This window comes from Pempheris klunzingeri, chromosome 11, assembly GCF_042242105.1.
Source record: "Pempheris klunzingeri isolate RE-2024b chromosome 11, fPemKlu1.hap1, whole genome shotgun sequence".
NCBI lineage: Eukaryota > Metazoa > Chordata > Actinopteri > Acropomatiformes > Pempheridae > Pempheris > Pempheris klunzingeri.
This window is the reverse complement of record NC_092022.1, coordinates 1,686,384-1,758,472: the sequence shown is the minus strand read 5'-3', so window position 1 is coordinate 1,758,472 and position 72,089 is coordinate 1,686,384. Positions and strand designations below refer to the sequence as shown.

Sequence of the window (72,089 nt, the reverse complement as noted above, 5' to 3'; positions counted from 1 at the left end):
TGCACCATGTCTCCCTTTAAAATAAGAAGGTAAATTAAATAGATTTTTTGTCTGATAATTTGTAGAGCAACACATAAAATAGAACCAATATGAAATATAAAAGCTAATGTTATTATCAGAAGGGGGAACATTTAGATCACATGCAGCTGTTTAATATCATTTCTTACATGTGTCCATGAAACATATATAAAAGTTATTGCACTTGAATGCACCATTCCTCCAACTACAGCCCATAATGAAAATGGTGAAGTGATGAACAGGACTGTAGGTGCATGCTGAGGTCTCACTGTTCCTGAACACTGTGTGCCTGTGTCACCAGAAACAACCCCCCCCCCCACACACACGAGTGCTGATTTCAATCCTCTGCTGAAAATGTAGTGTCATATAGTGGGTTGGTAGGTGGGAACAGATGGATAAAGAACCCACAGGCAGGCAGAAATGACACTGAAGAAACACTGGTGATACACTGACAACTAACTAATAAAGAACAAAGGCTCAGGGGTAGTATATATAAAGGGAGGGCTGATGAGGGGAGTGGAGACAGGTGAGGCAAATAAAGAACAGGTGCAGATAATCACAAACACACACAAAAGCAGGAGGCAAGGTGAAACAAAAGTACTATGAAATAAGAAGTGACTGCTATTTCTGTGTTGTAATTCTAAATGTCTGATTTTAATTATTCTGTTTCCCCTGATGTACCCTGGGGTGGTCTGGCCAGACGCTGACCAGGAGCAGCTTTAGGTCCAAAGTGGTTCAGGTTTAGCTCGTATCCAGGCTCTCTTATCTCCTTTCGGGGCAGCTTGGTCCAGCTAGTGTGACCGGATGGTTGGGACACGTCACGGGCAGTGATCGTCTCGAGGTCCGTTGATCTTAATCCAAATGTGTCATTTCCCCAATATGCTCAGGTGTTTTCATTCTTAGGGGGGCACTATGGCTTTTTTCCCCCTGAGAAACCACCAAAATCTATACATGTAGCAGCTTGTTCTGTTTTAGCACTGATCATATTAATCTATAACAAAAGTTAGTCAGCTTGGCCTTTTGAGTACCACAGGGATCAATACTTGGTCCCCCTCTATTCGGTCTGCACATGCTGCTGTTACAGAAAAACAACTGCTTTCATTTCCATACTTTTTCTGATTATAGTCAGGTTTACATTTTTATTGAGTGACACGGTTTGTTACACAGAACCACAAAATAAACTAAATAAAGGCAAAACTTGGATTAATACTGAGCAGGTAGGACTGTTGTAATTGTCTTTTCTCCAGGTCTATTAAAGATAAAACTCTAAGTTGTTCAAAAAGCAGCTACTAGAGTTCTAACCAGATAAAGAAATATGAATATATCACAGCTCTGCATTAGTTGAAGAATCAATTTTTTGAATCAAGTTGAACCAAATCGATCACTTACTGGGTTCGGACCAGATTAAAGTTCTGACCTGCTTATAGGACACTTTAAACATCCCTGTTCTCTGCAGTCAAAATTCATCCAAAATTAATACAAATTTTAACAGAATTACCATAAAATTGGTTTAAAAAAAAGGAATTAATGCATGAACTACATAAGGTTGGCTTTTTTTTTTTTTTTATGGATAGATGACAATGCACATAATTATATCATCTGATTTAGTCATTTATCTAATTTGAATGTTTTAATACTTTTTTGAGAATTCAGCTAAATCTTATTTCATGATCTTTCTAAAGCACTTTGAAATGTACATGTCGATATATAAATAAATTGCTTCAACACATTACATTAATGTGAGATTTCACCCTGACCTAGTTAAACATATTTCATTGGATATGACATGACTAACTAGATTTACTTATATAAATTGATTCCCCCCCCCACAAGTGAGATTAAACTATTTCTTGGCAATTTAATTTTCTTGTTTCATAATTACAACTTTGAAAAGTGCAAAATGTGAGATAAAACAACTTGCCAAGCTTGCTCTTTTTCTGATGTTGACTGTTCAAACAAAGCTGTCAGGCCAAGAAGGAATCAAATGAGTAAAGTGATGCCGATTCTACAAAGCTGGTTCAGAAATAGAAGGAAGTGTTGATGCTCTGTATGGACTGAGGAGTTTATGCTTTACCTACCAGGTTAGCTTCTCTCAGCAGAAAGAAAGCGTCTTAAAGCATGTGATTTATGAAAACTGATTGTTGGACTCTGTGAAGCCTTGTTCAGTTTCTAGTGAAGGTTAATGGAGTCCACTGCTGTGCTCACCAGTCCCAAATATAGTTGCCTTGCTATGCTCTAACCCCTTTTTTGTTGAATCACCTCAGCTGGAGTCTCAGAATTCTTTATCTACGTGGATGCATGAATATGAGGCACAAAAAGAGCATAAACAACCCCCCCCTCCTGCGCACACAGACACACACACACACACACACACACACACACACACACACACACACTCCTATTTTCTACTGTAGTGAGGGTGATCATGATCTAAAGGGGCTCCATGAAGCATGAATGCAATGAATCCATTAAGCTGTAATATACAGAAGCTCAAAGCTGTGTCAAGAAAAAACGTACACCAGAGATGACACCCATGTTATAGCTTTCTGCTGTTTAAATGTTTATGTGGACTGAAGCCGCTGTCTTTTAAAGGGAGCTATGCAGAGAAACCAAAGTTTTCTCATTCCACATTTTGTCTCACGGTTCAATGTGGCACACACACATTTTGTGATTCAAAGTCAATTGATAAGCAGTAGTTTTCCTTGTGAATTGGACAGTCAGTGGGAAGCACCACACTACTGCAGTCATTTCTCATGAAACTGATTTTGTGGTTGGTCTCTGTGTTGCCTCATGCAGTTTCTGGAGAAGGTTAATGGACTAATTAACTGTTGCCCTGCTGTTTTTGTCCAGAACACTCTGGGATATGTTGACGTTCCTCTGGTGCCGCCATCATGTCAGATTTGTCTTGGTCACAAAAGTAAAACTGTCAGTTTAGAGATCTGTTTTTGCTTGAAATGTATTGTTTAAAGTTTTTGTCAGTGCTCATGCATTATGTTGTTCTTTACTGTCCGAGCTTTCTCCATCTTTTTTACGTGGGTATTACCATGATTACATGTGTTGTTCTTGTCTAGTGCAAGGTCAGTGGAAAAAGGCACAGTTTAGCCGAAATGGTTCTCACACATGATGTTCACACAATGGTTCTGTTCGAGGTGGCTTCCCGTTAAAAGGGGAGTTTTTCCTGCCACTGTTGTCTAATATAATACCTGATGTTTGCTCATGTTGGGAATCTTGAATCCTTCATTTTGAATTCCTTGCTCACTAGAATATTCTTCACTGTCTGAGTTTAGCTTGAGATGAGCAGCGAAGGTCCCATGGAACTATGAATAAGATAAGATCCAATTTATTTTCATGTTTTTCCTTTTAGTTGTTACAAACTCTGACATTACACTACAAAAAAAGAGATTTTCTGCCACAAACTTCCTGAGAGGAAGCTACCTGAGATGGTCTGATTTGGTCCAGAGGGGTGGTGCTACTATTACTAGAGCAAATGAGGTTATTTGTTCCTGACAGGCTCAGAGAGACGCTATATTTTTCACTGTGAAATATTTGCTTCACTTTCAGTAATTATGTTTTCCTTCGTGAGCCTCAGCCTGGAGAGCCTGATGTGGTGTTGACATACAGATATACCGCCGTATAGCTGATCAACACGCGAGTGTTCGAGCAGCTAATACGTCCGGTAGGAGGCATAAAACCAGATATATCCAGTTATGTGCATGCAGTCTCGTAAGAACAAAGACATTGCTCACAATGATGTTTGAAAACTTGAGATGATCCAGTTCACGCAACGGATGATTCAGTCATACATTATTTATTCCTGTGAGTGTATCCATGGCAATCAAACAGAAAATCGACATACCAAAGATGAATAAAACTCCATTCGAGGAGAAATTACAAGTGTACCTGGTGACTCACTGCAATCAATCACCGAGACATGATAAGCAATGATGGAATGGAAAATAATACATTTGCAGCAAGATGTAAAATGTAAAACAAGTGGGTTAGCACCAATTAGGCTTGCAGCAACTTGTTAAAAGTGCCACTGAATAATGGAGGACAAGAGTACTACTGGGGGAGATGTATAGTGCCTGAGTGATCCAAGGCTTTAATCCTTCACAAAACTCTCTCATCTCAGAAGATAAATACACCACGGTAGCCCTATAATTACTAAAGAGCCCATAATGCAGCGGAGTGGCACGTCCATTTCAACATATATAGAGACCACGAATTTGATTCCTCTTTTGATAACTTGTGCTACAATATATATGGTTCATTGATTTTTTTTTAGGTGTAGAAACAAACAGTGGAGCTCTGCAGTTTTGATAAGAGTTGATAGCAATGAATGGACTTTGGCTGCAGGGCGGTAAGTAGATGGGGAATTTTAACATCAGACAAACGAGGCATGTTTCTGCAACAGGATACAATCTTAATCCCCTTCCTTGACTGAGAGCAATGAGATTAGAGAAACTGAGATGGAGCATATGTGACTGCCAGAATTCATATAGTCCTCAAAACCTTTTCTTCCATTGATCATTATATCTCTCTATGCTCTCTCCTGCCTCTTTCACAATTGTCATTTTGGAGGAAAATATGAAAACATATTCAGAGTTTAGCCCCATAGGCTAAACCTATCCTTTTGCTGTAGCATTTTTCTTGGCTTTGTTTATGTACTTGAATGACATCACTTGTATGCTTTGAGTGCTGCTGTCGCCACCAGGGAGAGAGCTTGAGAAATAAAACATATATTTACTCATATGGCCCCCGCTAGACTTTCCAAATATTAGACTATGCCAAATAGCTTCCAAAAAAAGAAAAAATAACAACAGGAAGCTTGTGAACTTCTCGGTGCAGATGTGAAAGTATGGTAAGTCACAAAGGACAAAATATGGCATGCAACAAACGGCTTGAACCAGCGTTGCTGTAACCAGTTTGGCCTTGTTAGTAACACTAGGTTACTACTGCAGGTATTGACTGTTTCTCTACTAGTAGGTAGACAGTCAACAGCTATGTGGGTAAATGGTAAATCAGTTGTTAAACCTCGTATAGCTGAAATTGATGTATGTGGAAATAAACAGGCCAGTTCAAAGCCACCACTCTGGCGGCTCTGTGGGACAAATGGCCGGCATTAACCGGAGCGCTGGCTGGAAAGTCGGGGCGCAGCAGGCACAGTGTGGGACACTAGACAGTAATAGCAGCTGTCTCTTCAGGATATGAAGTTGGGATACAGCTGGAGAGCACAGCCGCTCCACGATCCCAGTCAATCTCCCCCTACAAGCTGCAGCGGCCACAGGTGACCAGAATTGACTCTCTCACAGCCGGTGGAGGAGCACTGAGGTCCAAGCACCCGTCCCGGCAGTTTGGGCTTCCTTTAGGAGCAGCCTGCGGACACCCAGCAGCCCAAATGCTCATGCAGGGATACCATTATATCACTGATGATGGTTAGAAAGGCCGGACATGGCGGGAGCTGCTTGATGTATGTGGTGGGTGAGGAGAGAGGAATGGAGAAAATCCTGCCGTCTTTAAACATTTGTGAAGATATCAATGTGAAATTAAATTGAATTTATATACTTTTTCTTGCATTTTTCTAATTTAATCGATATTGTCAACCTCTGCACCATTTACTGAAGCTTTTGAATCAACTACAGATATTTTTCTTACAGTAATGAAGATGGCAAAATGTCCAGTTTTCTGCCCCCCGCTGCTTTAAAGCAAATCTCTGCCTCACAAGGACTGGCTGAGGCCTGTCACTTCAGGAGAGATCATGCATTCCTGTGAAAGGAAGCTGCTTTTGAACTGGAGGACCCACGTCCACAGACCCCCAGTGTCCCCACAGACTGCACAGCTGGCATATGAGGCCAACAAAGTCTAATTGGCTCACTGGTAAAGACTGAGTCTGAAGGGAGCCGTGACTAAATGCTACCTGGTACTTCTGCAGGTGGTCAACATGCTTTTGGGCTCATTTGACAGATAATAATTATGGCAAAATATTAATTGAAGACCATTTACGAGTTCACGAAAGAGACTCAACCCTCTGCTGCCTTAACCAGTCCCATACAAATAATGCCACCTATAGTCAGGGCTATTATTACAGCCCTGACTCAGTTTCCTGGTTGGATGCTCCCGTTTGGGACACTAGGGCCCCCCCATACTAAGCTATTCCAAATGTACATTTTTTTTCCTGAGTGGCCGGATTTCCCCGTTGGATACTTGATGGTCCTGGTACCCATTTCTGAAGAGGGGTCTCTTTACAGCCAGTGTGAACAGGTGGAACAATTACAGACTTGGAAAAAGAAATAAAACCTAAACCCTTACTTAACTGTTGCTACCTGGAACCTCTTTAACCCACCGTCATGTGTCTCTTTCTCTGTGAGCTGCCTATGTTCTACAGCATATGCTATACTTAGCATATACTTCACAACGTCCTCTAAGGAACCAATCCGGAGATCGTATTACTACCATCTTTGATCAGTGCAGTATCTCATGTTGGGCCCTTGTTCTCCACCCACGCCTCATTCAATTTTCCCCCCCATTTCATTTTCTTTTATGTTCACTTAAGCAAATTTAAATGCAGTATAATTCTAATTAGCAATGAATATGACGCCAGATAATTATATTCAAGTGCGTGCACGCTTACAAATACCAAGTGTATACTTACAAATGCCCATAAGAGCCACTTATGTTGTTATTTGCCTGAGTGATTTCTGAGTGTGAGCTAAGCAACGCTGTACTAATTCTGATCACTTTAAAAAGCAAAAATCTGTGTGTGTGTTTGTGTGTGTGTGTTAGTCTGCTGTGTTGGGATCTGACAGAAAAGTGGTAAATGTTATTTATAGTGGCAGCAAAGCAGTGTTGTCATGTGACAGGACAAACCAAAGTGAACCCAGAGTTAGCTCAAACATGTGACGATATTTATTCAAACATGGTCCACCGTCTGGAGGAGCTTACTCCTCAGCAAGCAGGAGGAGAGGGCCAGAGAGGGCAACTCAGGATCTTGTCGACGTTGATGGGAAACTAAAATCAAATTCTGGCTTTATTCAGGAATTGCTTTATCTTTGAGCTTTTATTATGCCTTACTTTGACAGAGTCTTGACGACAGTGTATGCCATCTCTCTGGTTCCTTTTTTCTGCTATTGATTTTAATCTTACTCTGTCAGTTTTGGGTCCCACTCACCTAAAGGGACACACCGTGGACATTATGTCTCCTCTCGTTTTAAACTCTGTGAGGCTAACTTATATGTGTCTGATCACAAAATCCCTCCTCCCACCCAGTGCCTGCTTAGGTTTCTTCTTGTGTTGTCAATACAAACTCTGCTGACAACCCTTCAAAAGGCCCTCACCACTGAAACTTCACATAGCAATAAAAGAAAAATCAAATATGTCTACAGATGAATTACCAAACAACTTCAATAATGCATTCAAAGCTGCACTTGATTTCTACAGCACCTTCAAAAATCAGGAAAGTCTAACCAATTCGCAGCAAGCCCTAACAGAGAAATGAAGAGAAAATGTGGGCAAGCTGTACCATCTGTTGGTGTACTATCAAAGAGAACTAATGTCAGCAATCAGGAACACAAGCCAGGTCCTCCCATTTCTCCAACACCATTACAATAAAATGTCACGGCCCCAGAAATGTCTTGAAAAACCATCAAATCCATAATTCAATGCTTTCCTCACTGGCAAACTGAAGCCTCTCCCATGATCTCGGAGCATTTTTTGTGCTTCACAAACAAAATCAATGATCATGTTACCAGTGCCCCTTCTCCTTATCCACACTGCAGCCCATCTTTCTTGCCTAATAAATGTCCCTGTACACTGTAAAAAGGGCACAATTACCAAATTAAAGCCTTCATCGAGTCCTTCAGATTTTATGCCAGTCAGATTTCCCAAGGAGACTTTTTACAGTGTTGGTCCCATTTACTTTATCCATTGTAAATAGCTCTCTGTCTACTAGCTGTATTCCCCCCTGCCTCCCCCCTTACTGCTCAAGAGACTTTGCCTTGATCCAGTGGATTTTAAAGATGTCTACATTATTTGTAGATTACACTTTTTGTTACGTTTTAGAGGAGATTGGCGTCTTAGATTTTTGGCAGCTTTCAGTCAGGCTCAAAATGACCTTTTACTTACAGCTGATGCTGGTGCTTGGTTGCTTAGGTGCTTAGTTTTAAATTTTTCTTGATGTGAGCTCTGCGTTTGACACTGGTGATCACTCTAACCTACTGAATTGCTTTGAAAAGTAGGCAGGCACCAGGGACACTGCTCTAGACAGGTTTATATCCTGTTTATCAACAAAAACGATTTCAATTGTCATGGGTAATACCTTCCTTCTGTGACCCCTCTGACCTGTGGTGTCCCTCAAGGCTCCATCCTTGGCCCCTTGCTATTCTGTAGCTGCCACTGTGACAAAAAATTTGGGTGAAATATGACTCATAACCCAAAACATTCTCCAGTTAAATGAAAATAAATCATAAATAATTCTTTTAGGTTCTCTATTTTGCAAAAAACATCTGGTCTCTGTATACAAATGTCAAACCTGCAGCCAGAAACTTGGGTGAAATTTATCACAGTGACCTTTCATTTGAAAAACAAATTACAAAAGTTGTTCAATCATGTTTTTATGAATTAAGGAGCATCTCAAAAGAACTGGTCTTTTCTCTCCACTACCTCACTTTTATTTAATATGTGCCTACACTGGACCATTGGTGCCCAATAAAGTCAGTGTTGCCTGCAGTGTGCCACAGACTTGCTGATTGCAAGCTTGCCAGCTGTGTACCCTTTTCAAATTTCAGGTCTTTATTATGTGAGCAAATACAATGAATTAAATTGTGGATTTATAATCATCAACTAGGAAGTAATTCCTTCTCCACGCAGCACTTTCACACCTAGGAGGCAGAGGTTGGACAAAAGCGTGAGTCACAAATCAGTTTTATTCCTGTGTGTTGAGGCTTAATAAGTGATCATCCCTGCCAGCTTGAATTCTTTTCAAATCTGCCACAGTTATTGTGGCATCACTTGAGAGCACAGTCCATAGATCAGCCCAAAAATTAGTCTACACCGAATGACAAAACACACATTCGTTAACATTCATTGACTTAAAAATTTGGATTTAAAGCCGATATGTTGCTAGAAGTTGCAGTAGCCTGTTATGTTTTGGTAATTTAAGTATAAACAGTTCTACATTAGTTTACAGGGGCGGCTGTGGCTCAGTGGTAGAGTGGGTCGTCCCTCAGTCAGAAGGTCGGGGGTTCGATCCCCAGCTCCTATGGGTCAACATGTCGAAGTGTCCTTGAGCAAGACACTGAACCCCAACTTGCTCCTGAAGCATGGCTTCAGAGTGTGAATGAGTATGAAAGAATAGTCTCCTCCAAATTACAATTCTCCTGTATGATTGATGTGTGAATGGGTGAATGAGGATGTCATGTAAAGCGCTTTGAGTAGTTGAAATAACTAGAAAGGCGCTATACAAATACAGACCATTTACCATTTTACCATTACATTTAAAAGTACTGTATGAATTTGACTATTTTCCTAATTCTGAGTCATTCAAGTTTTTTTTTTCATCACATGCACTCGAAAAGAAAATTGCTAGAAATTATTAGCCCACCTTATCGTTAATATGTAAAAAAAAAAAAAAATCCTGCCAAGCCAGCGGAGTATTTGAAAATGGCTTGCTGATAAAGATAATTAAGTTGGGTGTTTGTGTGTGAATTTATTAATTTGCATTAATTTTTTTATTGGTTTTATATTGTGTGTGTGAACAGCTGTGCAGTTAAAATGTGACTGATAACGCTGGCTGACGTTTTCTGCTGAAATGTATTATCTCTTAATTCAGTGATTGAAGGACTGGTGAGTCAGAACAGGCTGACAAAATGTATGATACCTTCTCTGGGTGGAAAATCAACAGTGCCTCTTTGCAGGTGTGGGAATTCATGCATTTGTCTGGGCTGACCGCCAAGACGGCGATGTTGTTTTGCTTTCCTGTTCCTGACCAAGAGTGACCTGAAGACTCCAGACATCCATTAAACATTCGGATTAGCTCACTGCTCCCTGAATGTGCCCTGTTTGTTTTTCCTTTTTGCTCATTTCCTCCAATTCTTCCTCTCAACCACGTACCCTATTAGGTAAGAGAAAATAAGGAAAGGAAGGGAGGAAAGTGCCATCGGGAAACGCAGATAAAGAGAATTGCAACACTTGCTTTCATATATTGAGTTAATATGTGTGACCCACCAGCAATTAACACCGTTTGATCAACTGTGATTCAAAACTAGAACTGTAGCGAAAAGAAAAAGTCGATCATGTTGAATAGTGCTAAAAAAGATATAAATAATGTGACATCTCAGCAACACGAATCAATCAACTAATTCTTTACTATCCTGACTCCAGCAGGTCCAGAGCTCTGCAGCGAGGCTGTACGGGGGGTTGTTGTGGCCTCTGATGCCAGCGGGAGCTTCAGGTCTTCAGAAAGGGACATGCACATGTTTATTCCCATGGATTTACTTTGGCTCTAGTGATTTTATAACCTTTACTTGGTAGGTTAAACTATAGATTTCTCCTTTTCATATTTATTTAATGTATGGGTCTCTTTGATCTTCCCCCGTTCTCTCTTTCTTGTACAGAACTTTGTAACATCTGTTTTGACAAGTGCAACCTAAAGTTTGCGTGCTTGCTCATTACAGTCTCCATTAATGACTGTCCTGACTATTCATTTGTGACAAGCAAGTTACTAGCCGAGTGTCAGCATCCAGCCAAATGGAATTGGACCCATTTCTCATTCAGTGAACACGTCCTATGTCAATGAGAAATTCACAGATGATCACACAGCTCGGCTCGTGGACAGCCTCCTTCTATCAAAGAAAGAGCTAAGCTTTAATATGCGGAGGGAAGAGATGCTTAAATTCTCATGGCAATAATTTCCGCTTTCATTAAAGCCAAATAACATAATCTTTTATTCCGAACGCCTTGCAGAACGTCTGTGACTATTCTATGACTGACTGATAACAAATTATTTCCCCCAGTGTAACTGGAGGCTTCCCACCACTGTGGAGTATCTCATTTGACAGCAGATTCATTTTGTACCAGCGAGACTCAGTCGTTTAACCTGAAGGAAAATGTGACACTGCGCCCTCAGGAATTCAGCACAAGTCCCATTATTGATAGCTGTGTACACTGCTCGTGTACACTACAAACAAAAATACATTTTTCATTCATCAGTCTCACTTATGCCACCCTGCATGCTGTTTATCTTTCTCAGTTCGTTCATTTGAGGATCTGCTTCCTTTGTTTTTAACTGTGCGTTTTTGCTTGACAGTTTTTTCTTTAATTTCCCCACCCTATTGCCTAGTTTGTGAACACAACGTCGAGCCATACAATCCATCACACCCAGTCGCCCCCTCTGAAAGCGAGACAGACTGCCACAGTGAAGGTCAACCAGGCATTTCATATCCAAGGGTTGGGATAAGATGTGGCATAAACGGGCCTCTATAATTGATTGATGGGGTTATTGCTTCGTCTTTTTCCATCTGTCTCTCTGTTTACTCGATGTTTGCATTGTTCCAATCTCTGCACTGTTTGTATGCCGGTTGTTTCTCAGTTCGACTGCACCTGATTGAGATCGATTTCATACTCACTGCATTCATGCCCGTCTGTTCATTTCTATGATCTTTCCTCTCGTTTTCTGCAGCTTCAGCCTCACACTGAAAATCAGTGCCTCCAGATTGACCTAATTTGGGTCAATATAGCTTCGACACAACACTATTAACTTCACCAAGGACCCATGGGTAGAAAACCTATGGTGTCACAAATCAGACCCAACAGAACGGGTTGTTTTCATGTCAGTGTTGGGCCAAACAAATTATGGGATGCAAACTGTGACCATTTTGTTCCATTCAGTTCAATTAGCTTCTGTATCTTAATGCAAAATATCACTCAGCGTTTCTTTCATTGGGCTTTTTGGAGAAAAAAGAAAGTTCCCTGGGGTTTACTTGACATCTTAAGACAAAGTTGGATGACAAATTGTAAGAACTTTGTCTTTAAAGAACGTTACTGTCCTTATTTGTACACAGTGAGTGAACCACAACTCGTGCTGCTGAGCAAGGTTTTGAATGAGGATTTCTTACCGCTGGATGTCCTGGTTTCACTTTAGCTCTCTATCTCTATCCTCCTGTATGAATGATGTGTGAATGGGTGAATGAGGATGTCATGTAAAGCGCTTTGAGTAGTTGAAATAACTAGAACGGTGCTATACAAATACAGACCATTTACCATTTACCATCTATAACCTACTCCAGCTCTTTTTAACCTTACATGTCAGCATTTGTTACTCCTATTAGTATCCTTTGCAGTTTTGAATGCCATGTGCACAGTGTTTTAAAGTTTAAACTTGAGCTGTTTCTAATCAGAACAACCCATTGTTGTGAATTTGCTGATTTGGTTGTTTTTTAACCATGGGTACTGGGTAAAGTAAACCAAGTATTGTGACCCAGTTATTTTAGGTATGTTTGTTCTGCACCACTTAATCCACCACATCCACCTCATGCTCAGTCCTATTTGACTGGATGTGTGTACGAGTCTGGTTTAAGAGTGATGGAAAGTCTTTATTTATTTATTTATATTAAACTTTATTCCTTTACAAGAAAACAAGGTGCCTTTAAGGTTTGAGGGCTCCTATGGTGGCCTTGTACTAGCAGTTTTCAAGTACTTTCCCAGGATATATAGCCCACGTGAAAAACAAGTGTGAATCTATTGCAGAACTCTTCCCACATAGTGGACAGTGAAGGTCTGATTTAATGAAAAGAAAACATGGGTTGGACACAAATAAAGAAAGTCGCTGTCTGCATGACAGCCACCTGGACAGAATTAAGGTAAAAAAAAAACAGTGTGCTTGGAAAATCACTCCCGTATAATTGCGATGAACCCTGCAAAAGAAGAGTTGAAAGTATCAGCATGTGTCTTTACTGCATGCCTTGTCAGGTTTAACGTCTCCCCAGCAATCTGAGAGTTGAACAGCTTCCAGAAAATGTCTGGATCGAAGCCAAATATGGAAACACCCATCATACTAATGCCTCACGCCGCCTTTTATCATTGGATAAAAGTGAGTGAACTCGCTGTGACTCTGACTGTAGGGGTTAAGTAAAGGTCACCTGAGGCAAATTGATATATTTTGAATGTGGGTTGTGCTCTGCATTGCATGGGGAGCATCAAGTGATGTGATTCAGTTTATATATATTTAAAATGCCCATGAGTACGGGGTCACCTTTGGGGTAAAGTGCACAGCAAGGGTTTCCCTGAACAATTTAAAATGAAATAAGGTGTAAATGTCAAATCAATAGAGAATGAACAGTCAGGCTGAAGCTCACTTCACGTGAAAGTGGGAATAAAATCCTATAAATCTGTATGGGAAAAGCTGGATGTTGGCTCTTATGGTAGCTGTAATGTGGCTTTTAATATTAATATAGTGAGGTTTAATATTTTATCTATGTCGCCACAGCCAGTAAATAAATGGAGTACTATTCAGTACTATTACACAGCGCAGTCCAGTTTTTCATGACATGGACTCCAAATTATTATATTATGTAGAATATTAAATGAAGTGGGTTAAAATGGCTTTAATCCATGTTGATAAATGAGTTTGAACAAAGTAAAAATCTTCTGGTTTACTGATCAGCGAATGTAAATGTTAATAACATGTATGAATGTAAAGTGCTTGATGTTTTTCACCATAAACTACTGTTACTGCAACTCAAAGTAAGCTAGTTAGAAGCTATTTAATGCTCTATGTAACTTGTATGCCAGAGATCATATCTTTTTAACCTCAAGTCTGTGGTGGATGTGGTGGTGCCAGGCCACGTGACCTCCTCAGAAATGTGGAAATGTGTTCCCGACTCTGAGAAACTTCACTTGTATTCTCTACAACTGGCGACAGCAAACAGAAATTAAGAAACAAATTAAAAAACAGCAACACGGGTGCCTGTTAAAATAGAAAGAAAATAATGGACAAATGTTTTCTTAGATTTGTAGCCTTTCCAAATGCAAATGTCCAAGTTGTAGAGACAACGTCAGCCCAATGCTCCAGTCTCTGGCTGCTGTCGGACACGTGATAAAGAAAACTAAAGAAAACAGACTGTACTGCTCACAGGTGTTGTAATTTCTCTGAGCCTGTGAGAAGGTTTTGGAGAACTCTAACTGATCTGGTATCATGATGAGGACTCAATGAGGCAAACGGTTAAAAAAAAAAAAAAAGGAAGAAAGTGGGCAAACACAATCAGGTGACGTAGGAAAAGCATGAATGTATAGGCACACTGGGAAGACAGATTAGTGCTGGGAAGAACATGATGGATGGGATGGAGAAGCAGTAAAAGCATGAGTTATGAGGAGGCTGGATCTGTGGTTGATGTCTGGGACATCTGCAAAACTGAGAACAGGAGGAAGCTGCAGCAGACGACAAGGTCTGCAGGACTGACGAGGACAAATCTACGACAACACAACCATTAGTAACAACCTCTGGATGTGTCTTATGGGGAGTGAAAGCACACAAACTTGTACATTAAATGTTTTATCAAAAGAACCGCATGTTTGGTAACTTCACAGCTCTACTGTGTGTTTTGTCCCCTTCAGGATCTTCCTGTATTTTGCTGCACTGTATCAAATGTGACAAAATGACAGCTGGAATACAGAAGTAACATTAGGTGGAAAAAAGACAAATGACAAGATGGTGCAACACTGAGTAAAAGGGATTATAGTGAGGGCAGGTGGAGGAGAGAAACACTTTTGCAAGTCTAACTGACTGAGTGACTAAACGATTTCAACAGAAGCAGACAGGCAAACTTAATGCTTCAGTCTCCAGAATGAACAATTTGAGGATTAGTTTTGATCTTCTTTTTTTTTTTTACCCACTCCATTGTTTACCCTTTTCCACATTGATTACAAGCCGCTTTGCCTCAGTTTCAACATTTCCAATCTGTGCTCATGTCTTTGCCTTTTGTCACGCACGGTGAGAAAACACAAGCAGAAGAAGAGTGTGCAAGAAAACAAGCAAACACAGACTGGCAGGTGGTGGAAGGTGCTATTGACTAGGTGTCGGATTACAAATGCTTGTGGTGACAGCTTTCATTCCTGCCGTATTAACACCACAAATCGCGCCCATTGATGTCACGTCTGTCTTCATTTGTAGAGACCGACTGACTGATTAGTCAGTGTTGCAAACAATCCCCCCTAATTGTGCTTTATAAGTGGACCTGGCAGGGCAGCTTAGCAAGCACAGAGCAGATCTGTTAATCTTGTCTCTTTTTGTTTTCATCATTAAGCGTTCAAACAGTGCTCTTTCATAAATGTCCCATTAAGACAAAAGGCCACATCGGTGCTGCTCAGACGTCCTGATGGATATCATTCCGCTGCTATCTCCATATAATTCATTCTTACCAATTGTGTATTCACATTTCATAACCCAAATATACATATACTTTGCAGTATATGAAGTAAAACACACATGCATATAATGGATGTGTGTATTTTCATCTATTTATTTGTTGATCATTGTTGTTCTATTGTATATTTTTTGTATTTAAATTTATATTTGTATTATGTAGTTTATATCTATCAGTAGGCCATTTTGCCCACAGCGTTATTAGCTAAAATAAAAAGTACTTTTGGACGAATCTAAATAATAGGATATTGAACCATGTATAGTTTATTAGGATGTGCAGCCAATTTCAATTTATTGTATAATTTACATATACCTGTAGCTTTAAAATAAATAATACTAAATTATAGATCCAGTATTTCAGTTGCAGTGTGTCTAGTATCTGCAGAATTACTAGTATTACAGTTTCTTACATTTCTGCGCTTAGAATTTAAATTCAAAAAGGAAAAATAACAAAGCGACAGCCTCCAAATGTAATATAAAGCTTCAGTAGCTGATTCTTTGAGTCCTTAAACCAGTGCACATTCACAACTACAGTCGGTCTAAAGTCTCAACAGGCTTACAATAAATAAGCCTGTGTAAAACAAATGTACAATACAGCTCTCTTTATAGAAAATGTACCGAAGTGAAATGGCAGCTTGGAAGACAGCCCAGGATACACTTTTTATTGTTATTACAGCCATCTTGGACATTCAAAACTGTTTACTTCACCTCTTTTTGTGTCAGTGACTCAGTGCTTAGCACACTATCTACCACACAAGCTCCGCTCACAATCAGTGCTGCTGAGTGGAAACGGCCTCAACCACTCTACGGCCTGAGGGGCTCATGAAACACCCCTTGGTATGGTTCTAAAACCACCGTCAGGTCTCCATGTCCTGCCCCAATTGATCACCAGTGGCACAGACCAGCACCCAAAGGTGAAGTGGAGGGTGACTGTAGCTGGTTGTTTTGGGGAGGTTGCGAGGTCAATCCCTCTCTGGTATCTTATGCACTTATGTTTTGAAGAACACAAACTATCCATCAAGTTACTGCTCGGCACAATGCACCTCCTGCTGCACATCCTGACACATCGAGGAATGTCCTCGGTGCCACAGTTGGAATGAACGACATTTAGCTGTTGCTCACGTTCACCACTGTGGTTGTCAGCCACCTTGTTTACAGCCAGGACTTTGAGAAACGAGATCATCCTGCAGATAGTGGAGTCAGATCAGAAAGCATCTCCATGTGTCATGGTGGAGGGAGGTGTTTAGTCTGGCAGACTTGTTGCCTTTTCTCATTTTGGATTCTCTCACACGTGTGACTGTCTGGATGCAGCTGCTGTGACTGACAGGAGCCTGTGGCGACTACAAATCGGCCCAGTTTCTGTCTGGTAGTTACAACCTCTCAGCTTCTTTTTAAGATGCACAGTGTGAGTGTGATGACTCTCAGCATGTTTGCCCTGCACCAGAGGTACACGACAAAGCTGTGGATTCCCACTGATTCCCATTCTGATGAGGACCACAGGTGTGCTGCAAACTATTTTAATGATTTCAATTTCTATGTAGTAAGTTCAGATTTCCACGATCTGAGGACTGGAGATCAGATTTGGTCTGACCGCATTCCTAAATAATGCGTCTTTGTGGATGAGAATTATTTATGCAAGTCTGCAAATGTGTGTTTTTGCTAATTTGTCTGCAAGAGCGGCTTAATGCGTGCATCATTAAGATGGTTTCAGCAGAAGAAGCCAATTATTCCTGACAGATGAGCTGCAAACACATGACTTCCTAAAATCTCTGGGAGAAAAAATGATAAACATGACACCCTGCTGGGAGATGATTATGACGAGGTATATCCTGCAGAAAATAGACCCATTAGAGGAGGAAGAGAGGAGCGATAACAGAGGAAAATCTTTCTCAATATATGCTCAACTTGCAGTGACATTGGCGCTCTGTCTCAAGCAACCATGAACAAATTAGTGCCTCATCCTGGACTGGAAGAAATTCTAAGATGTTTAGAAAAGCCTTAAATCCTTGGAGGATGTGACACATTATATGCCGCCGACTCAGACTCCTTTATCTGTCAGCTCACTATATATTGAACCTGTTACATCCTCCAACCAGCTTAAGTATTAAACACCAAAGTCTAATCTTCCAGGTTTAAAGTTCTAGTGCTTGTAGTCATTGTAATTTGAGTATTTCTGAACATGTTTTGCTTTTAGTCTTGAATATCAAAAATGTAGCCAGCTGTAGTTTCCCCTCCACTTTACAGAGCTTTACGTCTTTCAGCTCATTATTCTGGTTTTCCTGTACCCAACGTTACTGTTTTGGGTGACCCTCCATCGCTCAGCATCACTTCCAGCCAAAATGCTCTGATAAACCTGCAGTCCACCACCTGGTCAACACCAAACAGCTGCCAGACAACGTTAGCAACCAGCTCGTGAACACAGTGGGCAGCTGGCAGCTACAGAGTCCGGTGTTTCAGCTATTAAGTTAATACTGGACTGTCGTTCATCAGGTGGACGTGAACAAATTGAACTCCAAATTAATGTTAATGACACGTTATTAAATTAATGTTAATGATGCAACGTTTGGAGTTAATTTGTTCATGTCTGTTTAAGGAGGGAATAACCAGAGGTTAGCCTGAGTACAGTATCACTTGAGAACAATCTATAAAAATCTGCCAGGCTCTGCAGTTTCTGCTCTTAATGCAACTTGATGTACCGTCTCTGTACATGAATGAAGTTAACTTGACATGGTACCACAGCTTTCTGTCTGCTCTCCAACTTGATATGTTTTGCTCTACTGTGTCATGACATCATACCTCAATGTCTTCACAACTGACTGAAAGACTTGACAATAAACCCGAGGCTGAGGCAGGTCATGGGTCTTGATGAGAACTCTTAACAAAATGCATCAACATTCTTGGGAGGAGAATATGTCCATCAAACAGATATCTGCATATGAATACAGAATCTGTAGGCAAAGGACCAAAAGAAGTGTCATGCATGGGGAAAATGCCATCTTGAAACCCGCCTGCTCACGATTTAGCTTTTAATAGCCTTTTTTTAATTCTTATTTGTCTGCATTCATATGCAGATATCATTTATAGAGACTAGCTGAAATGTTGAAGAGGAAAAGAGTGTTGGCCTGGATGTCTGTTGTTTGTTACTGGAAGCTCCAAAGCTCTGGCCCTTGCCCCCAGAGGCGAAATCAGAAGAGAGCTGATGAGACTGGGGGGGAGGTGATGTCTACTACTGGGTGATGTGAACCATAAAGCCACATTTTATGACAGAAAATAGTTCTCTGACTGTGTAACAAAGACCTGTGGGTTTTTTTTCACCAGTCATTTAGTCAGTGTCTCATGAATATGAATAAGAACACGCATGCATGTGGGTGATGAAATGCACAGTGCTGATTGATGTTTGGTGGCAATAACACATTCATTAGGCTTCAAGAATACAACAATGTTTAGTGACAGACGGTGAATATAAACATGGCCACATGTAGAATATAAGAAGAACTGCACCTTCCAGCTGTAGGCGCGCCTGCTTCTTTGAGGTTCTGTTATTGAACCTGTGAATAACCCCATCATACAGGCTGACTGATTGAAAATACCGGTCAGCCGAGAGATTGTACGAGTTTTAGAGAAATAAAAATGGCTGTACAAAGGCCATACTTCAAACGCTTACATGTTATTTAAGGCATGCACACACACACACATACACACACACACACACACAGTGATGGATTTGACGTGTGTGTGTGTTGCCCTTTAACAGGAGAAACAAAAAAACATTTTTCCAAGCATGACCATACTTACACACATAATTACCATGAGTAGAATTTTTTACTTTTTCTAAATTAACTTTGAAAAAGTTTAATTAACATAACTTTATCCAAGTTATCTGAAATCTGAATTACATAATATACTTTTAATGTAAACACCATCAGCTTATCAGCAAAAATACATGAATGTTACAGTAATTAACTTTAACACAGAACATCAACAAAGCGCGTATCATTATGTTATGTCTCATGTCAGCCAAATGTCTGCCTCTAACTTGCTATCTTCCCCGGAGCCTTTCTGTGCTTTCTCATCTCTCAGGTTCCTGTGGATCCTGTGGATCCTGGTCCCGGTCCTGCTGATGTGGTTCTCTGGTTCCTGTGGGTCCTGGTCCCGGTCCCGCTGGTGTGGTTCTCTGGTTCCTGTGGATCCTGGTCCTGGTTCTGCTGATGTGGTTCCCTGGTTCCCATGGATCCTGGTCCTGGTACCGCTGATGTGGTTCTCCATCAGCCAATGGATGTGCGTCTGTCCAAGGCTCCAGCCTGTCCGTCCTTGGGAGCTGGATCTCTCCTTCACTGTGGTGCTCCTGGAAGTTTCTCTTTTCCCACTGGGTTTTTTGAGTTTTTCCTTCCTGAAGAAGGAGGGTCATAAAGGGCAGGTGATGCCTCGGACTGATCCACCGGACTGATCCATTGGCCTCATCGACTGCTGGACTCTTTATTAGATTGTTTGTTCGCTTACACTTGTTTATTTCAGTGAACTTTGTAAAGCACTGTGAGACACTCTGTTGTGATATTGGGCTCTACAAATAAATTGAATTGAAATGAAAAAAAAAATTGAATCTCACTTTGGTATGAAAACAGCAACATAGAAAAAGTACAGTCAACACGTGTTTACATGCTTCTGGTGCTCTGTGGATTTTAATTACCTTTTACCTTTTACCATGAAGAGGCATCACCAACAGATCCACAAACAATTAACAGTGACCAGTGCTAATTTACACCTGAACACAGAAAACAGAATACCTGTAGTATGACTTTTCAAATGTACCATTTGTCTGATCAAACTCAGCTCTGATGCATCACTGACTGTTTACACACCTGATAAAGGTGCTTCTTCACCTCAAATCATCTTTGTTTTATCACGATGTTTGACTTTTGTTTCCCCCCTTTTCTTTCGATTGATTTGAGCGGAGATGAAACACTTCCTATTCCAAGAGTGTCCTGGCCAAGACGAGCAGCGGCAGATTAAAAACAACGTTTCAGACAATGCAAGAAATAACAGTTACAGATGAAATATGAATATTTCAAAATGAGAGCCAGGTCATCACATCCAGGACGAAGAGCTCACTCAAAGCATTTACAAAAACATACACCTGCAGTCACCAGTTTAGCTGGACCCAAATCTTTCTACAGTGAGCTCCAAGCTGCAGGACTAGCACATCTAAAGCCTTTTTCCCCCTATTTCAAGACAGACGTTTGGGACTGATAGTAAGAGTAAGTCCTGCAAATATGTTTGAGAGTGGAGGCTGGAACTTCCAGCAAACTTTCTTGGTGATAAAATGTCAGAAGCACATTGCCTTATAAATAAGGAAGGACATGCCATCCAACCCCAGCACACAGGGGAGCACTGATGACTGCAGGCCTTAATACTTGTAATGAACCTCAGTGCTACATGATGGACAGTATTCAGTGCATGAAGGCACTGAGAAGATGCACATAGAGGCACCATAGAGGTATAAAAGTAGTCTGTTGCCATTATATAGCAAAAAATGAACATTAGAAGTTAAAGTGTGTTACAATTAAAATGGCATGACTCACTTAAGACTGGTTTAAGCAGGATCCTGTTCTGTGCTACAAAAAAAAAAAGACAGAATCACATTAAAGTACTGAATAAAAACAGGAGCAACCAACATGAACAGCTCCACAGACACGACAGGGCCGAGGGCTGGAGTAGAGTGAGGAAGGTGGGGTATCCAAGTTGAATCCAAAATTTTGGTGCATGTGTAAATAAGTGATCTGAGCATAGTTGTTTTTGGGAGCTCGCACTGGAATAAGTATGTGAAATTGATCAAGTGATCAATTCCTGTGCTCCTGTATTCTAGTATTCTGGAAACCATCGTCAAAACTGGGGAAAGAATTAGCCATTTTATGGAATACTTACCAAATATCTGTATTGTTATTTCATAATATTACTCCATGTATTCTTTATAATCTTTGGTGGATGTAAATTATTTGTCAATTGTTAGTTTTGGTCATTTGAGAAGACTCCACAGGCCCATAGCAAAGTCGACAGAAAGAAAGAAAAGTCAGGAATGTTACTGAGTCATTTGGCCGTGACCCGGCCATTTCTATCTGACTGCTTTCCCTCCTCTGTCCGACTGCAGCTAATGAGGGCGACAGGTCCTCATGAAAACCTGTGGGAAAGCCATCTCTAAGCTCCTGTGTTGGCTCTAAAAACAATTTGTTGTGCAAATTCCCAGAGATTGGATTTGGGTACCTCCTGTGTTGGTTTACCTAGCTCCAGTGATTGGGCAGTAACATGCTGTTCATACGCTTGACCAGATCTCTCTCTCTCCGCCTGTCTGTCTGGTTCTCTTCCTCTCACACTTAAGACTCCTTTTTTCACAGACTCTCTCTCCAAATCCCCCCCCCCATGCCTCTTTTTAATTCTCCGGACACCTTTCTCGCACACTTTTCGGTTTTTCTGCATTAATTCTTCTTTTGCTTTCGTTTGGTTTGAATAATGTGTTTGGAGGCTGTTTTCTACTCGGGAGGATGAGGAGTAGGAGGAGGAGAGTCACGGCTCATTCACTCAGCTAGTGAGGCAAATGAAAAGGAAATAAAGATACGTCTCATGTGGCCGGCTCTCCTCACCTCAAATACAATTTATGGCAAAATATGCAGACTAGGATGACTGGATGCGTAATTATGATGCTTTAAGTATCGTAAAGTCTTTGCATCTGAAAATCAAAACCCAAAACCTCCACACTGCTTTTGCAATAAAGTATTTGTTGGACACAAAAGCCCGTGGATGAAAATCTGAAGATTTAGGACTTAATATGGTGGTACGGTGGTTAGCACTGTTGCCTCACAGCAAGGTTTGAACCTTTCTGTGTCGAGTTTGCACATGCTTATGTGGGTTTTCTGCAGGTACTCCAAAAGTATGCAGGTTAGGTTTGGCCCCAGCCCCCTGCAACCCTGACAGATAAGCGCTATATACAATAGATGGATGGACTTTCTTAATGAGCCTCTCCTTAAGGGTTGGAAAAACAATGCAGAGTAACTGTGTGAAAGACTAAGAGCCAGGGAGGATGGTGTACTTGGACAGAACATGTAGGTTCTCTCTCTCTCTGGGGCTGAGTTGCTGGCTGGCCACATGGCCAGAAAACCTTTGTTGTTTAGAACGGTTATATTTCTGTTAAATTACGTTGTGGAAATAAATATCTTTTTGGTACTTTTGTGTGTACTCTCTCCTTTGTTGCAACCTGTGAGCCAGGGTTGTAACACCGCGTCCGCCGATACATTTATCCCTAAGTGTACATGTAAACATCTTAACCTCCAACGCTGAGAATCTCCGATGAAACCCCTCCTGCTGCTCCCGACAATTATTTTCATCTTTTTAGACGTTGTGGGAATTCTCTGAGAGATGGCAGAGACGGTCAGATGGGAGGTTCATCGCGGTGATGTCAGTTAGAGATGAGAGGAGAAAATGTACAAAATCACATTCAAGTGCCTGTGGATGATGACGATGCTATCCTACCGGCTTTTGAGGGTTTACTTGAACGGCTGGTTCAATCCAATCTTGACATAGCTTCGGACGAGAGATTAGAACTCATTGCTCAGGTGGTCCACGATCCGACAGGCGGTCATAGAGTCAAGCTGGATCACCTCCTAGACTGAAGTGATGAGTAGTAAAAGACAACATCTGTACGTGGTGGGTGAGAGGAAGGATCAGCTCTGCTTTGCCATTAGCTTAGCGCATATCATAGCTCCAGGATGCATGGATAAGGAGGCCAAAGCGGAAGGGAAAAGGTTGCAAAGTCTCGCTGGTCTGAGCGAAGACACTCCTGGGAACTTTCAAGGCATCTCCAAATTTGAATCAGTTCTGAAACGCAAAATTGTAGTGTATTACAGAAAACACAATCACAGACCCATCCGCAAATATGAGATAGGGTTTACCAACCGTACCAATCCTCTATTTCTTTTCCAAAATCATTACTAAGGAATAAAAAATGTCTGTCGTTATTGTTACGCTGCCTACCATAAGCCTAACAAACACCGCTGCAACGGTTACTGCCCGGTTTGTCGAGGTTACTTCTGGACCGAGCAAGAGTTTACCCCGTGTTCTGTTCACACTGCAACAGGCAGCACCTTTGTGTTTTAACAGACACATAGCCTAGAGAGACGACAGCGTTTCTCCACAAGAGACCGTGGAGTTCGACGCAACGCAGTATTTGTGATGCGGTGAAACAATGCTCAGAATGCCGCAAGGTCTACGAGGTAAGTGAGAGTCTGAACAGTAACTATCTGGTGTTGTCGGGATAAATTACAGATAAACATACTAGCTCATCAGATCTATCCCTCTCAGAAAGCCTTTTTTCTGGAAAGTTTTGAAGACGCTACGAAAGACGTACGATAATTATTGTATTAGTATTGCCCTCTGTACAATGTAAAATCAATGATGCCAAAAGTGCCGTACTAATTTCACTTGCTATTGTGATCATGTTTCCTGTCCACACCAGTTGTGTTTTAGAGCATCTCTTCGTCCACACGACAATGTTTATCTGATTATTATCGAATTATTTGAATTGCTCATGTAGGAATGCCAGGCCAGAAGGTGGTGACAGTATATTATGTTAAATACCATATTAGAACATTGTCCTCATGTGTATGGAGTGTCTTCTTCAGCGAGAGGGGATTATAAAACGGAAAAATTATGAAAATAAGCTGATTCTTATGTTTGGAGAGACGATGGCGACTTTGTATTCCAACATCTTGGGTTCACGGCGCATGCTCAGTATATAAAACAATTGCTACTTAAACCTTAAAGTGTTTTGTTGTAGAATAAGAATAGGCTTCCAGCTGTGCTGTCTAATAACTTAATTTTGAAACACTAGGCTATTTAAAAAAAAAAAAAAAACATAATCAAAACTTATAATACACAGTGGGAGATTAATTAAATGAGGAGGGAAAATCTAAGCTTGTGCTACAGTTTTCTTTTAATTCATTGTGAATTCTGGTTCTTGGACAGATTATGATCACCAGGTGACAACACGCTGCCTCACAGGCAGCGATGAATCATCCTGAGCCCCACGCCTCGGTGTCGGCCAGGCAGTGCATCACTGCTCGCCGCCTACGGCCTCATAAGGGAAGGTTTAGAGTTTCACACTCTCACCTACTTCATTACCATGTGTTTGGTTCTTTTCATTTGTGGTTACTTTAAATAACAATAAGTTTGTTTGCTTTAGAATGAGAATCAGGTTGTCCTTGTGTTGAGTTTTAATAATAATGTGTGTGGTCCTCCCCTAACATCTTGTTTTGCCAGCCTTAGTTTTCAGTGGTGTTATGTTTTGTTGGCCTCCTTTAAGGGCTCTTTAACTCTGCCTTCCCTTTTTTGGGAAAATAAACCCAACTTTTGAACTTCTCTCCTTTTGTCTTGACCACTTGGTCCACAACGCTGCCACCATTCATTCTGACCAGCCGTTAAACAGTACAGGAATGTGTTAAGGTGTCCCCCAGTGTTGGGTGAGCAGGACTAACCATGCGAGAGGACAGGCTAAGAATAGAGGGATTATACTTCCTCCAAAGCAGGTTCTTCCCAGCGCCCCAGAGCTGATCCACTTTTCCTTATTTGTGGAATTTCCCAAATTGCCCCAGTACTGACGATTTCCAGAGAGCCCGGAGGAATTAATGCCGAAGGTCAGATATGAGAGGAGCTGGTTAATGTGGGAAGCTGTGGGCTGCTTTTCGGCCTCCTCTCCTCTCCTCCTGTCTGCTCATGCAAAACCAAAGTGTAAAGAAACTCGCAGTCAGACTGACCTTGAACCAAATTAAGATGATATATTTATAAGGTTGAGAGGATGCAAGCGTATGCAGTTTCAAAGTAAAACAAGCCTTGTTCGTTCACAATAAAAACACCCCAGGGTACATTTAATTTCATCAAATTAAAATCTGTTTGAGATCTCAGGGTAACCAAAAGGAAGAATGCAAAAAAGGTAGAAGAAAAGCCAGTAAAATTATGGAAAATAAAAAAAAACAGCAGCATAAAACGACAAGAAGCTGTTTTTCAGTTCAGGACCAAATAGGTGGATTAGTATCCCTGCTTCGATAGTTGAAACAGAAAGCTTTTCTCCTGCTCTCTCAAAGCATCAGGTTAAGTATGTGTGCCTGCAGAAAGGCCTGCTGTGATAACCCAATTCAAATTCTGCAGCTGGTCATTAAATAAAGCACTCAAGATGTGATATAAGGACTGGTTACCCGCTTCGGCCGCGTGCGCACAATTTCCATTTGGCAGAATGCCATACAGCGGACAGGGAGGGTCGTAATTCCACACGCACATCCAGCTCCTCGTGGCAAACTGGATGGAGAAAATCCATGAATTCAAAGTAAACATGGTCCAGTTTTAGATGTAGACCTCTAAAAATCAAATTAGTTTCCATTTTAGTTGAGTTAACTCATGTATTGAAAGATAAAACAGTCAAATTGATAATGATGGAGGAGGTCGTGTGGCTCAGGCTCACACATTAGAGCTGCTCAACATCCACCAGATACAAGCTCACAGTTTTTCTATTAACCGTCATGTTTTTTTCCCCTCAAATTCAGCTCACATGTGAATATATTGACTTCTTGCACTCAATTCAATGTGCTCATCATGTTATGGTTAGTCAGAGGGTGGACCCAAATCCACACACGGACTCCTGTAGAGAAACGGTTCAAAGGGAGATTCGTTGCAGGGGGAGTTCAATTCAATTCAATTCAATTTATTTTGTATAGCCCAATATCACAACAGAGTGTCTCACAGTGCTTTACAAAGTTCACTGAAATAAACAAGTGTAAGCGAACAAACAATCTAATAAAGAGTCCAGCAGTCGATGAGGCCAATGGATCAGTCCGGTGGATCAGTCCGAGGCATCACCTGCCCTTTATGACCCTCCTTCTTCGGGAAGGAAAAACTCCAAAAACCCAGTGGGAAAAGAGAAACCTCCGGGAGCACCACAGTGAAGGAGAGATCCAGCTCCCAAGGACGGACAGGCTGGAGCCTTGGACAGACGCACATCCATTGGCTGGTGGAGAACCACATCAGTGAGTTAAGTGGGGACTGGAGGTGAGGTGAGACTGGCGAGGCAGGGGAGTGAGCGTGGCTGATGTCTGAGATGGTGTGGCGGACTGGTTAATGAGCGTAGCGGACATGCAGGGGAGAGTCAGGGGGAGTGCAAAAACATGGGGGAACTAGTCATGAGCAAGAAACAAAACAAGTTGCTGAGAGAGAGCGCTACCACAAGGGTTAAAACGTCAATCTGGCAAAGATGAACAGCAGGAGGGATGAGTGGTCACAGCTGTGTGATTGGGAACAGGTGAGTGGGCGGAGCATCAGACGACACCAGAGGAAGGGAAAACACAAGAAACAGTAGGTGAACGCCACAGACAAGACCACAGTGGAGACATATTAGCAGGGCAGGAATGATACCTCAGCCAAACGGGCAGCGCTGTGGATGCCCGTTGATGTGGTTCTCTGGTTCCTGTGGGTCCTGGTCCCGGTCCCGGTCCCGCTGATGTGGTTCTCTGGTTCCTGTGGTTCCTGTGGATCCTGGTCCTGCTGATGTGGTTCTCTGGTTCCTGTGGATCCTGGTCCTGGTTCTGCTGATGTGGTTCCCTGGTTCCTATGGATCCTGAGATCCGGAGAATGTGGTTCTCCACCAGCCAATGAATGTGCGTCTGTCCAAGGCTCCAGCCTGTCCGTCCTTGGGAGCTGGATCTCTCCTTCACTGTGGTGCTCCCGGAGGTTTCTCTTTTCCCACTGGGTTTTTTGAGTTTTTCCTTCCCGAAGAAGGAGGGTCATAAAGGGCAGGTGATGCCTCGGACTGATCCACCGGACTGATCCATTGGCCTCATCGACTGCTGGACTCTTTATTAGATTGTTTGTTCGCTTACACTTGTTTATTTCAGTGAACTTTGTAAAGCACTGTGAGACACTCTGTTGTGATATTGGGCTATACAAAGAAATTGAATTGAATTGAATTGAATTGAATTGATGCCCTGACGAGTGGCCCCAGCGTCTCCTCTAAAACTAACCACCCACACGGTCAGCTTGGCTTTCAACTGGCCACTGTGTCCTTTTAAATGAAAGCTGCAGATTCCCTCGTTTAAAACCTACATGTGAAGCAGCAAACAAAGCAATTCAGCAGTGTCATCAGCAGTAATGCATTTTCTCCCACAGATGCGTGCATAATATTCACATTAACATACATATTCACAGCTAAAAACAATTAACGTTATGTAAATGTTTCATTATTTACTTTTTTCAACATAATATTAATTTGCGGGAGTGTCTGAGACTTTGCAGAATGACCCACAGTGTGTCCCACTCATCCACATGCTGTTGGTATACCGCTTGCAGCAGTGGAGCCGGGGTGTTTGGGAGAAATCAGGAACACGCACGTATTCTTCTCTGGTGTGGCAGAGAGTGAGTGCCCCGGCTCCTCAGGTGACTCAGGTTGCTCTCCTCCTCCTTCCTGATCACAATGAGGCATCGTTTTGCTGTTGCTAAGAAGCAGGTGCTCGGCTGTCGCTCAGTTTGTACTGTGGCTCACACGTGACGCCTTTTGACGGCAGCTATCAGGCAATCAAAAACAGCAACAACATCTGAAAATCACACGAATAAAGCGTCCTGGTAGATTGTCTATTGTCTAAGAATCGTCCTCTCTTCCCTTTTATGAGCACAGAGAGCAGTGCGATGTTATATTCAGCCCTTAAAATCTGAACAAACGTGAGCCGAACTAGCTGATATTTACTGTGCGCTCTGTGATTCTGCGTTTCACGGAGGAGAACCGTTGTTGTTCCTCAGCTCACATCTTGACCGAGGACACCTGAGCATACTTTAGAAAAGGTCAAACACTGATCTGCTAAGTGGTGTGTGTGTGTGTGTGTGTGTGTGTGTGCACTTCTCATTGTTTATACATCCTTGCATACCCGAGGCAGAGCCTGTGTGACGGAGGAGTGACATAATGTAAACAGCAGAGCCAGTACATCAGTAGTTATACATCTTCATTCTTTTAATATTTCTTTTTTATGATGAAATGAAATAACATTCACGTGATGTACAGTTCCACGTGGCCCATCTGAATCATCTGTTAAAGTAAGCAAAAATACTTTGATCTAAATACAATGAACACCAGGCCAGGACACATTCAGGGCGTAATACCCCCGTACACTTCTGTTTTCATGTGTTTCATTCAGTGTGGCTGTCTGGTGGCTTAGGGAAACTTAATGTCGGACTAAAGTAAGCTCTAATGGAGAAGATACAAAGTGGCTTTCACAAATGAAACAACACAGATACTTTACAGGAACACAGAGCCAAGTCAGCGTGTACGAAGCACAGCTAGTATCTATAACCAATAATAATTAAATACACCATTATAAAAAAGACCAGTCATAGTTACTAAAAACATACACAGAGGGTTTTTTTTTTTTGGTAATTTACTGCTGTGATATGGGTTCAGAAGTATTTTAGTGGTCAAATGTGAGTATTTTCCATTAAAGTGTTAAATATTTAAAGAATGAAAGTGAAACTGCTGCTGATGTTTTTGCACAACTGTAGTAATTTATATTTTTTTTTCCATTATCAAGAGTGAAAAATCTCGCCAACTAGTTGGAGAGATGCCATGAAAGAAGAATCCTCGTGATTTTGGCCGATCAGAGTTATCACTTAGCAGCATCTACTGGAGAGTCTGATAGATTATCACAAACTTGATACAGATATTGATGTATCCTACTGTGTGTATAGGTCAATTACACTCACGGTGCTGAATGATTCAGCTGCTGTGACCCTGGTAGTGCATCATTACTACAGCCTGTTATAATCACATCCATTGACTTCCATTTGCAGCAAATTGAAATGGGTATAAATAGGATTTTCTTGTTCGCTTGCCAGCCGGTGTAAATAGTCCTGTTTGTTTATAAAAAGCAAAACGAAACGTGTAATCTACGGTTTGTACAGAAGCACATTCACAGCTAATAGATTTTAAATTACATTTACTCTCAGAAAGCATTAGCATCACGCTTTATACACTGTACACGCCTAAGCTTCACACAAGCAACAAGATATGAGTAGTTCCTTCTTCTTCTACAGAGGTCAGCTTGGCCAATTTTGACAATCACTTTTTGATTTACCTGGTTAGGAAATTACAAGAATTACAAGAAGAGATCCTGTTCATGATCACATTAGCTGTTCGCACGCATTTTGTGTGCATGAAATCAGGAAAATCAGGCATTTTGCTTGTAAAGTGGCTCAAGTTTGTAATAAGTACAGTCGGTATTCAGGGTGTTCATGTTCCTTTTATGCATCCAAACCTTTGGCAAGGCAAGAAGGTCGACAGTGGACGTTTCTGCAAAAGCCCTGATTACATTCAAAGTGCTTTTAGGTTCAATTGTGAATGTTTTCAGAGTTCTCATTTTCTTTTTTCGTTAGGGTGAATAAGTTCTGGTTGAGGTATGATTAAGCTCAAAGCAACAGTACGCTTCAAATGAAGTGCTAGTGGGATTGTTGAAAAGTGAAAAATGTCAGAACTGTGCACCCCCTTATACCTTTAATGTAAGTAACTCCAGCCTGACAGTTATCAGTCAGGAAATAGCTGAACTGTCTGAACTTTTCTCTCAAGCTCAGTTTTATTCATTCTTTACATGTTTACTTCCTCACTGTGCCTCCGAGACCGTCTAAAGGAGTGTGCCATTAACCTTATCTGAACAATGATTGGACCTTTCCCCCTTTTGGCTTTTGACCCTGACTGTTTGAGTGTCTGAGTGTTTCTGTTTGGAACAATGTTTAACACTTTCGCCTTCAGATGTGTGAACTAGTTCTTGTCAAGCCTTGAACAACCTTTCTCACATTGGCGCCAAATGGACACAAGTCATGAGAGGCAATATGGACAAAGTTCCTACGGATACTGGGTTTGTACAAGCTCACTTCTCTTTTCAAAATGATGGCAAAGACATTTCTTGTGTGCCTTGGCGGAGCAACACAAAGACGTGGAACAAAGGACACATTGAGAGTCCCCAGATCTCTGGGTGCCGTGTCGTTGTGCAGGACACCACAATTGCCCCATTGGACTAAAAGCCCATTTGTCCGAAAACACCTTATTTTACCCTAACCCCACTCAATTTCACCATCAACACCAATACAGCAATGTAGCCTTACCTTACAGCCTATGTCTGTCAACTCAGGTGAAACTGTTGTCAAACTGTCATGATTTTATTCCGACAATGGAGATTTGTCCGCAACACCGATTCAGCACCATGGACAGCGATGGCGGTTTGTGAACTAACAACTGCAGAGAGAGCGTCTGTCTTTGGAGTAGTGGAGCTTTGGGGCAACGGGCGTTTGCTTTCAGGATAACAAACATTTTTCAGACGGTTGGGGTTTTGAAATAATGGGCTGTGTGATCATTGGCCAGTTCCTGATCTCTGCCAGCATGTCATTACAGCAGGTGCTCTGTGGGTGCTGAAGTGTTTCAGTGCATCCACGGACCCCCTGTTACCTTCTAGTTAAGAATGCTCATCTGTGCGTCAAATAATTTTCTCTATGTGTTGTTTGCACCACATGGACACGACTGTTATGTGCAAATACTACAACTAATCAATGCAGCCACTTTTCCAGTGTCTACACCAGTAGGCTGTGCTGTCCCCCTTGTTAGGATCTTCTGCACCACAAATTCATTGTTTTCAATGGAGACAAAGCCGAAAGGTATTCATTGCTCAGTGTGCTACACACACATCCAATCACAAAGTTCAGACACAATATTGTCAATTTTCAGCCGAGCAATAAGCCTGGCTGTTCCCAACAGAAGTACATTTCTCCACGTCGGCTCCTCTGCTCTTCACACATACAGCTGCTCTTTATCATCTATCTCTCTGCCGATCTTCAATCAATCCTCCCTCTATGTGTGTGTGTGTGTGTGTGTGTACTATCTCTGTTTAGGCACAACTGGCAAATATGTGGCGTAAGAATGTAATTTAAAAGCACAATCACAAACAGCAGTGATACTGCAGTGCTCCGGCCCTCTGGGACTGTGCCGAGGGTTTGACGGGGGGAGGTCTACATGCAACTTTTTAAAAGGCTGTTATGATTGCAGAAAACTGTTACAGGAAATAATCAAACCTTCCTCTGCAATAGTCACTATTCCCACGGACATTCATATGTCAGAGACCGAGCAATGTGATAACGACCTCCTGCTACATGGATTGATTAACCTGCTCCACAAAAAGATTTATTTTAAAGTCTCTTGTGACAAAGCCAAGAGAAGAGAAGTGCTAATGATGCAAGAGATCCTATATTTACAGCTGTCAGTGCAATGGGGATTGAAGACAGAGAAACACCTTCTCTTTGCCTCTCCTTTTTTTTTTTTTTTTTATAACATCAAAGCCAGCTTTATCTTCAGTGGGTCACCCAAAATAGCACAAAGTGTGGAGTGTTACATCAGAACTTTTATAGTGGTGAAAGTATTGCCACATCCCATTTTTGTAGAGAAAACACTTTGAGGAGTTTCACAAGTTGGTGAGTAGAAACACCAGAACAGTTTGAATGAGTTACACTGTACAGCCCCATGCAAGTGTGAAAGCTTGATCCAATAAAAACACGTCATGAAAATATATCGTGTATAAAACATTTTCATAGCAGGTTCCATTTTAAAAGATGGTTCTTCACTGTGTATGTCCATCCTTCCTTTCTCTTTTTCAGATTCCTGTTGTCATATTTTGTTCTTTTTTTGATTTCACAAACTCATGTTATGCTAAATAAAGACACAACACAGAACAATACATAATAAAATGTGAATCGGAAATGAAACCACAGCGGTCTCTGACAATGATGGCGACCACTGTGCTAGATCAGCCTGCGCCAACAGTCTCTAAACCACTGCCAGAATTTCTTTCATGAAGTTGGACCAGTAATCCTAAGGTGGCAACAGATGGGTTGTTAGTATGAGAAAGTGCACGCCACTGCAGGCTGATCAATCAGTACGCCGTCTCTTTGATGATGTGGGAGGAGAGGGTGTGGTTGCTGGAGATGCTGATGGAGTGGCGGTTCAGGGGGTGGGAGTGCCTCCTGGGTGCCTGGCGGCAGGGCATGCAGAAGTAGCGCAGAGTGGAGAAGAAGATCTGGCGGTAAGTGGCCGACACCAGGTTGTAGAGGATCGGATTGATGGCCGAGCTCACGTAGAACAGGATGTTGGTCAGCATGTAGAAATAGTGGTAGAAGTCATACAAGTCACTGTGAGACAACAGAAGACCATTGTTACGTGACATGTGGCATGATTATCAGATTATACAGATAGACATTTATAGACATTTTGTGATATAAATATCCAAGGATGGTTGTTTCTCCAAAAGCCCACTGCAATTAAACACAACAAATCTGAGGGGGAAAAAAGGCCCACCATTTAAAATGGCAAAGTGATGTTACTGGATTTGTCACAATCAGAGGATTTGTATAATCTGGAAGAATTCAAAAAGAAAAAAGGAAATTTTACATCAAGCCATGTTTTATCTTAATGTATGTATTAGGTGCAGAGTACAAAGCATCTGTGTGAAGTAAAATAATGCTGCTGTTGCTCTGACCGACCATTATTCTGAAATAGTCTCCCATTGTTCTGAAGGCCTGTCGCTCCACACACACACTCTCCCTGCAGGTGACATTCAGCGAAGACCCCTGCATCTGATTGGTTAGGTTTGGGCATGAACTGTCTCTGATTGGTTACTCATGGTTATTCATACAGCATGCCCTGCTTTATCATCTTAATCTTAATCTCAGTGGTACCATAATTTATGAGAGGAGCATCACGCTGTGTTGACGAAGACTTGAAATTAGGGAAGTATTTACATTGCACCATTGTTGGTGGTGGTGGTTTAGTCTCTGTGGGCTTAGGAAGCGATAATTAGGGTAACAGGATATCGGAAAAATGGGCTTTTGCTCGGTCCGATGGAACATTTTTCGTACTATTAGAGTCGGAGCAATGGCACCGATGTTGAAACACTAGCGTGGTGTTGCCATATGACCGTATGGGACAGAGCGGATGGTGGAGTGACCTAGCTTGATAACTGACACTTTGCAAGCCAGCTAGCTCAGATAGGCTAGTGATGCTAGTGGCTAGCTCTTCAACTACACTCAAACAAACATCTCACGTAGGCTCCTAAAGAGGTTGAAGGTGGTCCTGTGCTTGTTTAACTGTAATCTAATATTGCATTAGCCCATAGGGCAGAGGACGCAAAGAATTCTTGTGTAAGGATTTGACAGGCTAAGAAGATTTATTCGGCAAACCAGTTGCGTGGTCTGTACTAATGGCTGGTGAGCATGCTGCTCCACCAGCAGAAATGCTTCCAACACCATTAACAGATCAACTGTTGAGGTCTCCATGTTGGTAGAATGGGCTTCCATCCAGCCTCAAAAAAAAAGGGAAGAAATAACATTTTCTATGCTGCAACTAAACAGACAAGTAATCAAGGGTAGCTTTGGCTTTTGAAGTCCATGTGGTTAGATCTTAACATAAAATCAGATCTTTCTGTGTATGAACAACCGTAAAGAGAGCTCTGCTGCTGCTGGACATAAATTCTTTACATTTTTATTTGCAATCCAACAAGGAATTGGAACCTCTGCAAAAAAAAAAAAATGAAATCCTTTCGTCTTCAAGAGGTTATTTTAGAGACATTCTTGAATGCGCTGCGTTGCAAGTGAGGTTTCCACCTATGTTTTCAACTGGCTGATCCGATTCTGTCTCCCTGATTGCTGTTGGAGCGAAAACGGAAGAGGGAGATTAAGCCGCACAGTGGGAGAGGAAAGGCACATTAAGGATCTAAAGATTACATAAAATGGGAGGGGTGCAGAGAAAGTAAGGAAAGAAAGAAGTATATAAGAAATTAAACAAGTCAGTATAATGACATGAAATACAGTTAAAAGGAATACAGTGTCCACGCTCAGTCTACAGCTGATATATTTTTCCATGTTTCAAGAGAACATAAAAACAGCTTTGGGCACATTTGTTGAAACGGCGCCGAAGCTTTAATCCTCAGTGTGGGTGTTTCCCACGGCACCAGTAAACTTCAGCGGTGCACAGCTAACTGGAGCATGCCGTGATCACACATTGATGAATATTGCTGCACAGGATTGACTTCCCCTTTCACAAAAACTCTGAATTGTGTTCTCTGTGGTTTAAGCCACAGTCAGTCTTCACAATATTCACCATTTGGGAGGGCCCTTCATGCTGTCGAGTTGGCATTCTGCTCGTAAAAGTGGGCTGGTTTGCTTAAGTTAAAACTGATTCACACTAGAGTTTCTGATCGTGTTTTTCAACTCTTTCAGTTACATCATCTCAATCTTCTCCTTCGGTGGTTTAACGGTTGGAGAACAAACTGAATTCATATAAGATGGAAATGCACATTAATTCAAAGTTTTTTTGTGGTTTCTTTTTGGATAAAATCTGCATTACATTTGGATGAATCTTGACTATTGGCAGCTCACTTAGTGCTGTGACCATCCTGCATTACAGAATGGAGAGAGCCTAGTTAGTGTTAGTGTCTCTCTTTCATGGGTCTAGTTTTAATGAATGTCACATCTCACAGCAACAAATAGTCCAGTCAGCTCCTTAAGTATGGACTCAAAGAGTAACATAGGCAGTGCTAGATTAGACAAGGCGACTGCCAATGATGTTAGCCCACAGCTGGCTAACTGCCTGCGTAGCTGTTGGAAATGAAGTGATGTTATGAAGTACTTTTAGCGCCTGATCAAACAGATTTAGCTCCAATCAAAATGCAGTGCTGATATCTTAAAAAAAAGAAAGAACAATACTGTATGTGGTGCTCTCACTGCAGACAAATAAATAAATAAATCCAGAATGTATTATTTAAATAGTAGATAAGTCCAAACAAACACTAACAATATACTTTACATAAGCACTAATTTAGCAAAAACAAATCTTAATGTTAGTTTATCTTGAACTGATGGACTTCCAGAGCAAATGATCTTGATGGTTTTGTCTTTGGACCACCAACATTTCTCTCATGAGATCACACAGTATTCCTTTACGTGCACAGGCAAAGTAGGGATGTATGGATAGTAAATAGGAGTTTATGTAACACAGAAACAAGAGGATAAGATTGCAACACGACAATGTGCCCTCACACATAGTGTATATACTCCCAGGCGCCATCTCACTAACTGGAATTGGGTGTATTGATCTGTTCTGCTCTTGCAAAGGACAAGGGTCAGTGAAGTGTGCAGAAAGTCAATGATGTGTGTGTCTGTCAGCATACAAGGACACCATTAAAGATGAGTGGGGACCGGATTGAAAGGGACAGCACAGATAGTATTGAGCATGAACTTTTCATTATACATACTCTGTGGGCCCAGTTTAGGTAATGGAGGATGGCACATGAATCATGACCCGGTCTTTGTTCTGGTAGGAGTTTGACTTTGATAGGAGTCCCTCAGGCAGCTGACATGTTTTAGTGTAATTACACACAACAGTGGGCAGACCACAGGTGCAGCATGATTCTCTGCTTCACACTTTCTGTGGCAGATGAATGCTTCCAGATCACTAGATCATTCTTGCAGTATTGATTTATAATTATTTTATTGCTTTTTCAATGAAAAAATAGTGAGTTAGATTCTATGGTTGGAAGAGCGTTCTTAAGATTCGCCTACTTAGTGTTATAATTCACGTTAAACTGAACATCAATGGTGAGATGAGGTGGACGGGACTTCTTCTTTGGGAATACTGATGTTTGTGGTGTTTCTCTCCTCATTTATCTCTGCGTTTCCTTCTTGCCGGGACTTCACCGGACTTCTCTATACTTCTCAATATTAATTGATTGACAGTCTGCTATTTAGGAATTACAGATCACCGAATGCTGTAATTGACCAATCAGAGTCCAGCATTCAACAAAGCTGCGTAACATGACCCCACAACCCCCTTACCTCAATCTACACCCAGCTAGCACTGGGTGAGTCTTCGCAAAATGATGGTGAGCAACACTTAAAAGTGTCCCTGAATGCATCCTGTATATACACAGCTATAAATGCAACAGGCTGTGTCGTGTGCACATTGTGTAACACCAAGTCCACCAGTAGTATCTGGAGTCAAATGCGAATGCCAACTGGATTCAACAGACCAAGCTGTGAAGGGCATCGCTGCAGTCCTCTGTCCTCTGGGTATAAATTTATATTCTTATAATTTAAATTCTGTTTATTGAATGAATTGCTGAAACGCCTCATTGATATGCAGTGATTATTAGCTAAGCCATTACTTTTAAACTCAGTGTTATTAAACAATCAATGGTCAGTTAATCATTAAAAGGTGACGCAACACAAAGTCTCTTCTCTTTAAGTGTCCAACAATCGATTAGGGAAATTGCTTTGCATTGGTATAAAAACGATAAGTATGTGCCAACAAGATGCTGCTTGAATCACACACCCCCCCCGGGCTCCTTCGCTGTCTCTGTTTGTCCTCCTCTCCATGAACGTCTCACAAAATTGATAGCTAAGGTCATCTCAGAAGGCGAGCAGAGGAGATAAAGAAAACCAAAATGTTCTTATTGACTGACTTTGACTGAGCGACTTTATTTTACTGCTGCCTTTTACCACACAGAGTGAAAATACTGTCTTTTATGTCTGCGATGTAGCAAAACTGAAGAAGGCTGTTTGTAACACTGCAGGGGAGTCAAGCGATGCCACCATGCTGATGCTGTACCCTGTGGTTTCTTAGGTGCCTGTAACAAAATACTCACTGAGAGAATAATAACAGTCTGCCCAGCAATGCTGCCTCCACTGCAGGCATGTCACAGAAAACACACACCAACACACACCCAATGCAAGAGCAGCATAATCCCCTTATTATAGCGGCTGCTCAATTTCTGGATGCCAGCTAGCAGCTTAGCCTTGTAATACAATAATCGCACCAATTTCTTAGGAATAATTAATGTAATTTGAATGATATTAGGCTTTTGTTGTCTCACAGGTAAGTCAGGAATTCAACAGCTGTTGGACAAAAGAGGCTTAAAGTGTAATTAAAAACAAAGCTTGCTTGCTGTTTCCCTTTGCGAAAGCAGGAAGTTTCTAGATGTTAAGATGTGCACAGATAAACGGAGGCGCACGGAAACACTGAGCGAGACCAGAGAAGCTTTTCATCTTCAGTCGCCGGCGATAAGCAATATGTTTTAAGCTCAGCGCTCCTCCTCAGGCAGCGCTGGAGAGGAACGGAGGGAACCCTGGAAATAAGATAGATGACATGATCTTATCTGAGACACATAACAAAAAAATATATATATGTATATATTTGTATTGCAGCCACTCTTTTCTTTGAATGCTGCTTTTATTATAATGATGCTGCAGCTATTGTGCATCTTGTTCCATTTTTCAAAAGAACGTAGAATGCTTATTGTGGACAGGACTCTGGATTGTCTGTATTGGCAGTGGCTGACTGACATTCTTGACATCATGCATGCATCCAGGGTCACTTTGAAATGTTGTCGGTTATCGTATACAAATTACAGATTGCTTCAGAATCAAACATTAGAATATTTAACTAAAAAAAACGGATGCAGCCACAAAGATTTTAATTTGAGCATCAGTTGGTGCTGTGTGTGTGTGTGTGTGTGTAAATGTTTGTCGCTATAATGTTTGTCTCTAACTCTGTATGTCAGACGTGCTTTTAATGACTTAATAGCATTGGCTAATGTGAAAAATAATCATTTTAATACTTCTACATTTTAAAAGGAAAAGCAAGAATGTATTTATGTAATTATTGACAGTGCAACTTTAATCTAATTGCAATTTTTTTCTAATATAATCTGGGTTGATTGTGCCTATTTATTTTGTAATCTGATATGTGTAATCCCATTTACATGTAATCAGCTACAACCCTGGTCTCCATGTATCTTGAGAACTGGGTACCAACTCTACAGATGATGTCCATTCACTTCAAAACAACATCAAAACAAACACAAGCAGTACAATTCAAATGAACTGTGATCAGAGTTTGAATCTTGAGTTTGAATTCAAAATTAGATGTGTTTAAAGTCAAACCAACTCTGGTTCAATTTCTAGTGTGCCAGGAGGTTAATACACACATACACACACATACACACACACACACACACACACACACACGCTCGTGCTTTGTGTATTTACTGTGGCCATGTGTTTACAGAAGATGTATGAATTTCCTTTCGCACATTTACATGCAGTTTGTCAATCCTTCATGTAGAGCAGGAGAAAGAGGCTTTCCCAGCACTAACATCCATCCACTGAAACGGTGTCTGTCTGATTTAATTAGGGAAACAATATGTAGCTTGGGGAGAGAGAGAGAGTTAAATGAAGTCACTCCAATCAGGAAGATGTATCTGTCCTGCTCCTCTTTGTCTGAGCTCCTTAACTGATGACCCTCTAAGATGGCTATAGCCAATATTTGTGTGTGTGAAGGCCTCTGTGTGTGTGTGTGTGTGTGTAGTGTGTGTGCAGCATTGATGCGTTCCCGCAGAGCAACGTGAGCAAACAAACTGTTTCCGTCGCATGAGAGCCTGAGAAGAATGGTTACTCACTTGGACCAGTCAGAGATGTAGCAGAACATGAGGCGGCGAGCGTGATAGGGCAGCCAGCAGACCACGAAGGCGATCACCACCGCACCTGCACACAAGGGAGAGAGAGAGAGAGAGAGAGAGAGAGAGAGAGAGATAAGGATATAAACACACAAGATTGAACTGATGCGGAAGATTATGATGTGAATGTCTGAGCAGCAGGGTTGAACAAATACCATATTATATAATATAGGCTTGTGCTGAGGACACAAGAGCTGAGAGACTGGTGACATCTTGAAGTGTTTGATTTGAAAAGACATGGAGGTACTCCTCCTGACTTTAGCTATCAATATAATGAGCAAAATGAAATAATATCTACCATGTAATAAATCAGGGGTTTTCAAAGTCTAACACTCCACTCAGACAAAGTCAGCAGCAAATTGGTGTCAGTAAAAGTATGTTGCATTAGCTATTAGCACTTCCTGTTTGCTATCATTAACTATCATTGGATTATTTTGACACTAATTAAAACGCAAAAACGTGACTATTTGCAAAATAACAGCCAGACTGCATTATGCCGTCGTTGCAAAAATCTATTTTATTAAAATGAGTCACACAGGGTGCCGGGCCAGGATGTGAGATCATGAGGCAAAAATAGCAGATGTGGAGCATTAGTCAAGCTTTTCCTGCTCTGCACAACGCAAACGATGGGAAAATGATAAAGGCGTCTTGCGGATTAACCTCGCTCAGTGTCTGTATATTAGACTCTGAATTATCGGCACTTGTGTGTTTAGCCTTTGGCCTGTTTGTTTGCATGTCGGTAAATCTGGATCACGGAGGGTCTTGTTGTTTCAGCTGATAGAGCCCCCTGTTTGTGCTGAACAGACAACGATCACCGTTGGTACTTTGGTGCTTAATGAAACGCCTCAATCTGGTGATAAAGACGGAATTTATAACAAGCAACTTTCTTCTAGAGAACTTCTGAAGGGATTTATGGATTTTGGAGATCCTGTCACCGCTGTCCAGCACGAGGTCAGCTGCTTAAGGCAGTGTGTGTGTTTCACTTTAACTAAATTGTGACTGCTATTCCTTAGGAGTTTGAGCAAAAGTCAGCTGGACTTGTTAAAGGTACTTGAAGACGTTTCGCCTCCCATCAAAAAAAATCAATAACACATCAAAAATAGCACCGAACAAGCATTAGTGAGGAAATAAACCTGTGTTTCAAAAGATTTTTACATCTTTTCCTTCCTTCATTCATCTACTTGTGCATTTTTATCCATGCTGTCGTGATGGACGGAGAAATGCTACACTGTGGGTCAAACTGTCCTGCAGAGGCTTTAATAGTGTTTTTTTGGCCTCACTCACTCCTCCTCCTCACTTCAGTCAATACAATTTCATCACAATTCCCTCTTGTCACTATGTTCAATATGTTTTCCTTGGCAAAATTGGGCTCAAATTGCATCTGGAAGAACGGGCTCAAACAACTCAACTTAGGTTTAAACCGTCAGTTCAGCACTTGTTTAAAGCCTCTGCTGTGGCAGTGGGCTAGCTGTGAATACTGCATCACTGTCTTCCTCTGTGGGAACGACAGAGTGCTCTTTGGCAAAGGACACAACCTCTGTCACCTAAATAAATGAATATATGGATTAAATCCCTTATGTATAAATTTGGCGGTCTCTTTAAAGGTACATTAGTCCAGGTTACAGCCGAACTACACCGTAGCCTGAAATTTAATGAAGAGACTGAGGCCTTAGATAGATCAGCTGCTTCTTGGCTGCAGCTTTGCAAACTCCTCACCAGGAAGCAAATATCCGTGTGTGTCACCAGGTTTCACAGCAGACTCTGCTGACTCTAAACGCATTCAGGAACTGTGAATGTTTATATGAAAAGGTTTTGCACCAATCCAACCAGTGGTGGTAGTTTTGCTGGGCCACAAAAAAAAGCCAACTGGACTCTGCTTGGGGCAGGAAAAGTCTGAGATAAGACTGGATAAGATATCTCAAGCCTGACATCAGACTCATTAAACACTGATTTCACCACATGGAACTGTAAGGTTTCATGTCATCCATATTCATATGGCCCGTCACATAACCTGCCTGTGGTACACGACCATGCATTACTTCTCAGTCAGGATGTTATTTAACAATCAAAGGCAGGTCTGTGGAGATAATGGTTACTGCTGCAATTTGTGGCTGCTGGTTTCCTGGCAGCTTCTTAAAAGAACCCTGCTGTCATCCCCAGAAATCAAAACAACAACCTCCAGGTTGCAAAGAAAACTTTCTAGCCTCTGCTGACATGTTTTTCACTGCAGAACACAGCTGTCACCACGGGGATATTCTGAGAAACTACTGTAGGAACGATGTCTTCATTCTCTTGGATGCTGCTGTTTTGAGGTCAGGTCCAATCTCAGGCATTGTTGGAAACTCACTTGGGGGAACTTTGAAAGGGGCACTTTTCACTGCACGACAAGACGAGCTACACAACAGAGATCTAACAGATATCTGAGAGCCAATTTGTATGCCTGTCAGGAGGGATTACGTCAGGGTCCAAGTACATTTCACTCTTCTTTTCTGCTGTGGCTCTGTGGTGAGATTCTCCACAGGTTTACGACTTATGTATTTGTCAAGTAGCATTCTCTTATGGTTTTCTATTCTGTGGTAGACGTATGAATGTACACTGTTTGAACAATCAATGAGCAAAAAAGGTACGACTACAATACAGGGATGCTGCGCTCAATCACAGCAGGTCCACTAAAAGAGCTTGTTTGATCCACTGACAGGCTCAGAGTGTTATTCTAAGTGTGTGACAGCATTATGGGAAGGATCCCTACAGAGAGAGACCTGGAAGATCCTTTTGGTTTTAGCAGTATGTATGGCGCTTTCCAAAACCACCACACATTTAACCTCCTCACAGAACACAGGAGTTGCCGGTCTACTGCTGCCTTGATCGATAGTTTGTGTTACAGAAATATTGTGTTTAAAGCTTTAACGCACCAAAAGTCACACAATATCAAACGCATACTGTGGACAGATGCGATCTACCAAACGTTTTCTTACCTTCCAGCCGTTTCAAAACTCAAGATTAAGAATAGCATAGTTATCCTTTAAAACAGGGCAGGCAGCAAAAACAGTGGGTTACATATGTGTGTGTGTGTGTGTGTGTGTGTGTGTGTGTGTGTGTGTGTGCAGACAGAGATCACATTTGTCTGGAGTCTATTTCTATGTGGCAGCTCTGCTCTTGGCTCTCTGCCCATCACTACTGTATTTGTCACTGTCAGTCAGTCTGTCATCATCTATTCATCACAAACGACTTTGTACACCTTCACCATGGAGTCTATGATGACTGAAACCTGGCATCACTGCTTCAACTCTAATCTAAAGGTCTAAAAGGTCTAATTTGCACCTTTGTAAACCTGTTCCAAAAGTCAAATAACGAATCATATCCCAAAATGTGTAAAAGGCTTAAACCTACACCAGCGCCCACCTTCTAGTCCTCTTATCTGGGTGACATTTGGGTCTGACACGACAATAATGTGGCTGTGCATAATTCTGTCTGAATAGAGAGATAAAACTTCGCTATCTAAATAACTTATAAACTTATATTCTTACAAGTTATTAGGGCTTTGATGATCAGTATCTAAAACGAAATTGAGAAACTGAGCCAAGAACCCAGCCCAGTTTCTCATTTCAAGTTCAACAGTTTCAAAAGAGGCGAATCATGAAGGATTCGTTCGACATTTTGGGATAAATGTTCATTCAGTTTCTTGGCGATAGTTTGATGACAACACTGATACCATTGGAGTCTCTGGCTGAAGACTCCAGAAGTTTCCTGCAGTTGTGAAACATTTTGTTTAGATTCATTCCCAGCAAGAGCGTAGATTACAGTATTTCCCAAAGTAGTGAACTGTTCTTTTAAGAGGATGGAGACAACCTACAGGGTGTCAGTCAGGTGACATCGGGTGCAATTTACTGTCGATGCAGCAGATTTAAGGCACAGATTTAAAGCCTTTGCACACCAGACACCAGACACACAATAACATTTTTCAATTTTGCAAAGCAATATTGAGTTTTTAAACTTTATTGGACCGAGATTGATTTTTGTTTTTGGGATGACAAAGATTCAACATGGTGGTTTGTATGATTATCACAGAACTCTGTTTGTATGATAACAGAGAGACTTTTTATTATTAGATATCATTTCAAAAACAACATGTGGAGGCGGAACGAGCTTCGGTGTGACGAATGTGTGCCTGCCTGCCCAGTTACACTGTTAACTAACGTCACTTTTTCATTTGTGTGACACGCAGGGCGACGCTGTGTGTTTAATATGCTGTATGCAGACTGTAAACAACATCATGCTTCATTCACAAGTGTGTGAATAAATAAACGTATATACTACAGTCCTGTGTCTGCAACACCTTCTGGCTTATGATTTCTCTCTGCTGCCTCACAGCTGGCTGCTGTTCTGTTTGCAACAACAGCTGCAGTCTTTCCTCCCTGTTATGACACCAGAATTACTGTTTGCTGTTTTTAAGCGCTGTGCGTCTCAAGGCCATCGCAGGATGATTTACCAGAGCACATCATGTATTCTGCAAGCGCTCCAACATTCGCAAATTGGGACAAATATGACACATTCGCATATTTCCACGTCATTTATCCGTCACTGTCCCATCCCAGTGCATGAAGGCCTTTAAGCTGATAAGCCCTCTGTGTTTGTTGGTTGAAGTGGTGCCATGAACTGCTACTCCTCTGGCTGCAGGAGGGAGAATCAATCATAACCCCGTGAAAAACCTGTTATCGCAATTACCTGTCGAATGTGTTGTTCAGTTGTTTGGTTTAACAATCTACAGCCACTTTGCAGTCGATAAAAGGGCCATTCCACGTCCATCTGGTGCACTCTAAATCACATAAATGCCTAAACCTTAGAGACAAATCCCCACTCATGTATTCTAAAGGGCCCAGTTTAGTTTAGAGGTCTCAGCCCTGACTGATACAGTATATGTGTGTAGGGCTAATAAGAGAGATGTACTGACTCCTGACTTTGTCTAGAACGAGGTAACAGTGGTAGAGGTAACACTCTACCACTGTGGCTCAGTGGTAGAGTGGGTCGTCCCTCAATCAGAAGGTCAGGGGTTCGATCCCCAGCTCCTATGGGTCAACATGTCGAAGTGTCCTTGAGCAAGACACTGAACCCCAACTTGCTCCTGAAGCATGGCTTCAGAGTGTGAATGAGTATGAAAGAATAGTCTCCTCCAAATTACATTTCTCCTGTATGATTGATGTGTGAATGGGTGAATGAGGATGTCATGTAAAGCGCTTTGAGTAGTTGAAATAACTAGAAAGGCGCTATACAAATACAGACCGTTTACCGTTTAACAGTTCACAATGAACAATTTTCCCTGCAAAACAAAGTAGTTGTGAAACAGACATCATTCTGTCCAAGTGAAGTGAAGGATCGCTGCTTTCTTGAAGTCTGTGGCTATTCCTGGAAACCATAGCTCACTGCGGGCAGCTTCATTTAATTAATGTAATGTGTGGTTTTATACTGTGACGTAGGAGAGTGATTAAAAGGCTGTTGCTTAACTGTCAAACGATGAAACAGCTGCACAAAGACGGTCTAATTATGACAAACTGGGTTTTGGGACCCGTTCAAATTGGAGTCGCTGGGTCTGCTTAACTTAAAGAAGAACAGGGAGAAAGAGAATGGGGAAATTGATGTATGTGCCCCATTCTGGCCAATGGCTCAGTCAGTTTTCATAATTGATGAGTGCAGAACAGGAGGGACATTACAGTGAAGATAGGTCCGTCTGTATATTCCATCCAAAGCCATAGAAGAAATCATTTCATTCCCTTTTCCGTCGTGGACTGAATGAATTGCCCGGCATTATGGGACCCATCAGATTGTCCCTACAGTGCAACAGTACTCATGTTGACTGCTGTAATTGGGAGTATTGGAGACGAGGCTGGACCCATCAGGCCACTAGACTCACCCAATCCAGTTAAACTTTAAATTGAATCCGTATCATGATGACATTATCATTATAGGAAGACATTATGTGTTTTATTACACGTCCCTAATGAAATGCTAGAAATGTCAAGTAGAGATCTGTTAGAGTTTATCACACATCCCCGTTCAATCCCTCCATTCAGCACAAGATCAGAGCTGAGATGCAGAGGAAAGATTTCAGAGACTCCTGCAGTTGTGTACTATCACACATTAAATGACATCAAGTCTTTTAGTTGTGCCGTATTTTAAATGCTTACAAAGACCTGAAGCACTGTTGCAGTTCCAAGCTTTTGGTTTTCCTTAAAAACCCTCATCGGGAGCAGGCAGAGGTGCTGAGCTGAGCAGCACCAGGTGTGCCAGCTGATCCGCTAAGGTCGAGTAAACAGCTTCAGTTTAAGGCCACTAGCCGGAGGAGGCTCATATGTCCTGCTATCACATAGTAAATGGATGTAAAGGCTGATTATGGTTTAGCATTTGGTGTGAAATGTTATGAAATACAACTAACTAAAAAAAGAGTAACATATCAAAATCACTGCTGTATGAGTTGGTTTAAAAGTACAGCTTTGTCTGTTGTTTTGGCCGAAAACCAAAATAACTCAGCCACTGACGGTGGACGCCGCTGCCACTAACTCACTGACCAGATAACAGTGATGAATACGGCGCTTTTAGAGCATTTATTGAGTTGTGTGAAGAGTGAAGTGCAGCTCGGTGACAGCTTCATGGAGGCACTAGATTAATGTATGAAGGTCTTGTTGTCTTTAAACTTTGTGTGTGTGTGTGTGTGTGTGTGTGTGTGTGCGTGTGTGTAAAGTGGTGGGCAAAGGGAGGGAGGTGGGTTGTTCACTTACGCAGAACGAGAACTCCGTGGCGAAGTGACTGAGCGCGGTTGGGCTCCACGGTGACATTCAGGATGGTTGGATTTCCCCCAATGATGCAGACGCGGTTGTCTTGCTCTGCCTCGCGGAACATTCGCAGCAGCTGATTGGCTATGACCCCGTTCAGCGCAGAAATGGCCACCATGGGTATCACAAAGGACAGAAATGCGTTCACCTGTTCGGGGAGGAGGAGAGGCAGAAGGCCAGAAACACTGGTTACATGTCACAGAGCTGACACACAGATGAAGGTCAGGTAAAGCACTTTGTTTCTCAGCCATGACCCTCTACATGAGCCCCAAAACCAAGAAATGAGTTAGCAGTCTTGCACTTCAAAGCCAAAGTCAATAGGTTTTTGAATGAGTGTTTGGTTAGATGGTTGCTAACATGCGGCTAAATGAGACTACAGAGGTTGTCGAACACAGACATTCATCTATTCACACATCTGCCTTTACAGCCTCTAGCTGTGTTTATATTCACGCTCTTGCAAACTATTCTAACCCAAACTTAGAATAAATGATTTTAAAATACTATAAATTGTTAAGTTTATAATTGTAGTGTAGCTTAGGGCCGGTGGCGTGGAAGTCACGTGACTTTTTACTTCTGGCAATTGCATTTACCCTTCAAAAACCATAAAAGTGGTGACCAAGTGTGCATGTCAAGTATCATGAACTTTAGTTTTCCACAGAGCTTTCTGGGATTCCAAAAAAATTTAAAATCCAATGGAACATTTTTATTTTATTTGCCAAGTCTGTCAGGTTTGTCCACCTAGAAGTAGCAGATCTTCACCACTGAGAAGCTGGAGGAAGCTAACATGACTCGATTAAGCGATTAGCAATATGGATGAAGATTAATGTTTTGTAATAGCAGAAAATGTGGGTCATGACTTCTTCTGTCTCTCCATGCACACCAGTGCGAAGGAGATCTGATGTGGGTTCCTCACACTCTGAGGAAAAGCTTGCTGGAAACCTTGCTATCAATGTTTATTGATGTTTCCGGTAATCAGTCTTTGAATCTCTGCTAGGTGTGCCTAAAGCCTAAAGAGACGGTCAGCTTTTCTACAGCCTGTGGGAACGAATATCAAACCACCACGTGAGGAAGGAGAGTGATGGACAAGGTATAAAAAGGGTGGAGGAGGAGAACCAGTAGCCTCCGGCGTGAGAGATGAAGGTCAACTGGGTGATGCAGAGATCAATCACAGGCACATACCCAAAATTACAGGTGCAGCAAAAGAAATTGAGCGAGCCACTTTTAGTACTTTCCAAAACCTTTTTGCAACCAATGTAATGCAGTCCTGCTTTCATTAAATTCATTCAGCAGACATATGAATAGTTTTCTCAATCCTGCTTTGTATGCAGTTGGAAAACAATGATAAAAAACATATTGAATTGCCTTTTTTTTTTTTTTTTTTAGCAATTCAAAAGTTCCATCAAGAAACACTTGAAAACACTCGACTTAATTGCATTTTAGCCCCTGAATGCCAACTTTGATCAAATTCAGAATGGAAAGTTTTGCTCAAATCATTTTCCTCACACAGCGCTGCCTTCACTGCTGATAGAGGGAGAAGGAAATGAGCAGTGAAGATTAATGAGACAGAAGGATGAGGCGAGAATGGTACAGAAAAAAAAGAGGAAAGAGAGTGGAGGTGCTGCTAAACAGCTCTTACGACAGCTGACTTGTGACTGTGTGGAGCCTCTTCGAGAGGTTGGCTGAGAGAGGAGGCGTGCGGGGATGTGGGAGGTGCTCATTTGTGTAGATATTTGCTCAATCAATGCAACTGTGACAGCTTCCACATCTGCTCTTCCCTCCAGCATTGTCTCTCCACCCAGCACACACTCAGATATAGTGTTGTTGTTTTACCAAGGGATAATCATGGATGAAAAATGGTAATAGCGTTAATGAACAGGCTGGCTGCCTTCTGAGGGTCCCCTGCCTCCCAGACAGTGGTGACTGATTAAAGTAGAGAGGGAGAGCCAGAGAAAGGCGGCAGGGCAAAGCCCCGCTTGAGAGCGAGGCGCAACTCCCGCTTGGGTGGAAAAGCAGCCAAAAAACTGACAGTTAATGTGGATGGTTCGGGCTGAAGCGCAAGGAAATGGAGTTATTTGGCAAGAATGATTGTGGTGGAAAGGGTAACACACAGAGAAAATAGCAGTGAAAATTATAACTCTTCATCAACTTTAAACGGACTTATTCTGACGTTGTGATGAATTGCTTCGAGCGGTCGAAAATATCAGACTAAAATGATGCTATGCAAGTACAGTCCATTTACCATTCAGCAGGAAAATCTTAGATGTAAGGTCACGACAGCTTAAAATGAACAGAATTTAGCCGTACAAAGACTTCAGATGACTGCTACCAGGGCTTCAACTGTGTACCATATTTAACTCTTATCGAGTGGTGACAACCAAATGTTTTCTAATTTACCTTCCTGTCACCAGAGATTTACGACCAACTGCTCTCCCACTTGTCTTCCCTGTGGGATGTGACTGCAAGTGAGAAGTGAGCCTGTTGTCTGGCTCCAGCCCCGATAAGAACAAGAATGTATTTGAAATGAAATGAAATGCAGTTTTTCCTTTTTAGAATCTGGGTTTAAAAGGGGTAAAGAGCCCATCCTGCATCCCATTTGTGGACATGATGGTGGAGTCGTAGGAAGAGTTTTCTGGGTTAAATTGAACACACTGAGATGTGCAGGGAAGCACGTGTGCAAAGGAAGCGCACGTTTTCTGGTCTAGTTTGTTGGGACTCAGGAACATAAAATGCAGAAGATTGGATTCAGTCACAGAAGTAATTCACAATGCAGAGTGATCAAAACCAGGACAGCATGTGTCTTAGATCTTTAAAATATACTTCAACAGAGAGACAAGGCTCATGTCCCTTCAAAAAGATGGCACTGAGGATTTTTATATACATCTCTCTTATGCATGAGGTGCATGTTGCTGCTGTACTGTGCTGTGCTGCCTGCAGTCTTCCCAATCAGATCAGATCACTATGCCGTCCAGTGAATGTTTAATGCTGATGCATGAACATGTTACCTTCATGTCAAAATCCTACTTTTGCCTCCTTAACATTTTACAGCTTCAGTTCGATTTACTCTGCAACTGTTGATAAAAGTTATTAAGAAATAGTATTCAGTTTCTGTAGAGACGACGTTCGGTGACAGTTAACGCACTTCCACAGCTGCTGGGCATGAAACTCTGTGTAAAAATATCTGCTTCCCTGATAGACAGTTCTGTGGAGATGTTAACTTCAACTCCCAGGGTGCATTTCTATAAGAAGAGTAGAATATATATGAAAGACTAATGTAACTAATAAGTCAACATTAGTAATCTCAGTGTCACCGACAGTATTTATCCATGTTTATAAGAGACAGACAGCGAGAGAGAAAGAGTAATGTAATATTTCAGCTGATGCTTTAATACAGACACCAGACAATTTAGTAATTATAATCATACCTGTCATTATTTCAAGATGTGACTATCATTTAATTAGCTCACGCTAACATCTGTTGTTGTGTTATTTCTACGACCACGTTCCGTTAGAAGACGTTATACCGTTCCTCACTGAACCTGAGCCTCTAGGTGGGACTGATCTTTACCCCGTGATACCTTCTGGAGGCTGTAATATGGGGCGTGATGAATGGGAGCAGCAGCAGAGGGATGCTGGAGTGCTGCCTGAATAATGAAGCGTCATGGTGGATCTCGCTAACTGACCATTAGCACCGTCTCCATCGTCATTAGCCGTGCGTGCTGTGGTGGCTATGTGGGCGTTTTTGGGCTGTTTTGGTGTACAAAACATCATCCAAAAAACAAAATCTCCAACATTCAAGCACTCATCCATTCCTCTGTAAAGTAGTTGTACTGGCAGAAGGTCATAGAAAAGAAACTGAAAAATATGAACTGCAGGCTGAGGTTGGCCTGCTTTACTGCATCAGTGGAGCTCAAGAAGAGGTGGGACCAGATTATTCACATGAAAATAGCTTTGTTTGAATCATTTGTTTTGTGTGGCCCATATCTTTTTTTTAAACCTGTAATGGCAAAGTCACTGTAATGGAGAAACTAGCAACAGTAGCTGAAAATATCTCACCCCCTCCCTGCAGACTTTCCTCCAAAGCCCCTCCCCACAACACACGAACACTGTCTGACTAATGTTGGAGTCCACAACCTCTGCCGCTGGGCCCCTTGATCGTTCTGGTCGACTTGCATATCATAAAAATCCTGATCATAAAAACAGTCCTCAGGAACGTAACGTCAGCTTTAGCTCAGAGTTCCTGCTTTCTCGGCCGGTCTTATTCGACTAGCTTGCTAGCTTTAGTTTTGGGGAAGACTCTGGCAGCATGTGGGCAGGCATCCAGACAATTTCATGTATTGATTGCTGTTATGAGAATTTCAACCAATATAACAAAAGTGCCTCTACAATAAGTTGCAGACTCTGCCTTTAAAATAATGAGCATGTATTATACCAAACTTGCTTTACTTATGGGTGAAACAAAAATATTACTGTCCATTTTCGGTTCGGAGCCCCAAAACTTACTTTGTATTATCATGTGTTCCTTACACAGCAGCAGCTGCACACAGTTTAGTGTGTGGGTGTAAACCCAGAGAGAGTCTGCTGCAGGAAACGTGATTTGCCTGCTGAAGGAGGGTGTGAGGAAGCTGCAGCTTCCAGCCTACGCTGTCTGAAGAGTGTTCACCTGCAGCGTCCATAAAGACAGGTGATTTGAAATAAAAACAGACCATCTACCAATAAGAATAGCAACGTGTGCCGTACATACACACTGCTGGCAGCTGCTGCACTAGGCATAATGATTAGTGAATGATGATTATTTAGTTTGAAATATTAATAATGAATGATGCACGCAGGTGAAATGTCGACTCTTTGGATGAGATGTCGCTTAATGATGTTAACACCCATTTCTTGTCCCAACCTTCATACCCTGCTGATTTTTCAATCACTATTAAACTTTTTGTTGGAAATATTTTCGTTTTTGGAGGAGAAAAACACGCAGGACAGACAAGCCTACTCTCTTGTTGGCTGCGTATACGCTCACATGCTGTGTATATACAGGGCCAGAACACATACACAGCATGAAGCCGGAGCTCCACCTGCCCCCTGTACTGTATGTTTTGATCACTGTGCTTCACACCTTCTTGGATGTTGCCCCCGCACGGCTCGGCTTTCACCTTCTATCAGTTTAACAACTCTCGCAGGAGATGGTGGATGTTTGGTGTTAACAGCAGAGCTTTCATGCCTGTGAGCTGTCCATATGTATGAGGCAGCTTCATTATTCATCTATCAGCCAGGGTTTGTCTTCAGTGGTGCACTCCAGAACAAAGTGTGGAAGTTAATGAACTCGTATACCTGACAATGATAGATGTCTGGTCTCTTAAATGTACATAACCAGAGTGATTTCAGTAAAAGAAAAAAAGGGAACATGCTTACTTAAATCCATTGTGTATAACACTTATCCTTCAGGGTGGTTAAGGTTAAGGTTAAGGTGGTTAAGTCAATCACTTGGCATGTCTTTGTACTGTAGGAGGAAGCAGGAGTACCCGGAGAGAACCCACGAAGCATGGGGGAAACCTGGAACCCTCTCGCTGCGAGGCGACCGTGCAAACCCCCACCGTGCTGCCTAACATGCTGCAGCAAATTCAATTAATTCCAGCGGAGCTGCCACAATTAACTAACGGACCATTAGCAAGCTTGTTTGCTCTGCGAGCTTTATCTTCCCTCCTCATCTACTCTTAATTGAATGCAGTGGTATGAAATGGTGAGAAGAGAAATGTAGATTTCTGCAGTATTCAATACTGTTTTCCCCCAAAAAACACTTCGGCTCAGTGTGAGTGTCAGATCAAGAACACCAGCCACAGAAGCCTCCATGTCTTTAGTTTAGCCAAATCAGAACAGAAGACTGATATACTAGATCTATGACATACTCACGGTGATTGTAGTTTTATAATTTGAGTAATTTTATTTGATCACACAAGAGTTTTTATGCTGTGAAATGACTTGGCTGGATGTTGGAGGGTCAAGTGCAGCAGTGAACCTGCTGGTGAGAATCAGCAGACAGCACTGATGAAGAGAGGACTGAATCTGGAGATAGACACATTAAAGGATCAAGGGCCACGCAGCTCTGAAAAACCTGAACTTATGCAGGCTGCTGACTCGTCCTGATGACCTTGGCTTGGTGCTGATGGGCTGAAAGCTGAAATGAAATGCTAAAATGTAATGCCTTAAAACAGAGGAGTGATTTGTCCTTCTTTCATACACATCTACCAAAATATCTCTCTGTGAAGAGATAATCATAAGATCATCATTTAATAACACTGATTTCCTCTGATTTCAACACATACAACTACAGTTATGGACAGAAGTCTCCCCATCTAGATGGCTACATGTAAGTAAACATCTTTAAATGTGCATGTGGAGACAAGGGTTGGAAATCAGCATCCCCTCATCTGCCAAATGCAGGTGATTTTGTTTAATGGCAGTGAGTTCACTGAACCCACCGGCCACAGTAGCAGTTTAATTAAAATAGAATAGCAGAACAGATCAATTTGAGACGTTCCACTCCAGTCCAGAAGGTGGCAGTTATGTTTCCCAGCCACCATTAAAGAGTCTGCTTGTTTCACTCAGACACTTTAACAAGATGACACGGGAAAACAATGTGGCGTTACTTCGAAGGGGTGAAGAGGTCTGCAGAGAACATCTCCCAGAAGGAGAGGCAGGCTAAAGAGGTGACGGTTTTAAGCCAGCTTTTAATGAGAAGTGGAGAAGAAACTGGCCGTGGAGGGTCCCATGACTGTTTAGTTTCTGAGCAGACAGGCCAAGCAATGTTCTGTCCGGTGTGTCATCAGCACACTTCAGATGCCATTACGAGAACTAATAGTCTCGTTATTGGGACTAAAAACCTAAAATTGGAAGCCAGAAAAGACCACAAATTGTCCAATGAAACAAAACCAAACGCCACACCCACATAAGAAAGGTAGTACAGGGAAAATCAGCACCAACCACCAGATTCTCCACATGATCAGAGCAGGTATTTGCAACACTACTGCCCTGACATCGTCTGCCTGCCTGGCTGAACTTGTTTTCGCCCCATCAGCCTGTACGGCAGACTGGGAAAGAGCTGTCAATCAAATGAAGTTGGCGAGGAGTGAATGGAAGTCCCGTCTTACATCAAGAAGCCTGTGTGACCTGCTGACCGTCCACTTCTCCACTCCCTCTGTGAAGTATGCTGACCCCACGCATGCTGCCCAGTTCTGGCATCAGGGTAGCATTTTATTTTTTGTTTAATCCAATATAATATTCTAAACCTCTGCTTCATTCTTTTCCACATGCAGCTACACACTGCTGGTTAAAACAAGAAAGTGGCTGAACTTGAACTGCTGGGAAATGGTGGAATCAACCATCTACCATGATGGCCATTGTTGGTTTGAGGGGAGACGCAGTGCCAGACTGCTTCAGGATCTCTTTGTCACTGAGTGTAAGGAGCTGACACAAAGGTTACTGCAGCACCATATGAATCTGAAAAGACGTTAAAGGTGCAGTAGATGTCTTCTGACCGCTCGACACGAGTTACGCTACATGTCAACATTCAAACCTGCTCATACAGTGATGGCAGAGGCCACCATGGATGGTGCCAACCTGCTAATCTGAAGCTCTTTTTTTGCATCCAACGGTGGGATTTGTAGGCAGAAAACACCTCACTCTGAAGGAGTGTGGCAGTGCAGTCCAGTGAACTTCTTCCTCCCAAAGTGTCGGCTTCAGACTCTCAGGCTCTCTTCGGACTCACTCTGTCATTCTGATATTGCCAAGTTGTCTCATCAGCTTGTAACTTCTGCTGTTCTTTGTCTTTGGGAATCGTGGAAACTAACAACAGATTCAAACCCTGCAGAAGCTGCACACGTTAGGGCACGGGGGGGTGCACAATGTGACACATAAATGGGAATAAAACAGCTAAAAAGTAATAGTGTGCTGTATAGTGCAGTAAAACTGATTCACTTGCCTTATGCTAGTAATATAATATAATATAATATAAAAAAAGTTTTAAAACCCCACTTGCTGATTAGAGATTAGAGACAAAAGCATTTGCAAATCTGTTCCAGAAACATTTTGGCAGTAGTAAAAGAGCAGCTGACAGTATTGTTGTCCTCTTGAGAAAGTGTTTTCATTGTCTAATTATATACAAGTGTGTACGAATCAATTCCTCACCGCATTCCTTACTTTATAGACAAAGAACTAATTTGTTGGCAGTGCGGGTCCATCCATCAAATCAAAGTAACCAAGTAACAGCACTCCCACGCTTTCTGGCTGCCACTGTTAATAAAATGTGTCTTCGTTTGTGCCGTTGACGAATGGCAGAAAAACTATAATTCAGTTTTTCTATCTCTACCATCAGACTCAAGCAAAGTATCTTCAAAATGACGGATGTTGTTTACCTGAGGCTCGTCGTGTGTGTCGTTCAGTGTGTGACCACACAGTGTGTCATTCTGTCACATGGCACCTTCAGATGCCACTCATTTGGCCACAAGGACGCGCTGTGCATTCCCCACAAATGCTTCTTTGCTTACATCACTACTGGAACATTTTCATAAAAGATCCCCATGGTTATAGAATATCGTCCTTCCTTTCTTTGTCATCCGTCGTCTTTGCACACATTCAGTTGCTGTAATAGCCTTGGAGAGGCCATGAAACAGCTCTACTCTCCTCACCTTTCTATCTAATAGGAACAGAGACGAAACAGCACAGGCCAATCTAACCTTAAATGGCCGAGGAGCAGCATTAGATTAGCTACAGTACCACTGACATGTCCACTCAAATTTTTCTCTCACTGCAACAATAATAGATTTTCTCAATCTCTCCGTGTTCACACTGATTCTGGTCCAGTTACGTTGAACTAACAGGAGCGGGATGTCTCTTTGTTTCTCTCCCCGTGAAAATATGAACATCAGCAATGGTGCTCTCTGGTCTAAAGTGGATAGAAAAGGATATTTTTTTTGTGCTGTTTGCATCCACTCCTGTTTAGTTGTATGTAGGGAAACACAATGCTAATCTAAGTGCCACCAGTAACACTTTCCCGGCTCTTAACACAAAGAGAATGATGCAAAATTTAACAGACAAGTGCATCATCTGAAAAACACTTAACACGAACCCCACAGTCTCTCACCTCGCAAAGCTATTGCTGTTTTCTTGGACCTACTGTAGTTAAAGGCAGAGTTAATAATGGCATAACTATATCAACAGAAAGGCAGCACCGAGATGGCAGCACAAGATGGTTTTGCCCTAAAACATACCCTGATTTATGGTCTATTTCAGTCTTAATTTAACCATAAGTTACTAATGGCGCTTTTCCATCACACAGTTTTAGCTCTTCTCGACTCTGTTTGGGTCGTTTTCCATTACAGTTGCGTACCACCTCAAAGTGGGTGGGGTCGAGGCGGCCCCAAACTCCAGTGGCATCATTTGTATGCGGCACAAACACAAACACAACTAAGGACGTGGAGCGTTTGGTTTGTGTGAAGCCGTTTACCTCGTTCACAGAAATAATAAAAACTGTTTCCAGGGTTTTAAAAACGGCGGGTTGGATTCTTGTGAACGAGTCGCTCTCACGACTCATCCAGTGACATCACTCCCTGGCCAATCAGTGGCCTGCAGTCTGTCGACGTCACATTTTCGGCTCGACTCAGCTCGCTTGGAACCCCAGCCGAGGAGGTACTAAAATAGTACCTGGTACCATCACCTAGTGGAGAACCAAAAAGGTCGAGTCGAGTACGTGCTAGTGGAAAAGCGCCATAAATGAACATCGAGAAGAAACTAGCGATTGAGACCATAGACTCAGAAGGAAAGTGTGTGTGTGGACACACCCTGGAGCAGACATGACCAAAGCCACATGTGACCAGCCTCTCTGAGAGTCTGTGATTGGATGTTCCAGCTGCTTTGCTCTGCTTTGACGCTGCATCAGCACAACACTGCACAAATACAACTCAGCTGTAGCATCAAGGCCTGGTCACATCAGTATCATCAGTGGCAACGTTTCTTGATGAATTCAGTGTAAATTGTGAAATTAACCATTTATTAATGACCATTGAATTTGCACTACAGCCCATTTTAACACTGCTGAAGTCAAAATGTGTTACACCTTTAATTATACCCCTCTGTATGAAGCACTGCACTAAAGAGTGGTGGTTTACAGAGACGTCTTTATATAACTGTCACCATGGTGATTCAGACGCTGCAGCCATGTTTTTTTTTACATAAACTCATCAGCATTGGAAAAGGAAGTGCTGGGTTTGGAGTAAGAGCAGTGGACCTTGAGCCAGTCGCTGCCTGTGGCTGTGATCTGTCATTTCTCCTTTTAATCTGCATCACGGATAAAAGTATTGTCAGGAGAGTCTGCTGTCTTTCAGCGATAAACAGGATCTATATGTCATTTCCATTTAGCTACATGATGCTGTAAACTTGTAAATTATTTCTAGCAGACAGTCTAATCACAACCTGACTGCAGACCAAGACTAAAAGTGCAATTTAAGGGGAAACATGCAAAGACTACATATTTCTGTTTTGTCTTGGGGGAGGAAATCAGTAAAAGGGAAAACAAAACAAAAACAAATAGCGCTGACAATGGGGACTGTGCTCCCTTATGATTATTTGGACAGAACATGAAATTATCTGTGCAAATGAAAAGGTAGATAAAAGGCACCGAGTGGCGCTACACAGCTGTGAGAGCTGTGAGAGTGGATCCAGCTGTAGTGCTGTCACTGGAAACTGACAGCGCTTCACATGAGCCCTGCGAGGAGAAGACGTTTAGTTTCTCTAATTATGTGCTTCCTCGCTTCCTCTTTCCTTTTCCTGCGTCTCTCCCTCTCCTCAGGTACTGAGGAAAAGACGAAGAAGAGAGGGACACATGGATGCAAGTAAGGGAATTAAGACATTTCAGACATGGGTGAAATTAATAACATTAATAATGGCTACATTCCATCATTGTGCCTGTTCAAGGACTCTGATATTGTGCTCACCAGGTGTCGTCTTACAGGAGCACATTTTATAAATTACAGCAGATTATGTCTACAATCTAAAACTGGTAAGGAAGATGTGAAGGTAAGATGAATGAAGAATGACGTGTGACAGGTAACAAAATGAAAGAAAAGCAGTAAAACTACATAAGTAAGGTGGAGGACCTGCAGTGTTCTGGTTCCAGTCTGTTAAGGCACCGATGAGGATGGAGAATGATGGACGAGCTCTGGTACCAAACATCCTTCCACCTTGCAGAATGTGACACTCGCCAAGCATTTTGTTTCAGTATGGGACCGAGTGGAGCACATTTACTCCATCTGAGGAGTTTTATGTGGCATTTCAAATACATGTATCCAGCACAGTATTTTTTCCAAACCAGCTTTGATTAGCTTTGATCAACCATCAAATTCTTTTAGTCAGCTGCATTGGGAAGGGATCCTAGGGGAAGCCTTCTGGAGGACACAACTTCTCCAAAGCTGCTCCATCACAACATGGTTTTATGGCTAATAGGTCAGCTGTCACTATTCGGATTCATCTCCTGCAATGCAGGCACAAAGCACTTACTAACAACCTAAAGTAGATGTTCATGACATTTCTGGTGATTTCTCCAGAGCTTTTCTTGCACACTGGGACACAAAATTGGACTTTGGGGTGTGCATGTGCTATGAATATCTCTTTGATCCACTGGAAGTACAGAAAACACAAGCACATCTGCTTAGCGAGGCTGCATGCTGCCAGACAGCTCAGTCTACCGGGGGCGCATATGCTCAACACTCCTGCTCACTCAAACATAAGGCAATAAATGTATGCTTGCACTGTAGTTCTTACTCACACACGGCAAGATTCTGCACACTTACACAATGAATATTAAAGCAGAATACAAGTGGTTACGTTTCTGACCTCCTAGCTAGCAAAAAAAAAAGGCAGTGGCAGCACTTAAAAGAGAATCGGCTAACTTGGAAAACTTTGCAATAACAGTTTCTCTCACACACTCGTACATCTGTGTCACTTAAACATGGTTTCATCACTTTTGCTCGCCTGTAAGTACAGAAAACACAAGCACATCTGCTTAGCGTGACTGCAAACTGCCAGACATGTTGGTCTACTGGGGGCACGTGTGAGCCATACCCACCAATACCACCAACCTTGCTATGGGTCCCACACTTTAGTTTCATACACTGGCTGCCATGCTTGTCAGATGCCCCTCTGGCTAAGTGTGTGGAGCCATCTGAGTAACAGAGAACAAAGGGAACAGTGGGGTTCCTGTGTGTCTGATCCCCCAGGAGGGGGCCCATTGTTGTAATGGATATGGCAGTCAGTGCCAGGACAGAGGACGACATCCCCTCTCTCCACCACCTCCAACAATTTTTAGACAAAACATCAGCAGTGTTTAAACCTTTAAAATGCTCAGAGTTTACATTTGTCGTGGGATGCCCACGTCTCTCAAAGACAAGGATCCATCCCCTCAGTGTCTCCAGTGGAGCTGGTTTCCCATCTGATGTTCAAAAACAAGCATACCCACTTTTCATTCGTTCGCCCTTAAGCAGAACGCTCCTTTATTCCTCTGCTCTTAAATTGTTTTATAAACTAACTATTTATGTTCTTAAATTCACTCCTCTGCTTATAATGATGCTGCATTTTTACGATTCACTGTTTAAAGACTGTCTTTATGCTGCTGCACCCGGCTTTATGGAAATGGAAATCAAATGAAGCGACGGCGGTTAAAACTAAACATGGCGAGCTCAGTTGAATCCACCGTCACTCAGCTTGGACAGCTGTGTGCTTCCTTCTGACGCCCTGGAGCTTCTAATTATACACACACACTCCACTGCTCAGATCAATCAATCAATCAATCAATCAGTCAATCAATCAATCTTTATTTATATAGCGTCAATTCACAACAGCGTTGCTTTCCATAAAGAGCAGGTCTAGACCAAACTCTTTAATTAGAGAGAGACCCAATGATTCAGGAATTCAACATTAAGGATTCAAGAATCCCCACATGAGCAGCATCAGATATTATATTAGGACACAGTGGAGGAAGAAACCTCGAACAGACCCAGGCTCAATGTGGGCGGCTTCTGTAGGGGTCCGTGTTAGGTGGATGTTGGACAGAGAGAGAGAGAGAGAGAGAGAGAGAGAGAGAGAGAACACAAACAGCAACCAGATGTTGGGTGTTAGTGAGCCGTCTTTACAGGAACAACCTGTTTGTTATAGGTTGTGACTTATTTGCTTCTGACATTTCTCTGTACTCTGTTTGTAAATTAATTGTTTAGTAGTCCAGGTAATAACAATCACAATGTCTCACAATGCATAGACATTTGTGAGGAAACTATTTAAATATCCAATAACTGCTGAATCAGACAAATCAAATCTACACAGTCGGATACATTGCAGGCTTTACTGTGCACCACACCACTAAAGCAGAAATAAGAGCATTGGAAAGTTCTTCATGATGGAAGACTGGGTTGAAGTTCTACATTTATCAGAATTGTTACCTTTAAATCACAAACTGCCATTTAGTCAGCGTTTAGAGCTACTTTTCCTTTTTTCCTCCAGAGCACAGCTCTCATAACAGCCAAGACCTGGTTCTCCATAAACACTGATTTCACTTTCAGCAGGGTATAATCTAAATATTTGTGTCATGGTGACATTGCTTAGACAAAGGCCGCGTGTGATGGGGTGTTTTATAATCGTGTGGAGAGACAACGATGGCTGTAAATGCATCTGGCTCTGGTCTAGTGTCATTACTAAGAGTCCAAGATCCCACACGTGCCTTCACAGTGACCTGCAGCGTGCAGATATTTCATCATCACACACTTACAATGCAAACTATTTAAAATGTAATAGGCCTAAACAGGTTTTATAGAAATCTGCTCTCTCCCCTTTACCCCCACATATTTTCTAGCTCACTCATACATACTGTGATATTAAATTTAGACTTGCAATGAGACATTTATCAATCAATTGTTCATCAGACTTGTCAGGAATGTGTCATGTGGGCAGAGATTTAGACTGTTTTCTAGTCTAATGAGCCAATAACATACAGGGTGGTTATATAGGATAATCAGTCCTCGGCCCTACCCTCTTCACCATCTACATGCTCCCCCTCAGTCACGTCATTGGCAAACACGGCATATCATTTCACTGTTACGCTGACGACACACAGCTTTATTTCAAAACAAACCCCAACTCCTCTGCAGCCATATCTTCATCCACACCCACCACCTGCCTGGAGGAGATAAAGGCGTGGATGAATCTCAACTTCCAATAAATGCAAACTGCAAATAAATAGCTCTAAAACCGAAGCCATCCTAGTCGGCACCCCACATCAATTCCGGTCATCTAACATCACCTCTATATCTTTCTCTGGCCATAACATCCCACTTTCCCCATCAGTCACCAACCTAGGTATTAAATTTGACCACATTAAACACCTGTGCCAGATATCCTTCTTCCACCTCAAAAACATTGTAAAACTCCGCCCATCACTCACCCTCCTGGATGCTGAGAAACTCCTCCAGGCTGGATGGATCCTCGTCAGGATCCCTGGCAAGAGCCTTCAAAAGCTCCAATACGTTCAAAGCAGCGCTGCCAGGATCCTGACGAGTGTGCGGAAATATGACCATATCACACACATCCTTCACTCACTTCACTGGCTTCCCATCCACCTCAGATCTGAATACAAAATATCCCTTCTCACCTACAACTGCATTAATGGCCCAGACTACCATAAGGAACTCCTTACCCTCCAAACCTCCTCCAGAAACCTCCGGTCTGCCAATAACTAACGTCTCCGCCCCCCCAGGACTAAACTCCGCACAAGGGGTGACCGGGCCTTCCAGTCTGCCTCTCCACGCCTGTGGAAAGCCCTCCCAGACCACCTGAGGGAGCCTCAGCTGGTGGACTCTTTTAAAAGAAATCTAAAAACTCATCTTTTTAAGAGGGCTATCCCCTAAATCGACCTACCTTCCTTGGAAACAGCTCTCAGCTTTTATGTTGTTTTTTAGGCTGCGTCCTTAAATGCTGTTGCTTTTTAAATGTCTTGTGTTTTTTAATTGTTGCACTTTGAGATTTGTACCTCCAAATGTAAAGTGCATTATAAATAAAATGTATTATTATTATTATTATTCATAATGCTGTGTTAAACCTAAGGATTTAGAAAAGAGATGTCACAGTGAGGAAACTTTCCCACCGGATGATAAACTTGTGTTACCAGTTACACCTGACATTTTATGAGGTAAGTTATTCGTTTCACGTAAGTTCTTCTCTTTAATTCCCAAATATTGACAACTTGGCCTTTTGCTTGTCGCTTCGACACCAAATTATTCGCCATCGTCTCGTTGCTCAGCTCTCCTTACTTTCGCCATGTGATAAGTAAAACCCTGACTCTGCTGTACGGAGCAAACACTTTCACATTATAGGTGCGAGTCCGACTAAGCATTGATAAAACACTTGTATTGTATCTTAGGTCAGTATGCTAACATGCTCACAATGACAACGCTAATATGCTGACGTTTAGCGGGTGCAGTGACAGCACAGATCGTATTAGATGATGGTGCTACATCAGTCATTAGGATTTATCCTCTGGGGACCATGAATGTCTGAACAAATTGCCAAGACAATCTATCCCATAGTTATTGGGGCATGCCAATAAAGCTGTTCACGTCATGGGCTGGTCAGGTGAAAAGTCAGGTGATCATCAAGAATATAGAATAAAACATCCTCTCAGGATCAACAATTTACACAAGACTTCATGGCAATGCTGAGAGTCTGGACCAAAGTAATGGACTGACTGGCTGTGCCCTAAAGCTAGCATGGCAAAAAAAATATTAAATTGCAGATTAAGCAGCTGAGATGCCAAGGATTCGGGACACACCTGTGCACAGATAATAAGATGATCGTGTACACGGGGATACGAATAACAAGGTTTTTCATGTTCTGTGATCAAAATCAGACTAGAAAGGGGAATTTAAAGACTCTCGTTATTAAACCGTCTGAGATACGGAGTCACAGCTCAGACAGTGTGTTGATTATCAGGGCACCTCTTGTGTTGATTGCAGCCGTGTGGGAGGTGTTTCAGAATAGTTGTTGTACAGTGCCTTCGTTCTGCAACAACAGAGCCGAACAAATGTTACCAAATACCTGAGAAATGCAGGAGCTTCAAGACAGCATATTACTCTGGTAGAGATTTTGTCTGTGAGGCCAAAGCTCCATTTATCTCTCTGAGCTCTGAGTGCAGCTACTGCTGCTGTGAGGATGTAAACATTAGTCTGCCTGTGATCTGGAGGAGCCTGGACCGGTTTCTTTTGAAGGGGAAAGCCAAACATAGGGTGACCGGATGCACTGCAGCCAGGACGGATGTTTAAAAGAGGCCCTGTGTTGTTGTTTTAAGTTTTCAAGATGTTTATTTAAATATCAGACTAGCTAACTGAGGGTATTTGTGATCAAGAAGCATCTTCTGCTTTGGACTTATGAGTAATTACTGCACAGGGTTCAGGTCAGCAGCTCCATCTTTTATCACAAAGTGCAGAGTGGGACACACTGAATAAAGCACTGCCGTGTTAATTGATAGTATATATGGCAGCTGTGATATCACTGTAAGCCTTTTCAGGCCTTTGTACTGCAGCGTGCACCACCTGGTTGCTTTCTCTGTGCCTCATGACAAGACAGAGAGGTTGGTTTTGGCACAAATCAGGAAGAATGTGCTCCTCTGCCAGTTCAATTTCAGCTCAAGTTTCCAGAATTTCTGGCAATGGCAGGTGGCAAAATGAGCCAAAGGTTGGTGGGAAACAAAAAAATCACTTCCAACATGTTCTTCTCAGCAAACGCAAGGTGGCAGATGCTCAGTGTGGCAGGAGGAAGCAATGGCTTTATGAGAAATGTCTCCTGTGAGTGGAAAGGAAGCTTTCATCATCCCCTCTTCAACAACTTTAACTGTGTTTTACTGTCTTAAATCAATTTGGTGTGTAACCGAGAAATCTTATTCATGCTTTGTGTGATTGAATGTTTGATTTTGATGGTCGATCTCTGCTTAGCTCACCCTACACTTACCTGGGCAGGTTCTGCGGAAGGAGACGGCAGCTTTTATTTGGTTGTTTGAGCTTCATTTAGTTCTGTGGAATTTCCCCAAGGCCCATTTTTGCCTCAGTTTCAGTGTAATAAGTGCCATAGATAAGTGAGTTTTCCTGTGGATGGAGTCTACCCATCTCCATCCTCATGACCGGTCTAATCAGTTAATGGTACAGAATTGTGAATAATACCATACATCAATCGATTTGGGAGTTGCACGTCTCAACATGTCACTCATTGCACTTCTACATTCAAACTGAGCCTTGGAGTGAGAATGGGATTAATGAAGAGCTCATGCAAAAATAACTGAACCAAGAAGCCCTCTTAAAATTATGAATAATGACGATGAAGGATGGTTTTGTAAAAAAAAAAAAAAGCCCTAAATTGCAGACTGTGAGGCTTCATTTACCCTGAGCACAGTGGGGTCAGAGCAGTTCATCATCTCCACACCTGGACAAATATACAGCTGTTATTATATTAGAATATTCCTCTGTGATGTCAAGTAGAACACTAATAAAGTGTAGTTTCTATAGAGAGACTTTTCTCTGACAAATAGTAAATAACAGTTTTCAAATGGTAAAACTTTGAATAAAAGATGAACAACATTCTTAAAGTCATTGTAACTTCAGTGTTTTTTAAACCAAGACCCTGTTTTTACATGATTTGGGTTTGAAATGACTGGAAGGTACAAACAGTTTTGGAATTGCTGCCATGAAACAAACCTCCATGGCTGCAGCGTAGTCCACTAAAGTAGGTCCACTAAAAGTGTTTGTTTTTGCCACCGACAGACCCAGATTGGTATTCTGCATGTCGGTCAACACTGTGGAAAGGATCCGTACAGAAAGAGACCTCTACTTTGTTTAACCAAGAACAGCCTTTACGTGATCCTCTTCAAAGCCACCAGACCTGACAAAAACAGTAACTTTATCTCACAGAAGACAGGTGCTGCTGGTCTACTGCCGATTCGATTGGCTAGTTTATTTGAGCTATTGAGTGTTACACAAATACAATGTTGGATCCAAACTGTCCCCTTATAACAGCAAAGTCACACAATAACACAAACAAACCAATTGATTAATTGAATTTTTTACTTATTCAACTTACAAATATTACATATATATTTGCATAGATGTAAAAAAAATACGTTTGTTATTATAACATAAATCCTTTTAATTTGTCAGGTTATGAAACCCACATTACTCCATCAATCAACGATCGAACGTCGACACTTTGGCATACATAGCTCCGTGTTTGGTGTCAAAATGCCGACATAGATTGTACTCTTTGACAACCGCCACTGCCTCATAAACACAAAAGACATGCCGGCTTTTCTCCTTGAAGCACAAATACGTATTCGCCTTCCCATCTTTTTTGAAACAGCCTTCCATCTGCATCAGTTTTTCTCTTCCTGGACATTTTGGGTCATTGTTTGTATTTCTAAATTCCACATCAATCGCATTGATGTGAATACACTGCAAGCTAGTGGCGGGATGCCGTCACTTCGCGGGTAACATAATCGACATGCATTATGGGAAATGTAGTTTATGGTCAATGCACCCTTTTGATTTTTTTATTGTAAGACAATTACACCTTTTAAGCTCTCGCAGGCCACATAAAATGAGGTGGTGGGCCACATTTGGCCTACGGGCCTTGAGTTTGACACATATGACTTAGGGATTCTTTGCTAATGTTGCTTGTTTTGCGGCTGCAGGTTGACGTGATATACTGGACCAAAACTTCTACCATCTACCAGTTATTTCAAACCCAAGATGTGTCAGAACAGAGCCCGGGATTAAAAATACCAGCGTTGCCCTTTAAAGTCCATGCGTGGATGAATCAGCCCCTTTTACACTCCAAACTCCTCCTGCCGCACAAACAACACGACCCTGAGCAACCTAAGCAGAGACTCCTGCACAGCAGGAGACCACTCACTGCAAACACAGCAAACAAGCTCACAGGTGCACAGGCCAAGGTAAGTGCACACACCAGCAGCAAGCTAAACGCACAGCATGGAAAATGTAAATGTGCCGGAAACCTCTGAGCTGACTGCCGACCGCAGCGAGTTAACTTCACTCAGTTTGTTCACATCCTGCAGCCTTGAAGAAATTAAAAACAAATCCTCTCTCGCTCATTAATTCCTTTAGCCTCTCTCTCGTTCACACTCTTCTCCTCCTCCCTCTCACCCACACTCCTCCTCCGTCTCAGGAGACAGACTTACAAATTGTTTTTACATGTTGGTAGAAGACGGTCAAAGAGCACATTTCCCAGACATGAATGAGAGAGCTTTGAAATTATAATTAAAAAAGCAGATTTTTCTTCATGTGTTTTAAGAAACTAAGACATTTCACACTGAATAATGGACAGAAATGACTTCCCTGTAGAAATATTACTACTTCTAGCTGTCAAATAAAATAACATCTCCCTCTGAAAACCATCATCAGAGCGGGACCATCATTCATTGTTTAATCAGCTAATGATGAATCATTTCACCTCTAAATCGGGCAGATAAGACAAAATAATCTTTATTGGTCCTACGCAGGAAAATCCAATCAATCAATAGCTGTACACAGAGTCACACCCCGACCAACTGTTTGTCTGCATTAGTGGAACGGAGGCAAACGCGGCTGACATCCAGTCTCCTGCCTGATTGGGGCTTCGCTTTGATGATGCAACTATTGCAGTACGATCAGGGAGAAAACAAAAGGAGACAGGTGTGGAGCATCTGTACGTTCAAGTCAGCCTCGTGTTTGAGTCGTGGTTTGCAGGTTTTCAGCAGTAGCATTTACATTTATTGATTACCTCTTAAAATACTACTTTTTAAATCACTCGTGTCATTAACGCTGATATAACGTTCAGAATGCCCATGCACACACACGAGGGGCTCACAGGAAACCGTGCATGTATGTAACCCAGTGGTGCTAACCCAACACTTCTGCAGCAGCCACAGGAAACAGGGTTTAGTTCTGACCACAGTCGTTCATTATTGGAGCGAGTGGTGGGACGCGAGGGGGAGCAGCCGCAGCAGGCACGACCAACTGTACCGGGCCCTGCTGTTTGATTACTGACTGACGGTTTTCTTATGTTGGCTGCACTGTAAGCAGATACAGCAGCTGTTTAAAGATGTTTGTCCCCACCAAGAACCACAATGGATTATGGATTAGAAATTTAAACTGAAAGAACTCATCAGTGTTTAAAATCGTTTTTAAATGTTGTCCGTTCATCGTGCAGTTTTACTGACAGCGTTGCAGGGGGGAGCTGAACCCCTTAGCCCCGTGGTGTTAGTACCATGCCCCTCCTATTAATCTACACAGAATCAGCTCGGCCCGTCTCCCCCGTCGCTCTCTGACCTCCTCTTCTCTCCCTTTCACTTCAGTTTTCTCACACACACACACCTTCTCTCCCCTCAGTGTCACTCACTGTTGACAAAACAGACAGAGTGTTTGGGGAGCCTCCATAGCAGCAGAGCGCTGCATCTCACACACACACACACACACACGCACACACACACACACGCACACACACACACACAAACACACACACACACACACACACACACACACACACACACAGCAGTATATTCACAAACAAGCACCACTTATGAAAAGGTTATGGGAGCAATTTGATCGTTTTTTCCTTGACGTGCTCTTTCTCGGTGCCCGTCATATAATGTCCCCAGACTCATTGTATTTATTGCTCTGCTCTTTACATCAAGTGGAAAAAACAACACAAAGTCGTGTGTGATTTCTATAGGGGCATGACCTCTTGTGTGGGAAAATGTTTCCTCACTGACTATTTGCTGGAGCCTGGTTCTTGAATACCGATAGCCTCAATGACAGCATCAGATGATAAGCAGTGCCAAGGATTGTTACCCTTGGCTTCAAGTAGTTATCGTAAGGCAGAAGTGATGAACAGAGGAGGCAGAAAAAAACGATGAGACATAGATGGACAGACGAGAGACAAGAGAAACAGATGTGGGAAATATTAGTGAGGTGTTGGAAAACAGGGGAGAGTAAAAGCAGACACAGTAGAGATTGTGGCGGACTTTAAAGATTACAGAGAAGCTTCAGGAAGACACACACACATATAGACTTTTGTCTAATGCCAAGTGTCCGCAGAAGTACATAAAACACCTCACCTAACTATTTCCAAATGTGGCACAATCCAAATCACAACTCGTGGGCTTGAGTCGGCGCCAAGTATGAGCATTGTAAACACAGCCGGGGGAGATTGGCGTAATCATTTATAAGACCTCTGACCTGCAGAGCAGCGTCATCAATCTTTGGAGTGGCAGGGACACACTTGAGAAATGGCCTTTTTGTCAGAGGGGCTGCTGTCCTCTGAGTAAGATAAGCATGTCTCCCCGTTTGTGTCTCCCTCACCCACGCACTCACTGATGACTCACAGCCTCTTTACATTAAGCCTGTAATGTGCCCTCCGAGCGCTCAGCAGAGAAAACACATCCAGAGAAATAAAACACGAGCAAATTAAGAGATGTTTATCAGTTCCACACGCTGCAAAGTCAGAGAATGAAGCTCAAAACAGACACATGCTGCAAATACAGAACACGACAGCGGACGCGTCTCCAGTGGGGCTGAACACGGCGCGTTGACTCGGTTTGTGACTCATGAATTATTATTAAAGTTGCTCCATATGTCATTCATTTATGTTTGTGCTGTGCTCAGACTTCTGCAGCCTGCGTAACGATCTTATAGGCATTATTAGACAACGACAGAAATAAACCAAGGCACAGGCTACAAGCAGGGCAATGCGAACAAGAAGCATCATACATCATACATTATTCTGAGTCAACACTGGAGATCTTTGTGTGTTTTACAAGTGCCCTCTTAACATGCACAGACTGCAGGGCTGCAATTATCGGTCTGTAAACTGTCGGGAAGTTGTAATGCCAGGTCTTTGAAAAACAAACTCCTCTCACCATCAGGGTGGGAAAAAACACTCAGTTTGCTTCACAATAAAAACATTTTTAAACCATTTACTGTTTTTTTCTGAACCAGGAGCCATAAATGACATATGCTGTTGTTCTTTTGTACTACTGCTAATAATAATACTAATAATCGCAACAACTTTAGTCGTATCGCATTTTTCTTAATATATCTTAATATAAGTGCTTTGACAAGAGACGGGAATAAAATGATCAAATCAAATTTACATCAGATAAATTAAATAAATAATAGAATATAGCTAAACCATTAAAACCCTTTGAAAGAGCTACATGACATCAATCCAAACTAATATGTGGCTGCTGATCATTTTTATTTTGGTTCATAGTGTACAACTATGTACAATCATTTTTGTCCAACAAGCACAACTGTGTTCCATCTAGATGATCAGATGCACGTCTCTGTGACTCTGTAATATTAATACATGAGAGGCACAAACTGGGGCTTTATTCCAAGGTGACTGTTTTCTGACCGACAGTCCAAAACCCAAAGATGTCCAGCTCACGACTCTGACAGAGAAGAATCCACAAATGGATTAATCATCAATCATTTCAGCTCTACCTGCCTGAGCCCACAGGACACCTCTCCACGTCAGACAACACACCTGTTGGAGTCTTTTCCCTTCAGCTTCCACTAATAATCTACATGAACAAATCTTTAGTATCTGTCTCAGATATTAAGAACAGAGGATCTGATTCATTTGACTAATTTTGCTGAAAGATGCTTCATGCTGTTGATGTTGGTCAGAGTCCGTTTTGTTCATTTCCTGGCAGAACTGAACCTGCAGTGAAGTGAAATTACCAACAACCCTGTGGCCAAATTCATGTTAATATACTGGATTAAAAACTGAATAGCTTAATAAAAGTCACTGCCGTCTCCGGGGGCTGTGACTTTCTTCCCTTTCGCTGTTTCCTGTGAAAAACATCAGATGTCTTTACGCACGAAGAGGAATTTTGGACACATTAGCTAGTGAAGCACTTTGGCACAGCTAGTGAAGCACTTTGGCACAGAGTGCCCACTGGAAAAAGAATCACCCCCCTAACATCCACCTCATGTTCTACTTTAGACAGAAGCCTCCGGAATCACAGTAACATTTCCACTTTGAATCGTTCCGGTGCGTAAAGATAAACTGTGGAGACATCTACGCGCAAAGCCAACACACACACACACACACACACATACAGGCGTTAAGGCGCTTGTTGCACACCCACCTGGAGCACAGTCTTAATGGTGACAGGGGAGACGATGGCGGTGCATATCTTCTCTCCGTTACGCATCACCTGCCCCATGACGAAGAGCATCGGCGTGGCGAGCGCGAAGGACGCGAGCCACATGCCGCTGATGAGCTTCTTGGTGCGGCTGCGGGACATGATGCTCTTGGCTTTGAACGGGTGGCAGATGGCCATGTAGCGCTCCACGCTCAGGCTGGCGATGTTGAGCGCGGTGGCGTAGGAGCAGCTGTCCCGGAGGAAGTAGTAACCCCTGCACACGGCGTCCCCGAACACCCAGGGGTGGTGGAACCAGATGAAGTTGTAGAGCTCGATGGGCATCGAGAGGACGAGGATCAGCAGGTCGGAGACGGCGAGGCTGGCCAGGTGGTAGTGCACGGTGCTCTGGAGGTTCTGCAGGGTCTTTTTGGTCAGTAGGGTGTACAGGGTGATTGAGTTCCCCAGAGAGCCCACAGCAAACAGAGCCACGTAGATGACAGTGACGATCACCCTGGAGTAAACGTCCGTGTTCACTTCCAGGTCTTCCTCCTCTGTTTTGGTGCTGTTATCAAAAGGCAGCAGAGAGTTATTCCCGAAGAGTCTCTGCGCCAGCGCGCCCCAGCCGGCCAGGTCGGTCCTCGAGAGCGTGGAGTTCAAGTCCATCATGCGTCTATGTGTGGAAACATGGACACGGAGAGCGACGGGGCTGTTCAAACTCAGCGGGCATTTGTTGATTTTCACTTGCTCATCAGCCGGAGATCCACGAGTGAGTCTGTGGAAGTCGGAGGAGAGCAGTTTTTATATTTGGCACACTGGAGGCGTGCTCGCTATTGGATCCGATGCGATGACGCACAACCCGTCAGCGAGCGGAGCCTTCGTCCGTCTGTGTCACCGTGGAAACCAAAAACAAAGCGAAGGTCCAACAAATCGAAAATCACAGATATTTAATTTCAGGGACCATTTGTGAAAGACAGTTTGACCTCCAGTCCTCCCCCTCTCTCCCTCTCTCTCCTCGTCCCTCCCTCACTCACTCAGGCTGAGAGGTGCAAATGAATGATGTTGGGCTCCAGCTGGAGACCCCACTGCTCTGTGCTAATGATCCAGCCTCACTGTGGAGAAACATCATCACTGGACAGGCGGAGAGGAGACGTTACTCTAATGGTTGCTTCACAACAGCTGCCACTCCACACACACACACACACACACACACACACACAGTTTAACACCCAGTGGTACATCTGTAGAAGTTAATGTTATCTTATTCATGTCATTTCCATTCCTCACAGACATGCACGCTTTATTGTGTCACAGTACGCGTGTGTTTTATCTGACTGATTCCGTTTGGCACCGACAACCTGCTGCTGAGGAAATGCTCTTCTGCTTAAGCAGGAAATCTCCTCGTGTCTCTGGCCCCCGGGGGCCACCGTCTCCCACAGAGTTCAATGTGTTTGGCTGACAGGCCGTCGCAGAGGAAGACAACATTTGCTTCTGATAACTGTCAGCGTGTCTCAGCTTGGCCTGTTTCCAGCTGCAGTCAGGGATAAACTGCAGCTCTGCAGAACCTTAAATATAGTAGTATGTGTTAGTAATGGTTCTCCTCACCTCATCCGGGGTCAGCGGGGTGCTGGATGGTTAGCTTAGATATGAGAGAAGCTAATTCACATATCTTTTTCTGTTCAGACCAATTGAAGAGAGAAATCTTGTCCGAAAAAATAAAACGAGCACCCGGCGTGTTGGCGTTTTCTTCTGTTTGGCCATAATGGAGTCCAATGAATGAATGTCAGTGACAAATGTGTGTTTCATGATCTGCAAGTAAAATCAAGATTTTGAATGAATTTTTGGGGCTCACAGATGAGTTTTCCCTGTAAAACAGCCAGACAGCAAAACCCCCAATAGGGAACTCATATAGAGTCATTAAAACGAGGCTCAGAGCGAGCTTGAGGACAGTCTGTGTGCCTGACTGAACTTCTGCTGTTCATTCTGCCTCGTTCACTCTTTTACTTAAAACCAAACACATTTCACCTCGACCTCTGTGTCAATCACAGCAGCTCTCCTCTCTGCTGCCGCGGCCCTCCTTCAGCCTGTTCACCTCATCACGTCCTGCACCCCCACCCCCACCCCCGGGCCCTCCCACTGGCCTAATAATGGGCCCCCTTCACATCACATCCATCCAGCTCTTCAGCGCCACACCCAGAGGAGGAGATAGTGCTTTAAGGGGGGAGCTGGGGAGAAAGCAATGTGACAATAGAGTCTAATTGCCAAAGAGTGCTCTCTCAGGCTTCTGCAACATTTTATTGTTTGCCATGTCAATAAATCATTCGCTCACTCTTTAAACCTCTTTTCCTGACGTGTGCAGACGGTCACACGGTGAAACCTTCTTCATACTTCTCTCCTCAGACACCTCCTTCTCAGTCATGTGTCCTAAGCGAGGAAGAAAGAGCAACGTTTGTTTTTATGTCAGAATTTGTGGAAAGTTAATATAAAAGTTCGCTGCTTTTCTAACAGAGTTTTAATGGAGGACTGCAGAGCATCAGATGTGATGATAAGAGGATTCACAGAGGTGATGCTACCTCGTTAGATAATCCGTCTATCTCCATCATCTTGGTTTGAAATAATATTGTTCAGTTTCACTATCGCCTCAGTATATTCCTGTTTCTGTCAGCATCATCACATCATTATTGATTTATTGACTTTTCAGGATTACGTTGAAGCGTTTTAGAACCTACAAGTTTCGCATCTGATGCTGCAGAATGTGAACGAACTTTAACATAATAAAGCTTATTGACTCCTTCTGTCTTAACATAATGAAGTCTTTTGACTTTACATTACAGCTGTGTAGTTTTTGTTGGCTTTTTTTCTGACAGATAGTAATGTTACTGCTATTTTAGACCACAGATTTGATGTAATTTAATTGAAGGTAATGTTTCTGAACATTTACATGTACAGGGAGCATTTTAATTCTCATGCTTACGTTATTAAAATCC

At 42.3% G+C, this 72,089-nt stretch overlaps 1 protein-coding gene across 1 annotated transcript; it reads right to left on the bottom strand.

Annotated features, from left to right (window-relative positions):
• Positions 1 to 32,421: 32,421 nt before the first annotated feature.
• On the bottom strand, positions 32,422 to 69,768 carry ntsr1 (neurotensin receptor 1 (high affinity)). Its single transcript, XM_070840292.1, has 4 exons — positions 69,109 to 69,768; positions 45,828 to 46,029; positions 38,998 to 39,082; positions 32,422 to 32,677 (listed from the first exon to the last, which is right to left on the bottom strand). The coding sequence occupies exons 1-4, from the start codon at positions 69,766 to 69,768 to the stop codon at positions 32,422 to 32,424; spliced, it is 1,203 nt and encodes a 400-aa protein (XP_070696393.1).
• Between the last annotated feature and the right edge of the window lie 2,321 nt (positions 69,769 to 72,089).

Coding starts and splice junctions, on each gene's coding strand:
- ntsr1 (XM_070840292.1), bottom strand. CDS start 69,768: ATGGACTTGAACTCCACGCTCTCGAGGACCGACCTGGCCGGCTGGGGC. Junction 46,030..69,108: donor CCATTAAGACTGTGCTCCAG/GTGGGTGTGCAA, acceptor CTCCCCGAACAG/GTGAACGCATTTCTGTCCTT. Junction 32,678..38,997: donor TACATCTCTGACTGGTCCAA/GTGAGTAACCAT, acceptor GTTGTCTCACAG/TGACTTGTATGACTTCTACC.